The sequence below is a fragment of the Lonchura striata genome, chromosome Z, assembly GCF_050655825.1.
Source record: "Lonchura striata isolate lonStrDom1 chromosome Z, ASM5065582v1, whole genome shotgun sequence".
In the NCBI taxonomy this organism is placed as follows: Eukaryota; Metazoa; Chordata; class Aves; order Passeriformes; family Estrildidae; genus Lonchura; species Lonchura striata.
The window spans coordinates 10,928,827-10,996,685 of NC_140740.1; the positions used below are offsets into that span (position 1 = coordinate 10,928,827).

The window sequence follows — 67,859 nt, forward strand, 5'->3', positions numbered from 1 at the left end:
TATTCCTTTAAGTGATCTGGACACAGCCTCTCGTCCTTGAGAAGCTGACAGCAGAAGAACATAAAATACAGCATTTACAAGTCACAGACAGAAAGAAACCAAATGCCTTTCTATGACAGAAAACCTGTATGTTGTAACATGCAACTACTTCGTTGCTAAAAGTGCCAAAAGTGTACTTAAATGTACAATAAAAGGCGACAAAATATGTTAGCAGCATTTCATTCATGTTCCACTGATAGTTGTTTGTACCTGAAGGGTACTGCCTTCTCATGTTAGTAGGAGTAGTTCACAGAGCTTGCCTGCTTTGACCAAATCCTTCTTCACAGCAGCTTCACAGAATGGCTAGAGGGGCCCATTTTGGGGTTACTCTGGGGCTGATAAGGAAGAAGCCTGGCTGATTACAGTTCAGCTTGGGAGTTGCTGCTGAAGAGAAGCCAGGCTGACTGACAACAGATAGTCCAAATAAATAAAAAAAAGAGGGTTGGGCTAGCAGCCATCTCAGCCAGAGCTAGTGGTAGAGTGTCAGGTAGCATATTGCAGAAGGAACATTTCGCTGTTTGGCAGTAGCCCCAACAAAGTGGGCACTTGGCTTTGGCTGGTAACATGAGTTAGATGGATGCTCTTTCTGTGATGACAGGATACCTGCTGCCACACATCTGTGTCAGATATATCACTGACATTATTTGGAAATATCCTCAGGAGAAAAGCCTGTGAACTTCTGTTTTTGCCATTGTTGGTAACAGAACTTCTGAGATTCAGGCAATGCAGGCTAAATGTTGAACCTTCTCCTGTATTTCTGCAACAGGCAAGGGAAAATCTCATCTTCTTCCCACAATCAACAACACTCCTGTGAAAATCTTGCTGGAGCCAGTTTATTCTGTAAACTTCACGATGATGGAAGTAACTAGAAAATATTACTTTACCATGCTAGTTAAGATTTATAACACATCTATTTCATCCATATGAGCTCTTAGTGAGATTAAATAACAACTTAGGAACTAGATTCCTGATTACTAGCTAGGAAGAAAAGAGACATACTTGGAAGACTTGCTGCAGAATTTTTAAAGGGATATTGTCTTTCAGTGTATGGGCACAGAGTCCCCAAGAAGTCTGCCATGAGTATTTCTAGGATTAAATGTCATCCATTTTGAAAAGTACCAAGGACATTATTGACACATGCAACAATAGTCAAAATAGGTCTGTCTATTTAACAACCCAAAATGGTCATTGGTCAAGGGCTAACCTTAAAAAAAGCATATGGTCTCTTCCTTCCACTGTTAAAAAGTTGCAACTTCACTATGAAGCATTAGCCAAGTTTATAATGCTTCTTCTACATAAAAGGCATGTAGTCCATTGTCAGTCTAAGACTTTAAGTAGCTTCTGAACAAAATATTCAAATTAATTCTGAAAATATGAAACTATTATCATCTTGCAATTTAAACAGAAAAATATTTTAAGAAGCTGTAGATTTAACTTTACTGAATAAAACATATTCACAGTAGCCTTCCCTTGCTCTTGCTCACTGGAGAATGGTACATATGCTACCTAAAACTGAACTTGTGTTTGCTGTGAGAAAAGAAACAAAAGATAATCCTAAATGTTTCAACAGGATTTTGCTGTGGAATGTCATATTCAAGCAAGTCTCACACCTTGGAAAAAGGGGTGTTGAGTACATTTGCTTCTCTATACCTTTGAACTCGAGACTACAGCAGAAGTGACAGAAGAGTGACCACAGCAACAACACACAGATAAAACCCCAAAACTTGCATTTTTAATCATAATTTTGCTGTTTAACGAATTTAGAAAGAAAACAAAACTAAATCTAACATGAAAATTTTTATTTTCATTTAAAATTTGAAACATTACAAATTATTTTGTTTCTGATTTATGGTATCTAGTAATGCAAATGGGCAGAACAGCATCTACAGTATTAAAAAATGAGGAAAATATTTCAATTTCATAGGTACTGAAGACATGTATTGGCACTAAGGACAACAGAGTTTGCATTCAAATAAAAAAAAAAACATATTTTATAATAAACAAGTTTTTAATATATCCTACTTTAGCTTTCTTTTTCTTGAAACTTACACCAACACAAGTGAATGTAAGGGATTTTCTTGGGGACAGCTAGAGTTGCCAAGATGATAAATTAAAATATTAATGACTATCTACTGCTTATATGCAAACAACTACAAATACTTCAGTTAAATCAATATCATATACTGGCATTCAGGTATTACATGGCATGTTAGTGGAAAACATAAAAAATTGGACCAGAAGCATCCAGCTGCTCAAGCAAATAAGCCCTGGTCTTATATTGCCTCTGTCAAAATGAATGCTGTCATGTCCAGCTTGGACAGAACAAGGTCTAGAACGTCTATCCTACTTGCAGATATAAAGCAGATGGTTACCCATATTAATTATGGGTACACAATTACCCATAATAATGTACCCATTATTAATACCCACATTAAATTTAGAACCCTATTTTCTGCATTTATTTTCTAGTATCAAGTGGTTCTGAAGCTGCTACAAAATCTAAGGCTCTAAGTCAACTGAAGGTATTTAGAGAGCTAAAATTGAAAATGTGGTAACTTATCTTTTATATGGGTAAGGGAGGAAGGGAAATTTTTTATACTACTCAACACCAAAAGTATGAGAGCTGCACAACCTTTGTATGTGTTTCCATCGCCATATAATCACAGAAAAATAGAATTATAGAAGGTCCCAGATGACTGAAAGGTGGCTAACATCCCAATTTTCAAGAAGGGCAAGAGGAATAACCCTGGTAACTACCCACCTGTCAGTCTCACCTCAGTGCCTGGCAAAATTTGGAGATTATTCTGTGAGTTGTTGAAAAATACCTGAAGGACATCACACTCATCATTAGCAGCCAGCATGGGTTCATGAGGGGAAAAGTCCTACCCATTAATGACAAGATTCTCCACCTCATCGATCAAGGGAAGACAGTTAATGTAATCATCTTTTTGGATTTCAGTAGTCATCAGTGCTGTTTTTCACAGTGTCTGGAACAAAATGTCCAGCACTTAGCTGGATAAACACATCATCATAAGCACAGCAACTGGCTCACGGGTTGGGCACAATGGGTGACAATGAATGGAGTGACATCAGGCTGGTGATCTGTCATTAGTGGGGTTCCACAGGGCTCCATTCCAGACCCAGCACTCTTCAATGTCTTCATAGATGACTTAGATGCACGATTTACAGGCATACTAAGCTGGTTTGTCAATTATAACTATCTTGGGAGGTGGTGTGGATTGACCTGGGCCAGATGCCAGGCACCAATGAAAGTCGTTCATTAACTTCCCTCTGAAGCTGGACACAGGAGAGAAAATATAACATAGTTCATGGGTTGAGATAAGGACCAGGAGAGACACCTCATCAAATACCATCATGGGCAAAACAGGTTCAACTTAGGGATATTAAGTGAATTTATTACTAACAAAACAAAACAAAACAAAACAAATCAAAACAAAACAAAACAAAACAAAACAAAAAATCAGAGCAGGATAATGAGAAGTGAAATAAGCCCTTAAAACCACCTTCCCCCCACCCCTGCCTACTTCTCAGCTCTATCTCCTACCCCAGTGGTGCAAGGAGACATGAAATGGGGGTTATGATCAGTTCATCTCCTGTCGCTTCTTCTGCTGCTTAGGAAGAGGAGCATTCCACTGACACATCATGGGGTCTCTCCGATAAGAAACAGTTCTCTATGAACTTCTCTGACGTGGCTCCATCTCACAAGCAACAGTTCCCTGAGAACTGCTGCCATGTGAGTCCGTGCCACAGGCAGGTGTCCTTCCAAACCTGCTGCAGCATGGGTCACTCTTCCATGGGGTGAAGTCCCTCAAGGACAGGCTGTTTCAGCATAGAAGCAGGGCCCCTCTCTCCACAGACCTGGTGCACCTCCTCCCTCTCCTTTCCTTCTCCACTGACCTCATGGTCTGCATAGTTGTTCTCACATGTTCTCACCCTGATCACCTCTGGCTGGAATTAAAACTATGCAACAACTTTTTGTTCATCTTCCTTCTTAAATGTGTTATCAAAGAGGCATTACCACCATTTCTAACTGGCCCAGGCTTGACCAGCAGCATGTTTATCTTTGTGGACACCAGGTATTGGCTCTGCTAAACATGATGGAAACTTCTAGCACCTTCTCACAGGAACCAGCCCTGTAGCAACCCCTCCTACCAAAACCAATGGAAAGTGAATACAAGAGGAAAGAAACTCCAAGTGTCTTGTTCGGACAAGATGGACAGACAGTATAATGATCTTAAAAGAAATGGCAAATTTGCAATAGAACAAAGCTCTTTTTACCATTCACTGTAGCTTCAGTGCAATAGGCTTAAAATGACTAGAAACAAGATCTAGATTTCCTATCAGAAAAGGCAAAATTAAAGATCTGATAGAATGGACAGTTGAACTGCGAATTAAGTTTCACCACCTATCTGAGCAATCTTCTTACTGGAAGTGTACAACTAACTTTCAGAAACATCACAAAAATGTCTGCTTTGATTCAGCAGGTTTAATTTGTAAAACTTTGTTATTTGTGTAAAACTGTATTTTCTGTTCAGCAAGATGAGAGGCCTTTGGACTCTATCAGAGCACAGAATAAGAATGACTGTATTTGGTCTGAATCAAAATCCACACAGTCACAAATCTCTTTTTGGACAATGATCAAGGCAGGTAAAAGGAGTAATATCAGCACAAACATATTCCCTGTGCAATCTCGCAAGGTTCAAAATGTGGCATATAGACCTTTCAATAATGCAATACCTAGAAGTTTCATTAAGATTCCTCATAAATGCCATTTACCTTACCTACAGGCTTTTGTCTGGATTAATTTTCTTTTTTTAAGGAAAACCTTTGGAATAATAAAGAATTTCTTACTTGAAAAATGAGTACTTCGTCATACAATGCATGATCCAGTCAGTTGTTGAACTGACAGTGACTTTTCTTTAAAATGTGAACAATTAAATGCTTAAGTGAGAATGTGTACTGTTTCATCCTCTGTCTTTATGGACCAAGTTTTCTGAAGCTAATATGAATGTTTGTTTCTATTAAACAGAAGGAAGCTTAGGAAAGAAAACTGATAAACAAAGTGCCCATTACCTAGATTGATACAAACAGGTATCAAAAGGAACTCTGGCATAACTTTTGAATTCAGACTATGCCATACGTCCAACATGAATTCCACTGCATTCAACCTCATTCCCATCCCATCTGCCCTTTCACTGGTCAGCAGAGACATCAGCATCTCCCACTCTGCTGCCCCTCTTGCCTGCTGCCTTTTCTTCTCCAAGCTGAAGAAAGCTGCAGTTCCCTGTCCTTCTCATATTGTGGTGCTCAAAATAGAGCAGAGTGGGACAAATCCCTCCCTTGCCCAGATGCATCCCAGGACAGCTGATCCATCGGCTGCCAGGGTGCTGCTGAATCCTATTTAACTTCCCATTAACTCAAATCCCCAGATATTTTCTGGAGGGCTGGTCTTCAGCCTCCTGTCCCCCAGTTTGTATGTATTATTGTCTCATTTCAGTTGGAGAATCCAGCACTTGCTCTTTATTAAATTTCATACGTCTGGTGGTTATCCTGCTCCATAGTCTAATCAGATCTGTAAGTTCTCTCTGCCTCACTTGAGGGAGTTAGCAGCTCCTCCTAGATTAGCTGCGACAGCAAACTTACTTACTGTGCATTTGATTCATATGTCCACATCACTTAGGAAAACATTATATATTGCATTTTCTGCAAAGCATACTGCCATAAGCATTGAAAAGGGCTATGTAAAAACATAAGCTCATACTTCCTCAGCTGAAGAAAGCAGGAAATTACACACAAAAGATTTCATTATTTAAGAACCTTCTTTGTATCTTGTAGTAAAATCTTAAACTTATCCATACATCCTGATAATACCTTGAAAAAATCTTGTTTTATCATTTCTTAAAATAAAAATGTTTCAAGATGGAAGCTAGAGTGCAAGCCACTTGGAAATGATGAGTAATTGCGGACAAAGAAAAATCACACAAAAATCTCATCAGAGGACACCACTCCAGAGTGTTGGATCAATTCTGCAGAGGTTTAACAGTTAACAGTTTGGAATACCATCATCAGCAGTACCACGGAACAAGACACCTGCAGCAAACAGAAGTCTATTCTGAAACTGTGAAGCAGTCCAACCATGCTGGGTCTTTTGAGACTGAAGTTTTTCAGTTGGCTTACATATTAAAAGGATTGATCCTGGCTCTTACTGGTCAACACAAAAAATAAAAATGCTTTCTGCCTCTTCAGTCACACAGATTTCTTGTGCTTGGACTCATTCATGGTATCACAGGGTGCCTTCTCCATTGCACTGAACTAATATATTCAGACTTGATTGGGAACTACATATTGTACAAGCTGTGCCTCCAGTTACAGTAGTGAAGGAAAAAAGTCACAAAGCCCTAACAAACAGTAACAGATCTGTTGTGATAGTTTTAATGCTTTAAAATTTGTAAAAGTATCTTTAAACATTATTCTTTTTTCAATCTCACAAGATTTTTCTTCACATTCTATTTTCTGTCTTCAGAAATTCAAGTTATAGAAATCTCGCCTGTCTCCCAGTTTATTTTTCATTACACTTAGGGTATCACCTATCTTCAAGGGGTTTTACATCAGCAGATCAGCTCACATTCTTTACTGGCCTATTAATATTTTAATTCAAATAGGGAAAAATTTTCCATACACAGCTACTCAGATACACATTTAACAATTATTCGTCTTCATCTTTTTAATCTTGTTTTTTAAAGTGATAAAATAAGCTTGAAACAAACTTCAGTTCTGTTTATGCACAGGTCAGTTACTGGCCTCTGTGGTGGCATATTCTTTCCCAAATTTTTTAAAGTATGTTAGAACAGCTCCAAGAACAGCTTTCAGCAAGTAGTTGGAAATGGTACTGATGGTGTTGCACCTATCAACAGGGGCTGTACATAACTCACAGCTGCAATTTCCAGCTGTTAAGACCAAGACATACAAAACCATGACTATTTTCTAACTAGTGTCTGCAAATGCAATGAGAACCAATTCAGCTTCTTAAATTAGATACAAGCTAAGTAAGGCCAAGGAAGTTTTCTCTATCAACCACATGGTATTGAACATATCAGAAATCAAAACTGTTCCAAAACTTATTACCAGTTGTATGATTGCTTTACAGATGGTTTTCCTGTAAACAGAGCCTCATAATTTTGGAGGCATGAATGAAAGAAGCCTATATAAAATTTTTGAGAAAATTTGCTTGGAAACATAAACAATCTGTTCCATTTTGTTTTTTCTGCAGGAAAACATCAAGGTTTACCTGCAGCATATACAAGAGCTTAAAGATTGATTGCATTTCCAGTGATTTTAACTTGCTTAAATAGTTCAAGTATCTGTCCATAACAAGGATAACACCTCCAAAGGGTGGCTCAAAGCCTAGAAAGATTCTACAGGATTGAATTCTACGAAGTCAGGAAGAGCCTATACTTCTGAAATATTTCAATTATGCTTCTTTTAACACTGATGATACCCTTTATATATGGAAACAGCATAATTTGCCTTCTATCATTTACTGTTCTTTCACCTGCAGTCTACAACCCAGTTATTCTTTACTATGTCTCCAGATTCCTCAACTAAGCAGTTCCAAGAATTAGTGCTGTGTTTCCATTTCACTTTTATCTTTACATAAAATCAGAAGAAGTTAGGTACATCAGGAAGCAAAATAAAGACTTGCATTTATTGTAAATACTATCTATTTCCCAACTGTATGTGGCACATGGGCAGCTGTAGGTGAAAATTACCTTGGGAGGTTGATCTGACCACATCTGATCTGTTACTAGAGCAAGAAAGAAAGTTTCAATATAACAATATATTCTACTTTTATAACAATATATTCTACTTTACTTCAGCTGGTAGAAGAAAATCTACAGAAGACTCCCTCCCCACGCTATCACTGTAGAAATGACCTTAAAGAAAAGTACTCCAATTTTGTTCAAACACCAAGAGGATGAAGAATCAAGAAAAAATATTCCTATTTCTCTGTAGCCCATAACTTTGGTACTTTGAGGATACATAGTCACCCCCACCAATACTGCTGTAGCAAGCTTATGCCTTGAAATATACTCTGCTCTGGAGCAGCAGCATCTTGAGTCTGTGGTGTAGGTGTGAGGGTAGTTATCCAGGTTAATCTTCCCTTATCTCTGAATGCTAAATATAACAGGACTATCAGCAACACCACCCATTGTATGGTATCATTAGCACTTATAAAGGATCTTAACCCTTTGAGAACTGGTGGAGCAGACCCAAAAAGATGGTTAAAAGGTTGAGAGAAAGTTTGCCCAGGTGCTATTTCCTCACAGTAGGTACCGTTATTAAAGTAACCCCAAAAACATACAGTTAATGTGTGATAGCTATGAATCCATGTACCTGCCTTCCAGAGGAAATTAAAGATCCATGAATTCCTCACCCAATTAACCCAGAAGCCAAACTTGATAACAGACACCGTAGCCTTAGTTATAGGACCCATTTTTAGATAAGGGTCTGCAAATGGGAAAAGTATAGCTACGATCACATGCCACCCAAACCAAGGTAAACTAGACCACATGGTGATGCTGAAGATGTTTTTACACACAACAAAAAACCAAATTACTTAAGAACTGTTAATCCTTTTTCCCTCTCAATGCCCTCGAGCCTCACGTTGATGCGCCAAATTCTGTCTTGGTTCGACAAGACAGGAGTCTGTGAAAGAGGGCAAAGCCTCCTGTGCAATGGAGAACGGCAAACCCCCCTCCCTCTGAATTACCAGGATCTTTAAATTAAAAGGCTCTCAGGCAAAGATATGGGAATGGGAGTAACAATTCTTTACTAGGAGAAAACTAGACAACAATTTAAAAAGGCAAATGGAATCGGTACAAACAAAACCAGTGAAAAAAGTCCAGAACCTGAGGAGTCGGGGTGCCAGTATCAGTTCTGCTGGGACAATTGTTTCCCTTGCAGTAGTTGATGAATTGCAGCTGAAGTGGTGATCTTTAGAAGGGTATAGTTTTCCTCTGAAGATCTGGTGGCAGTGGGGCCGGTCTTCCTCTGTGCCGGGGTTGCCTCTGAGCTCCGCTGCCGTCGCCTCAGCGCGCGCCGGCTGCTTCGCTGCGAGTGCCGCCGAAGAGAGAGAGAGCTGCTTCTCTGGGAATCCCGCAAAGAGAGAGAGCGAGCTGCTTCTCTCGGAGTCCCGCCCAGAGAGCTGCCTCCTCTCCCCAAAAAAAAACTACCCCTTTAAACAACAATAGAGTGCTTGGCTTCCCCCCTCTGGGTGGGACCCCTCACGGTGTTACATTTACCAGCCCTGCATTGAATCAGTCAATGGTGTATAAACAAACCATTGCCTCTACGGGGCAAACCATTGTCTCTGAGAGAGATAACAAAAACCTGTCCAACCGGTTTGCCTTCAACAGATGGCAAATGGAATACAAGCTTATCTTACAACCCAGGACAACTAGCCAGAAACTAAACATAACTACTGTATGTCAACTACATAAATGAAAGAGCTACCACACATTTCAGTAACAGCTGCTTCTGATGTCAATGTTTCATTTTAGAATTACAGAATATTTAGAATTTTCACAGAGGCTTACCTCTACTTCACTACAGATCTGAATTCTGACATCACACAGCAACACTCTGAAGTCACTGAGCCATATCTGTTCCCACAAGTGGAAGAGAGACCTCACAAAAATTTAACTCAACAGTTGCAATCAGGAGTCTCAACAGGAAGATGTTGCAATACCAAGCTTTACATAATTATATTAATATCCCAAGTATCCTTAAAATATATAGCGCTGGAGTATCACACTAAGTGCTAGGAACACTGTAAACACATTTTATTTTTTTTCACTTTAGTTTTCATGAACAAAACATGTTAATTCAGTTTTTTAAATTCCCAACACAGAAGGCAGTGGTTTAGCTTTTTATTGGTAAACAATAAATCACCTCCTCAATTAAAATCATGTTCTAACAATTCTGGTAAGTCCACAGTGACTTTATTTACTTACAATTTAATATCAGAAGAAAAAATTAACATTCCAGGTTACTGTAGAAAAAAAGTGTATACCACACTTAATGGCATACAAGACTTGTAACAAGCAAAAAATACCCTGTTTTACAAGTAATCTCCTTTTCAAATAGGATTTTATCTTAGTGCATTTAGTACTCTCTCCCCATAGGCTATACATTGAGAATCTCTATATACAAAAAGATACAACAAATTGATACATTACTTATTGCAAGATATTAAGGATGCCACAAAATACACAAATTAAATTAGTTCCCCCCGACTTGCATACCCTCTTGCTTCTTATTTCTCTCATGAAGCAGTCTCCTTCTCTGGTTCTAAGATTAAGTTCTTTCATTGAAAGGCACGTACTTCTCTACAATAGAAGAAACAGATGCATTAATCTGAAATGCCCTGTTTCAAGGTGAATTTAGCCTACATTTTTCAAGATGACACATTATGAAAGAACCCAGAGAGACATGACATTTTATTATTATATTTGACTGGAAAAACAGATAGTTACCATATTACTGTGAAGCAAAGTACCATAAACCTGCATTCATTTAACCTTTCCAAATAGAGAGACAACTCATATACAAAAATAAAAAGGGATTTACCATGATGAATATATTTTTGAACTTTCAAGGCTCCTGAGTTCCTACTGAAACTCTGGCGGTCTTGGTAGCATTCGAGTTATGGAATACTATAAATAAATTGAGTAAATTTCTCTCCTTGTGCCTTGCAGCACTGAGCAAGTAGCTTCTGTGTGAAGTCACTCATTGAGGATTTTAAACTAGAAGTGTGACATAATTTTGAAAAACAAAGATGTGATAATAACTGTTCCTCAGTTAGCATGTATGTAAAGTTTTGCGAGTGACCAAAGACTAGAATTTTATGCTTGGGCAGTTAGAGTACACTTAAATTTTGTCTATGTTACAGCTGAGGGCACTGAGGACCTTTTTTCATGTAGCTCTGAAAGAAAATAGCAACCCTTGAAAGCACTAATGCATCTGGACACCAGTATACTAACACTATCATGATTTTTAGGATAGAAGTAAGTTTCTATGCCTAGTCCTGCAAAGGGTTGAATACAGTTAACAGCTAACCCAAAATAAGCCTATAGGGATTTCTAATATAGGCATACTATTCCGTAGAGTATCACCTTAAAAAAAGCTTGATATTTTCAAGGAATAAAAATGAAAGCATACTGGGTGCTACTGCAGTCTTTTAACATGTCACAAAGAAAATAGGAAAAAAGATGTATTTATATAGATATATAACAATACTTTTATATATATACCACAACTTAATTACTTTGAGGTCAATAACAAATATAAGTGAACATGGAGATAAGAATTTCCTGTAACTGCATTGTTTTTTAGTGCATTCTGTTGTAAGTTGTGGCAGAATGAAACTTAAGCACTGAATAAGCTCAATTGTTGAGTCTAAGTTAAGTAAAACTGCAACTGTTCTTTACTTAACAAAGCACTGAATTCAAAAAGCTTAGTTTACTAAAAGCCTCTCTTCCTTGCTCCGAGGTTCCAGGCCTGACTATATATTTAAGCTACCTCCAAAAAAACCTTATCAATCATACCTCTGAATTACTATAAGTGTCAGAACAAAGTGTAATGACATCTCCCAAAAGTATGTGAGCATCATTTTCATGATGCTGTCCTCAGCATCAAGCTGTCTTTGCTTATTCAGGCATTTTGTATTCCCTTTGGTGACTGTGCTTAAGCATGAAGACTGATTACTAAGCTTCAGTGCAGATGCAAACAAGTTGAAACAAGGGATAATAAATTAACTTTAAAAAGTTAATTCCCAATCAAGATTAAAAAAAAAAAAATTCAAGTACTCTAGTTTTTAAACTATCCTCCCAGCAATGATGTATCTTTGCAAAGTCTTAACACCATTTTACCAAGCTGCTCTACAGAGATTTGTGGAGTAAATTCACATTGTTCAGCACTGCTTTCATTCTACACATGAACACTATTTCAAGAAAAAGTAACTCTTAAAATTTTAAGAGCTTCTCCCCATAAAAGAGAACACAGGAAGATATCAATATACAAAACCAAAGAAAATTCACCATCTTCACTAAATCTAATTGAAGTCCCTGTTTTCCTGAGTTCCCAGTATCAAAACGAGGACTTGAATAATTTACGCACATACTTTCAGAGCACTGTGGAAACAACAGTTTAGATACTTCTACTGTGAAATACTTTAACAAATTTTTCTTCTCGCTCAAAATGAAATATTTAGGAAACAGGAAGGCAGAAAAATCAGAAATAGGCTCTCTGAAAGTTATAATTGTATAATACTGTTTGTTAATGATGACTACCTATATTATAATTTTACTTCCTACTAAAACACATACTTGATATTCCTGTAAATAAGCATTTTAAAAGAGTATCATGTTAATTTGTCATCAAATACCTCACTATCAACAAGTATGCTGAATTACAGCAAAAGCTAAAAGATTTAAGGAAGACATTGAGAGAATTCCTGGATATAATGTGACAATTACCTATTATATTTTACATATGTATGTGTATATTATATATATATATATATATATATGTAGATATATATGTGTACTGGAACCAGAATAACATGGGGTAATGGTAAATGTCACATAATCCTAAAATGCAGAGGAAGTTGAGATATTCTAGCTATTTTAGTTTTAGTGTATGGGGGAGAAAAAAATCAAGAGAGGCTTTGACTTACAAAAAAAATTAAATCAGAAAGATTCCCATTAGGGAGACAAAGTTAAAGCAGACTGACTATTTCTCTTCAAGTGCCAGAACTGCATCCAAAGTTCCTCCTTGTAAACTGTAGAACACCTGAGTTATTACTCCAATACTTTTAATTCACGACATCATGTATTGCATTTATCAAACTGTTTTGCTTGAGATTTGAATCTGATTTCACATTAACCAGTGTGAATCAATTACTTGCTGTGACTGTAAGAACTCATCTGATCTCTTCTGATACTTGACAGTAGTCAAGTAGCTCTAACTATGAACCATGACTATGATAATCCCATCAATTTTTTTTTTCACTCTATCTACATGTGCAATGTGATGGCATTACTCAGTAAGGAAGGAAAAAATTTAACTGTGAATAACATAAATTTAAATTTTAATTGATCATGTTTAAGGACACTAAAGAAACAGAACAAAAGTTCAAACAAAATTTGGTTTTGGAAGTTCAAACAAAGTACAACAAAATTTTCCTGTATCTACAAAGTTTCTGAGAATAGCTTAAGAATATTAATATTTCAGTGCAGCAATATCAAATGTAAAACCTGGTGCAGGATCATCATGCTGACTACTTTAGCAATAAGAAAGCAGAATGAAGCAAAGCTGCCTGAAGCAGAACTCATAGGTGAGAATACATAGGAAAAGCTGAAGAGCCTCCAAATTAGGAAAACAAAAGAGAAAGGTAAAAGCTAGCTGTTGACTTAACATTAACGTCAATGACACTGTATTTGTAACAAAAATATCCTACCTTCCTCTCCATTTCTCTGGAACTCACATGTTGAAGGCAAATGGTGTTTATCTTCTTGCCCACTAAATTCTTGCCCATTTAAAATTCAAGTGATCTTGACATCCCTTCTCCAACTATGCATATGAAACACAGTAGTGAGCTTTCTCAGAGAAACTGCTTATCACCCACACTCCTTCACTTCTACGGCTAGAAGTACATTCAGGTTCAAAATACAAACCTTCGAGGATGGCTGGCATCAAATAGTGTTGTATCATCATCATCATCATCTTGTTCTAAAGGGGTCAGCTCCATGTTTTCTATGTTTGTATCCAAAACTCCGTATCTTCGGGTTTTTCTATTTTGCCTTCTGAGCCTGAAAAATATTTTAAAACATTCAAGTAATGTAAATATTTTGCTACTTTCTGATCCAATAATGTAAAATACTGCTATATTGATACTTAGTGTAAATTTTCTAAAATCTATGATAAGTGTACACACTTAGCTCTATGAAATTCAGAGGTCAGACAATTCTAAGTGTCAACAGTTTACATGAAATGATTAAGGTCACTGTAGTTTTGTATAGGATTAATGTAGTGAACACAAAAATGGCAATTAGCATCTAAAGGTAAGAGCCACATTAAAAATATATGCAAAAGCATACTTCTAACGTACTTGTACTGAGAAAAAAATTGCCTTGCTGCATATTCTCTATGTGTCTTACGCATCTGAAAAGAATGGCAGATCAAATCAGGCAGAAACCAAACAAAGCTATAGCAAAACTATAACGTGTAACACAAGTCATGGCTGACACTAGAAATTTTTATTATAATTTGTGAAATCTTTTACAGATACCAAGTTTAAAAAATTGTCTATAATTACACTTTAGAATAAGACAGATCTTGTAGAGTCAATATCTTGTCTGCTTCACAAAGCACAGAAGGAAGAGGCATGTTTCAGGATGAAGGCACAGTACTTATCACAGATAAGCAGATTGTCTGCATCTGCTTTTCTCATTCTCCACAGCTTGGCTGCATGGGCCTTGGTCTCACGTGCATCATGTGCACACAATGAACCATGTGCACACGATGAACCATTCAGTTTGGTTTTCCAGAACTACTCCTTAACACATGGAACAAGCCTTGCTCAAGTTCCAGAACTCAGACCAGTAGCCACTCACCAAACACTGTGCAAAGGCATTTGTTTACAGAATGCCAACAGAGTCACTTTCAGTAACTGGCTAACAACTACATGAAAGCTACAGGACTTTAAAAAAAACTTCTGTCTAGGTACTTAGTGCTAAACGTAAAGAAGGTAACAGGTCTTTCATTTAGAAACTCCAGAATTTACAATCCCAATCTAAATGCCTACAAAACATGTTTACAACATTCAGGAACTTCAACACAGAGTATTTCTGAGCTAATATTAAAAAAAATTAATTAATATATTGCAATATTATAGCATTGCTATCATATTACTTATAATACATTATACTACTGTATACTGTGCATAGTGACTTCTCTGTCACACATTTAGGCACCACTTGAATATCTTGTAAGAGATTCCAAATACAATACTGAGATTGTCAGCTTCAATACCTGTCCTAAAACTCTAGTGTACTTACATAACCTGTTTAAATACCCTTCTTGAAAGAACACACAACAGCATTCAATCTTGGTTTATCTCTTCACTATACTCCAATGTATAAAATATATCTCCTTTTGGAACTGAGAAATAAATAGAACCTTGTAAGAATGGGAAAGAGACAAAGTACATTCCATTCTTCAAAGTTCTCCAATTTCTAATGTTATAATAAATAATCAACATGGTAATTTCCTCCACTCTCAATTATGACATGAAAATGCAGCAACTGTTATCCCAGGCACCTAAGTGCTTTAGACCAGAACAAATTACCCAGCTTTTTCATTAAAGCTAAGGCCAGTACCAAAACCAAAAATTTTACCTTTCAGTTCAAGACAAAGTCCCTTCCATGTTCTTAATTTATTTCATCTGTTCTTTATTCGTCAACATGGAAATAAGTTGTACACTTCAAAGCACCAAGTAGAATGAAATTCTAAAACTTTTTAAAGATTACAGTATAATGAAAGATAGGGCTTTTTTTTTTACATATTATGCCTTTTGGTTTTCACTAAAGTAGAAGCTAAGCAACTGGGACTAGGACAAGCATTGTGGATATCCTAGCAGATAAGAAACTACTTTAAACACATTTAAAAAAAGAAATTAAGAAGAGGCAGTACACGCTACTCATGTAGTCAATAGTTCAATCTCACTTTACATTTTACCTTTTTCCCTTAATGGGTAAAAATGGAAAGTGAGTAGCTACTGTGATTTGAAAGTAACCTAAGACAGTCGTAGCAAATGTCTAGATTGTAGAAAATGCAAATAAAACTTATCACAAAGCTGGCACAGATTTTAGATTCAAACAAATCCTGTTGAAAAAAGACACACTAATCACTTGTGACTCAAACTCTATCTAAGAAGTACTTAAAAAACTACAGCTACAGGAATACTGGAGATGCTTATGCAACATGCATGTATGACCACAGACACGACTCTAAAGCAGCGTCCTGAGTGTTAACAAAAATAACTTAAGATCTTTTACTCTTTGACTGACAACTGCTCAGTTGGAAGGGACCTACAACTACTATCAAGTCAACTGCCTGATCAATCCAAAATTTAAAGCATGGTACCATGGGTATTGTCCAAATGCCTCTTAAACACTGATCCCCTTTCTAAGAAGCCTGTTCCAGTCATTGACCACCCTACCAGTAGAAAAAATGCTTCCTAATGTTCAATTTATACCTCTCTTGGTGCAAATTTGAATCATTCCCATGCATCCTATAGCTGGATCTCTGCAAGAAGGGATAAGCATCTCCTTTCTCAGGGACCAATGGGACCTCAGGGAGCAATGAGATCACCCCTCAGGCAGTCCTCATCTTCTCCAAAGTAGACAAACTCAGTCCTCAGCCATTCCTCAAAGGACAGGCCTTCCAGCTCTTTCTCCAGCTTGGTTCTTCAGTCTGGTTGTATTCATGTGCCTTAGTACGCTTTTCACTGCACACAGTTACACGCAAGAAGGCCATGACAATGCTGAATACAGTTGGACAATCTCCTCTTTTGACTGTTTGGCTATCTGAGATGCACCCAAGGGTGCCCTCTTGGCTGCCAGGGCACATGTGGGCTCATACTGAGCTTGCTGTCAACCAGCACCCTGAGGTCTCTCTCTGCATGGCTGCTCTGCAGTCACTTCTCTCCCAGGTAAAACTAGTGTCCTGTTCCAGCTGCAGAGCCCCACATTTGTTCTTGTTGTATGTCCTGCCAGTGGTGATTGCCCAATGCGCCAATCTATCTAGATCCCTTGCAAGGCTCTTTGCACCTTGAGAGAGCCAACTGCACCTCCCAGTTTGGCGTCATCAGCAAAATTGCTAATGGCCCATTCAACTCCTGTCTCCAGATAAGATTATTGAGCAAAGCTGGCCCTTAGAATTGAACTCTGAGGAGCAACACTGGTGACTGGGCACCAGCCTGATGCAACTCTCCTTACTAAAACCCTATGAGCCCTGTCATTTAGCTGTCTCTTTTACCAGTGCACCACTCATTTGCTCACCCTACAGCTGCAGAGCTTGTCCAGGAGGCTACTGTGAAGAAAAGCATCAAAAGCCTTACTAAAATCCAGAAACACTACACTCACTTTTTTACCTTCATCCACTGGGCGGGCAACTTGTCAGAAAGTTTTAAAAAAATTTTCATGTCTTACAATAAGATATGTCTTAATGCCAAGGAAACCTAGCCAAAAAAATGGGTCATTTGCACTTAATTCTTATATTTAGTATATAACTGCAAGAACATTTCAGCTACAAGTTTGAATTCAAAAACATACACTTTATCTATTCCAAAATTCAGAAGCAAGATGCCACAGAATTGCAGAATAGTGTGAGGTATAAAGCTTCCATCTTACAGTAGCACCTAGAAGTTGTAATGCATTTGCACTCCAGTTGCAAATGCAGAACAGCATCCTACTAACAAAACCAGATTATGAAGTAATTACCATTCATCCAGAAAATAATGGTAATAGATGATTATTTTCTTCTCCAGCTCCTGCAATGACAGCTTTATTTATTTGGCCTTTCCACAGTACTACTCACATCTCCAAATCCAACAGGCTGATGTTACAAGACACACTAACACTGAGAAGTGCCCTCAAGGCTTCTCAAGAGTGATTTGAAAGATGAATGGAACAATCAAAGTATCCTAGTTTACTTGGACTGTATATCTTAGTACATGACAAACACAAAACAGTCCTTCAGCTGCCTTTCTAAACTAAATGATGCAGATATTAGACACAATAGGTGTATCTAAATTTAATGAAAAGTACATGGAGAACTTGCTCCATAATTGAGGTGTTTTATGCATAATCATACATTTGGGCCTTGCTCTGAAGAATTCGTTATTAAAGCATGAGAAAGAGAAGTAAAACTACCAGGACAAAAAAATACAGTGACAAACACTGTACTTAACTGCATAAGCAATCGATGAGAAACAGAAAGGCAGCTAAGTGGAAGCAAGCTTTTCAAGGGCCCTTTTCTTAAAAAGACACAAAATGGGTTAATTTTACTGTAAAAAAAAAACATAGAAGAAATATGTTTACTGCCAAAGTCGGGGAGGACAACTTGGGTAGTTTAGCGACATAGAAGTTTGCCAACTGGTCAAAAATCACTCTAAGAACACACAAAATAAATTTAGGTGGGCTGACGGATGCCAGCAGTGACAAATCCACCCGGAGGGCACAGGAGGGAGATGAGAAGAGGCCAGCACCGATGCGCGACTCTGGGTGACGCGAGCGGAGCGGACCGAGCTGCTCCGCGCCCGCACCGGGGGGCGGCACCGGGAGGCACCGGGAGGTACCGGGGGGCGGCACCGGGAGGCACCGGGAGGCACCGGGAGGCACCGGAAGGTACCGGGAAGCGGCACCGGGAGGCACCGGGAGGCACCGGGAGGCACCGGGAGGCACCGGGAGGCACCGGGAAGCGGCACCGGGAGGTACCGGGAGGCGGCACCGGGAGGCACCGGGAGGCACCGGGAGGTACCGGGAAGCGGCACCGGGAGGCACCGGGAGGCACCGGGAGGTACCGGGAGGCGGCACCGGGAGGTACCGGGAGGTACCGGGAGGCACCGGGAGGTACCGGGAGGCACCGGGGGGCGGCACCGGGGGGCGGCACCGGGAGGCACCGGGAGGTACCGGGAGGCACCGGGAAGCGGCACCGGGAGGCACCGGGAGGTACCGGGAGGCACCGGGAAGCGGCACCGGGAAGCGGCACCGGGAGGCGGCACCGGGAGGCGGCACCGGGAGGCGGCACCGGGAGGCGGCACCGGGAGGCGGCACCGGGAGGCGGCACCGGGAGGCACTGGGAGGTACCGGGAGGCACCGGGAGGCACCGGGAGGTACCGGGAAGCGGCACCGGGAGGTACCGGGAGGTACCGGGAGGCACCGGGAAGCGGCACCGGGAGGCACCGGGAGGGCCGAGAGCGCCAAGCCCCGCCGCGCCCGCACGCCCGCTCCCCGCCCTCACCGCACGGTCCGGATCACGAAGTAGACGATGAGGGCGGCGCTGGCCAGCACCAGCACGGACAGGGCGCGCTGGGTCATGGGCTGGCCCTGCTCGGGCGGCGCCGGCACCTCGGCCAGGCGGCTCCTGCCGCTGCTGCTTCGCGTGGCGGCCCCGCCGGCCGCCTCCGTTGGGCGCGGGGAAGCGGTGGCGGCGGCCCGCGGGGCCGCAGCCTCCCCGCAGCGGGCGGCTTCCAGCAGCACCAGCACCAGCAGCAGCGGCCCCACCGGGAGCCGCGGCAGCGCCGGCGGCCGCATCCCGCCCCGCTGCCGCCCGGCGCGGCCGCCGGAAGCCAAAGCCGCTCCGCCCCGCCCGCCGCGCCGCCTGCGAGGGCGCCGCGCTCGGCGAGCGGTCAGGAGCGCCTGGGCGCCAGCGAGCGCCACTTCGAATGAAGCAAACTTCGGCCGGGATAGTTTGGTTTTTTTGGTTTTTTTTTTGTTTTTTTTGTTTTTTTGTTTTTTTTTTTTTGTTGTTGTTGTTTGTTTTTTGTTTTTTTTTTAACCAGTCCTCTGTCTTAGCCTGATTCTATGTTCGAAAGGACAAAAAATTTATAACTGAAAGTTTTATAACTGAGTGTTAAGGAAACTTCCCAGTGTGACCAATTATGAGACTCCCTGGCAGCCACTTCCCAGTGGCAGAGCTGCCGCTGCTGGCACCGAAGCCGCTTCGCAGCGGCGGCTCCAGTGACCTGATGTGTCCCCGCTTATTTCCCCACACACCCCACTCACGCCATCACACCGGGTTTCACACAGCAGTCTGAGGTGTCTTGTTTGTTGACGGTGCAGGACCTGGTCCTACGATGCTACCGAGCTACCTGCGGCAGACGTATTCCTCACCAATAAGCAAAAGGGTGGTTTGGAAAGTAGGGCCTGAAAACTCTAATTTTTGCTTCAGCTGTTGTCCAATGGTTGAAAGACCAGAAAAGGGATATGTCTAGACAGACCACAGCCGAAGGTGATGGAGCCCTCAGTGAAAACACACAGTGAACATGGATGACAGGACCCTGACTTAGGGTGATGCTATAGGGTAACTCTCCATAAACTTTATTGCTCTTGTGCCTCATTGTTCCTCAACTAAATGCTGTCCTGATAGGATAATCCTTTCGTTGTTAGAATCCGTTATGACTCTTTTTATTGGCTTGTTTGTTCGGTTGGTTTGTTACTGTATACTTCAGCAAAGATTTCAGAAGTGTAGTGTACCTACAGAATGAGAAATCCATATTGGTAATGAGCAATTTGACATTTGTCACTGTGTTGAAGGGAATTAATAAAATGCCAGAGTAGCAAAAAAGCCTTGTACAGATACATATCTGCAATTGAAGTAACAGGAGCAACAACCAGATTTTGTTCAGAAGGAGACTCATTATCCCAGAGGCCTTAAACTTAGCAGTGTATCAATCATATTGGATCATATAAAACCACATATAGATACTGTAAAAACAGTGATTAGTTAACTTACTAACAAGTTAATAAGTTTAGGCTTAGCTGTTCATTAACAGAAAAAATAGATTCAAAGTCTTGTGTCACACAATTAGTCTGAATTTGGAAAGTGTAAAACTGATTTAAGTAGCATGTGAGACATTAGACTATCAAGTGTCTCCCCCTTGAAAAATTAATGGGCCTTTAATGAGAATAATGTTTCAGATTATACAACAGATTTTGCTGGAGGTGCTGTAAGGATGTAGCATGTGAAGAAGCTTCCGTCATAGCTTTTTACCAGGTTTATGACTTCAACAGAGCTTGACTGATTCAGGTCCTACCACTGCCAATATCTATCAACCTGCTTCTATCCTATGAATTACCCTGATATATATTTTCTCTTGACAAGTCCAAGCAACTTATTTGCAGTACAGGGACATATGAGAGAGGAAAGTGTTCTATTCAAAAGTCAAGGAAGAATACTTCTTAGAAAGACAGTCACTGATGTTAAATTGTCCTATATCAGTATCCTTGATGCATAGACTGTGTAAAGTCTAGCAGTGCTGGCTGCCCGCTTAGCATACTACAATGACATACAGTGTGGTAAACTGCATGTCAGATGCAAAGCTTTAGGGGAAAAGAAAAGAGGATTGCTTTGGTCAGTAAAAACTTCAGCAGGACAATATTAGTATTTTAAAACACCCTCTCAGCAAAACTACCATACTTAAAACCAAGGGTTCTAGTGCTGTGTGGGGAAAGTTATTTTTTGAAGGTTTTTTTCCCAAATCAGAAGCTAGTGCTCTTAATAATCAACAGATTAAGACAGCCTTTGAGTTTTCAGATAGAAATCAAAAAAAGTAGAGTGATTTGTGTTTATTTAGAAACAAAAAGAGTTACTGAAGTCCTTGAATATTTGTTCATTTCTTTGGTGTGGGGGAGGGGTGGGGGTTGTTTAATCATTAAAATGCATGGATTTATTCAATATTCAAGTCAGGTATAAATACAAAAAAATTGTATAAAAAAAAAATTGAATACAAAAATTTACTTCAAGAGAGCTGTAAGACAATTTTTTCATGAAGTGTTGACATAACGTCAGCCTGTGTGTGGAAACTGGCAGTAATTTCTAGATTTTTTTTAGAATTCCTGACTGTTAGTACTTGATGTCTGATTTATTGGTTAGAGACAAAGTCAGGAAACAATTTTTTAAAACTGTGATGTCCTGTGATCATTATGGTATACAGCAGCTTTGCAAAGATGTGTCTTAGGGTTTTATTTCCCCATTCTGGGTTGAAGTCTAGAACCTTTTTTACTTACAAAAAGAATATGGAACTTTCTTGTATTATACCTAAAAGATAAGAATTTGAGTGCCATTGAAAGACCCTGAGACAGTTACATTGCCCATTTAAAAGAATAGAGCTTACTTGAGTTTTACCTTTGAGAAAAATAAAAATAGTAATTTTTTTTTACTTCCATAAAACAGACCTTGCAAATTAATTGGAAGAGCACAGAAATTGCTTTACGCAATTATTTGAGTGTCAAGAATGTCTGAGAAAGTCTTCTCATCAGAAAATGAAACAGTAATTTGAAGAAAGGCACTTAAGAGCTCTGTATAGTCTCTATTTTTCTTGTTTAGCTAGTCGAACTCAAAGGCCATTATCTGGTTCCTGATACTTGTAGCACCAAAGGGCAACACGTCTATTTCCTTTTCCCTCACCACTATCAGTCTGTCTATATCACAGAATATTCTGTGTTACAAAGGCCCTACAAGGATCATTAGGTCCACTTCTTAAGTGAAAGGTCCATAGCAGCATCAAACCCACAACCATGGTATTTGATAACACCGCTCTCAATCTCAAGTTGTTTGTTTTCATCCTTTATGAAGTCCTTGTGGAATGACTTTCCGGTGATTTTGAGAATTGAAGACATAAGAGGTGACCACACATTTCTGCTCTGATAGGAGGCTAACAAGGAGCGTGATTCCTGCTGCCCCTGTAAGATGTATGAAACACTTAAACCATGAAACTATCCAGTTTTTTAGGTCTCTAAACCATGTTCTAGTCACTCTTATTTATGCTGTCTGAGGACTTCTTTGTCCAAATGTATCTATACTTCCCCTTGCATAGATCAGAAATCTTTTTGAGTAATCAATTAAAAAACCTCAGTTGAATCTCTTTTCTTTTAATGACTCTTCCCCTGATGATATGCAAACTAACTACAGACTGTTGCAAAATATTGAACAATATGCTCTGCAAAGAATTTACAACTATATTTTGTAAACTTTTCTAAGAAAAAGTGATTAATTTTACATTTATACATGGTTGGTACTTGACTGCTTTTTAGAATGCAGCTGAGTGCCTTTTTAGATAGGTGCCTTTAAAAATCTAGCTATTTAGGTCTACATAATTTTTATATGAAATGTCCATTAGTGTCCATTTGAAATGTCCAATTTTGTCCATTAGCTCTGGACAAAACTAATTGAGCTATTCTTTTTAAAGAAAACTTTGTAAAAAATACAGTATAATTTCTTAAACATAAAAGTGGTATCTACAATGTGAAGGTAAGGAGTATTTTGAAAGCTGAAAAATACTGCCTAAAACCAGGTTTTGAATGGAATTTGGATGCTGCATATAGATGTGCTCCAGAGGAAACATGGAATGGCACTTCCTATACCTGTGCAGTTACATATCCAGTGACTATTTGCTATTCTATTCTATTCTATTCTATTCTATTCTATTCTATTCTATTCTATTCTATTCTATTCTATTCCATTCCATTCCATTCCATTCCATTCCATTCCATTCATTTTCCTTGTCATGGTATTCCTACACTAAATGTTTATCATAATTAAAATAATTGATTATATTTCTGTGTAAATTTTTTTGCCAAAATGCCTCAAAGGGACAAAGAAATCCCATGATGTTTAGCATTATTTTTTCTTGTTTGTTTATTACCTTTTGGTTTTGTGGTACCAAAGGGCTCTGATAGTGCCAGGATCAATTACTTGTGTTCAAGAACATGAAGTAATTAAGAGGACAAAAAAAAATGCTACTAAAAAAAAACAAACCTTATGCTTTTTATTTTGAATTATGCACATATACTTAAGAATATGTCACATAAATTTATATTCTTTTTAGAATATAATTTTGGGGTGAAACCTGCTAATAAAATCACTGCACTTTTTTAACATTCTGTGCTTTCTTATTTTAAGCAGGGGAACAGTAAGAACTAACAAGAAATGTTACTGTTTTTATTGTGCTTTTGTAAAATTGAGCTGCCAGATAAGAGTCTGCTTTTATTATAATGGCAAGCTGCTGAAGGTAGACAAACTACTTTGATTTGTTTCAAAGAAGAAATAATTTTATATTGATACTGAACTCAGCTGGATAGAAACTTTCTAACACATTTTTAAGTATTAGAAAGCACACAATTCTAGACTCAATCATTCCCCGATACGGGATGGTAAACAGGATTGATTCAGACCAGGGAATTAATTTCACATCAAAGATATTGCAGAAAGTTCAAGCCCTGGGAGTAAAATGGGAATTACACCATGGTATTCACAGAGTTCTGGTTGGGTTGGAGACTGAGTCAAACTCTTAAAAGAGCTCTAGTAAAGCTAATGACTGAAACCCAGATGTCATGGATAAAATGTCTCCCTTTAGCCTTGTTAAGAATTAGAACCAAACCCCACTCAGATCTGGGAGTTGCACCCTGTGAAATGATGTTTGGGTTGCCCTTCTTGACCTCACCACAGAAGGTTGCCAGCTATGAGGAAGGGGAAGCCAATGCCAAGAAATATGTCTATAGTACAAACTTTAGAAGGGCTAAGACATAATGGGGCAATTCCTCAAACTACCACCTGGATTTCAGAATTCATAATATTAATCCTGGGTAGTGGGGATGATCAAGTCATGGAGAGATCAACCTCTCACTCCTCAGTGGGAAGGTCCCTTTCAGGTACCGCTCACTACCAAGTCCACCATGCGAACTGCAGAGCAGGGATGGATTCATGCCAACAGAGTCAAAGGCCCAGTAGAAAAACCCAGAGAATGGAGTATGACATCCAGGCCAGGTGAAATGAGACTGATTCTCAAGCAGAGACCAACAGACAACCAGAGAAACAACAAGGCACCCAAAAAAGTAGAGTCAAGTTCCTCCAGCCAGCTCGAGAACTGTTTCCCTGTTTTAATGGGCAAGAATTACAAGCGTGTGTTGAGGGGAAGTAGTACACAAGGGACAATAAAAGGTAGTGGGGCAGCATCCTTAAGAAAATGAGATGAAGGAGGGCAAGACCAGGTTGGCCCCTTTGTTGGCTACCAAGAAGACTCCATGGCCCTGCTGCAGGTAGCAAGCCTGCAGGCATGGTAAGGTAGGGCCAAAAAGGCCATGCTGGACCTCTATAATTCCCCAGCTGTCTTTTAATACAAAAGAGACTGGAGGACAAGACCAAGTTGGCCTCTGTACTCACCAGTAAGATACACCTACTATGGGCAAGGTACACCCCACAGGCAAGGTAGATGGGAGTAAAAGCCATACCAGACCTCTGTATTGTCCTTTTGTTCTTTCTGGATAAAAGTGTCTAAGGAAAACCAGGGATTTTTTTTTTTCCCCTTGTGTTCGCTCTGCCCTTGCCTACATCAACAGATGGTAGTATGAGTCATTTAGTTAAATTGTTCAAGCCAAATAACTTGTGGAAAAGAAAAATGGAAGATTGTGATAGATGAGTAATGTGATGCTTGACTCTCACAATTAAAATGCAAATATCATCCATATATGTTAGGAGAAGTTTTATAGACTTATAGGTTTGTTTTACCCCTTCTTGCTTTATTATCAGAGGGTGGCCTGGGTTTGAGACATTTGGGTGGATCAGCTTGTTACTATGGCAACATCTGACCTCCAATCAAGATTTAAGGACGTGAACTCTACCACTAGACAGCAAAGAAGGAGTTGATGGACAGAACTTTGGGAGGGGCTAAAGAATTAACAGGCAAAATCTCCATAGTGTGGACAAGCACATGGTGGGAAAAATCCTTTGCTCCCAGTGCTGCAATATTTTCTCTGTTCAGTCTTCTGTTGTATTTCTGATTATGGTTTTTTTTAAGTGAGTATTTTTTTAAGTGAGTATTACTTCTCACTTTAATGGTCTTCATGTTGGCATTCCAATATGTCAAAATTATGTAAGGTTACAGGTTCTACACAACCCATTAAATCACAAACAATAATCCAAGTAATCTGGGAGATTCTGGAATCTGGTAAAAACAGAAGAATGAACAGCTGCAATATCTGGCAGAAAACGAACAAGGAGAGGATATTGTGAATTGTGACCTAATTCAAATTAACAGACTGGGTAAAACTTCCAAGAACTATGTAAGAAATCAGTTTGTGACACTTTCACATGAGATTAGTTGGCATTAAAGTTGCAGAGTAAAATTTAGTAATACTATGTTGTAAAAAATTAAGAAAATATTCTGCTAAAAATACTTGCTTTGCTATCTTCAAAACACTTGGTCATTCAAAGGAGGCAATTCCTGACATCTAACTCAAAATAACAGGTACAAAAGACACAGAGACGCTTAATTTTAAAAAGCTGTAGCAACTGATCCTTACTATAGCAACTTTCTTAATTTTTTTTTCATTAAGACAGGAGCAGTTCAACATAATTAGTATGCACAGAAGAAATAAATACTGGAGAAAACATTATTCATGGAGAACAATTATGATAAGAAATACCTCTTGTCAATGATTCCTTAAGTTGATATTTTATTTAATTTTTTAAATAATTATATTTCATGTAGAACAAAAACATGCACTAAAGGAAACTCAAATCAAGGTATTTTTTCTGATTTGAAAAATACTTTCAAGGTTCTGCTGAGGAGATTCTTTGAATTTTAACAGTGTGTTTTCTGAGAGGTACTAAAGGCAGCCATAGTTTTGTGCCCACTGGGCACCTTTAGAAGGATGACTGGAGGTAGACCAACGTCTGCCTCGGATAGCTGGTAATTTCTTCTCACACCGGACAAACATGAGGGACACTTGGAGAGCTGAAATCCTGTGGTTTTATTGAGGGAAGCGAAGGCAAGGGACAGAAGGACAAACACACAGATGGGGAGCTAGCTCCAAAAGCCCCCTCCAAGAGAGGGGTCAGGGTATATATCCAGGGGTAAGGTAGGAGGGGTTAGGGAACAAGGGACCAACCAGGGAAGGGCTAAGGGGAGGAGTAGGAATGGGGTGATGTTTCAACAATCAATGAGGGCAAGGGGAAGGAGCGGTCATTGCGGGGGGACCAATGGGGAACAAGGGAATACAGAACTTTCTGGAGTAAAGGGTAGGGTAAACAGGGATTGACATAAGAAGGGAGTGTACAACTTTTGACAGGAAAGAGGGTGGGAAACTTACACAGTAGTGGTCTCCCAGAGCAACCCTTGTCTGTTTTCCCCAGACCCACCTCCTACAAGGTACAAATGAACCATAAATGTAGTTTGAAAGGAAGGGCATAAATGTGGTAATATTATGACTGGGAAAGGTAGTTTGCATTCTTGCCTGTATATAGTCTTATAAAATCTCAGAAGTACCAAGGCACTTTGTCAAATTTGTCAAATTGATATGTGGTCCAAATTGATGTGTTGTTACCTAAATTTGAAAAATTAACAAGCTGTTTACAACATGAGAATATATTCTGCACAAAATAGTAATCTCCTTTTTCAACTGGTCACAGAGAATTGCTGGGCTGAGGAGTTTTATTTAGTCTCTTTGTGCTTAGAGCATATATAGTATTTTCCATTATAGCAGAAGCAACCACTCAGTCTTTTGCAGGTATTTTTTTGCAGGTAAGTATGTATTTGCACTAACTTCATACCTTCTTCCACTTTTCATTCTCCTTCAGAAGAATGTAGTAGTTTACACTAAAAAACTAATATTTTGACTTTCCAGGTTATTTCTTTCACTATCACTGTAATACACCATGGTGTAAGACTGTAGTACATTTTCTGCAGACATTCCTAGAGTTCAATGCAGAGCTTGAGATGACTGTATTCATAATCTTGTTGTGCTCACTAGCTGTGAAATGCTGAAATTCCTGATAGATAGCTGCATAAATGCTATATAAATAAATGTAAAAATAAATTGTTAAGGTTGGCTGCTTCAAGATACCCATACAAGAAATTTTATATTATACATTAGATTTTTAAATTGGTAATTTTGCTCTTTAGGGTGTGCTAATGCATTGTGGTTATAACATTCTGTCCAAGACTTGACAAAGTAGCGACATGTTGAGGCCGTGTGTCCCATATGAATTAATAATTAATCACCTGTCACAGTGATGTTACTGTGACATCACAGACAGTTGTGTGACATCACAGTGATGTCAGTATGACATCATAGAGATGTCCTGCGACATCACATGATGTCATTGTGACATCACAAAAAGCTGTGTGACCTCATAGGATCAAAGTGACATCGCAGAGATTTCTGTGGCTGCACCACTTCCCCTTTGGTTCTGCCTGCATCTAGAAGTGCCACAGATGTGCCAAGTGGGGCCAGTGGCCCATATGCCAAGGGCTGTGTAGTCTGGAGGGCATGAATGAAGAAGAGCCATCCCCACTTTCAAGCCGTATTCAAGACACCAAGAAATGTCCCTTTGTAGATTTAAGAGACGGCTGACAACTCAGAAGGAAATGCTGAGTGTATTTACAGGGTGAAAAAAAGGGAATCTTCCAGGCAAGGTAAAGTTTCAGAAGCTTTATTTTCTACCCTAAACTATAATCCTACTTTACAATCCTACTCTACAAAACTACTCTTCAGTCCTATTCTTAGCTGGTTATGGAGTAAATGGTCCTGATGTGATTATTGCAGTTGGTAGATAGTTCTTGTTGGTAAGTAATGGAGGGAGGGAACAGCTTTGTGTGTCCTTTTGGGGGATTGCCCCAGTTTTCTGGTGTCCTCCGTCCATTTTGGGATAGCACACTTCCTTTTTGGGCATCTCCACTGTCTTCGTTAGACAAGACAGGAGTCTGTGAAAGAGGGCAAAGCCTCCTGTGCAATGGAGAACGGCAAACCCCCCTCTCTCTGAATTACGAGGATTTTTAAATTAAAAGGCTCTCAGGCAAAGATATGGGAGTGGGAGTAACAATTCTTTACTAGGAGAAAACTAGACAACAATTTAAAAAGGAAAATGCAATCGGTACAAACAAAACTAGTGAAAGAAAAAGTCTAGAACCTGAGGAATGCCAGTATCAGGTTTTGCTGGGACAATTGCTTTCCCTTGCAATAGTTGATGAGTTGCAGCTGAAGTGGTGATCTTTAGAAGGGTATAATTTTCCTCTGAAGATCTGGTGGCAGTGGGGGCCGGTCTTCCTCTGCGCCGGGGTTGCCTCTGAGCTTCGCTGCCGTCGCCTCTGCGCGCGCCGGCTGCTTCGCTGCGGGTGCCGCCGAAGAGAGAGCGAGAGGGAGCTGCTTTCCCCGGGAATTCCGCGAAGAGAGAGAGAGCTGCTTCTCTTGGAGTCCCGCAAAGAAGAGGGAGAGCTGCTTCTCTCGGAGTCCCGCGAAGAGAGAGTGAGAGAGCTGCTTCCCCCCTCTGGGTGGGACCCCTCACGGCGTTACATTTTTTCAGCCTTTCATTGAATCAGTCAAAGGTGTATACACAAACCATTGTCTCTGAGAGAGATAACAAAAAACCTGTCCAACCGGTTCGCCTTCGACAGATGGCAAATGGAATACAAGCTTATCTTACAACCCAGGACATCCACCCAGCGATTTTGGCTTCCACTCCTTCCACTTTGGGGTCCCCCTTTAACTTTGTGCACCCCATCCCCATGTCCCACACATGCCCAGCATCCCCAGTGTGCACTGAATGGCCAGCAAGGGACTGGGGAATGCTGGGACCCACAGTGATGTCAGTCTTCTCTCCTGGTTACACATAGGACTCCTCGGCCCTTTCTGGGGTGCCCTGGAGTGCCAGAGCCATGGTGAGGAAGTTTCTTTGCTGCCATCCTGTGCAGGATCATGCCTTGCCCATTATGGCCTCATGTCCCCGTCTCTCATTGTCCTCTGACATTCCCTGTGTCCCTGCACCCCTCTCAAGAGCAGGATTTTGGTGCCAAGCCCAGCGCTCCAAATCCACACATTGCCTCTGTTCCTGTGGTATCCCCACACGTACTTTATGGACAAGAATAGCCCTTAGTTAATCTAAAAATTGATACCTGGGTAACAAGATAGTGACCAATCACTCTCACTGGTTTGCCCCCTCCTCCCTACCTTCTTTTAGGTGCCGAGGCAATGAGATAATGCTTGAGCTATGCTAAAAGCTGTGCAGAAAGAAGTAGTTACTTTGTACCCAGGGATGGGAATGAAGCACTTTCTAGAAATCAGCAAATTTAGCAGAACAAGCTAACTGCAAAAGGCTAACCAGTGGCTATTTGAGCAGACAATCTTGTAGAGCATGTGCAGAAACAGAGGTAAAAAATCTGAAGCCTGAGGAAGTCTTCTGAGCCTTCATCCAAAACAACCACCAGAGGCTGACTACGACCTCCTGTAGAAATTGCACATGGTCTACAAGGGCTTACAGAATCATGTCATTAGAAAATATGTTGCAATATGAAGGTTAGGAATGTATCATGTTCACATTAAGTTAAAAACGTTTAAAAGATTGTTCTGTACAAAGAATGGACAAGTGGTGATTACACGGGCAGAGGGAAGACAAGCACAGTCAGTATGATTGATAAGCAAGCTTCTTTTATTCAAAAATCCTGTCAGTTTATATAGGGTTTGCTACAAGCAAAGTCAGCAACAGCTCTCATTGGTCAAGTTTACAAAGGTCTTTGTTTTACTTCTCCTACAGGTGGTTACAGCTGTAGCTAAGTTCTCCAAGCCAAGTACTCATTGCTAAGTCATGCCTTCCAAGGACAGAGCATATCTTCGAGGCTATGCCTGTCCTTATTATCTCATTCCGAACTTGCTCTATTTCCCAGGCCTAGAGAGACCTTGTACAGTTTCCCAGGCCTAGACACAGAGCCTGTTTCCCAAGCTTTGTTCCCAGGCCAGACACAGGCTGATTCTGATTCTGGGGTCTTAAACAGAGGTATCAATGAATAACTGTTCCATTGATCCATGACCCCTCTCCTGCAACTATTCTCCTAACAAAATTGCTAAGTTTCTCTATCAGTCTATTCAGTCTATTTGCAAAGTAACTGTTTATCGTAGTAAATTTAGATACATTTCCCCTTTGATTACAAATTAATCATTGCACCTTCAAGGCATATCCAGGGATGCACAGGTGACACTGTGCTCATTGTCTCAAACAAGGTGAGCGCAAACATAGAAATCCCTCCCGACACGTCAACATGCAAGCTGTTATCCAACTGCACAAACACCTTCTCTCCTAAACCAAATTAGTGTTTCTGTGTTTGCTTTCATGAACTTAGAATGCACGTTTCAGAACTTTGAAAACAAGCAGTGTCTTTGGATTTGAAAATGTCACCAATATTAAGAAAGTCTGTGTTGCAGCAAAGTTGCCTTCTGGCTGATGTAGGAAGCTAGCAGGAGCTGTCACAGAGGGTTTGGCAACACTATGTATAGAAGCCTCTGCCCTGGGTTTTACTCTGCATGGTATATTTTTTCCTCGAAAGATTGATAATTTGACAATGAATCAGAGTTTGTCAGTGAAAATAAAAGGGAAAGTGCTAATTTACATGGGCTGATCAACAGGTCCAATTAATTTAAACGTGGTTTTGGGATGATGATGGGTCTTCAGTGAATAGGTTTTCCTTTGGGAAGGGTAGAAGGACATGACCTCAAGGCTGCAGGACAAACCATTTGTTATTAGTTAGAAATTTGTTTTATTACCTTCCTATGCATAGTTTTTAACCTTTCTGTAATCACAAATGACCTCAGTTCTGTGATTATTGCATCTGCACTCTTAGCTGCAAAAAACCCAACATTAAAAGCCATGGTCATATTTTGGTTCCAAAATAAGAAAACATCCAAGAAGCTCCTTTTAGGTTTAATCCAATTCCTGCTATATTCAGAAACCTGCTATTGGCTTCAACAGGAGTTGGCATGGGTGCTTAACCATGAATAAATCTGGAAGGTAGTTGTCAGCGATTTGCAGCATGAAAATGTTTTTATAGACACTGTAAAGAGAAGTGACAGCTGGCAAATACTCAGAGTCAGGAAACTCTGCAACCAAAACCTCCAAATGAAACACCTCTCCTTTTACAGACCTAGCCTTCAAAGACCTCTCTCAGATCTGTGGAGTTCATGGGAACCTCTAGCACCTTTATTTATAGTACCTTTAGTACTTTTCTTTATAAAGTTAAATTATAATTGAAAGCTGTGAATACAAAGGGAACATTTAGGCACATGCAGTGTCTTTAGATGCTGCAATCTATGTTTGCTTTTGCTCTACCATACTCCAGTGTATTTGGGACAATAATAGTTATGCAAACCTGTGTGTCAGTGTAGTTAATCACGGTGGTATTGTGTGGATGGATGGATGGATGGATGGATGGATGGATGGATGGATGGATGGATGGATGGATGGATGGATGTACAAAGCCTTGAGATAGAAAATACAAGTTCAGACTTCGTTAATTATTACTGATAGATTTAGAGTGCTTTGGTTGATCTGATTTTGTAGGGTTGCAGTATGTCTTATCTTAAGACGGTCCGTAAGATATAACTCTCTACCTCACACATGAGGTATTCTGCCAAGCAGAACAAAACACCTTGAGACAATTCTAAGATTTTTGAGAATTATAGTCCATGCTTTGTTTATGTATAGCGACTATTTATTGAATTAGCATTCCCCAAAGGCAGATTTGGATTCAGCAGTGGGGAACAAAGCAATACGGACCCCCTCATGCATCCAAAGGAGATCCCTTTATTGTAAAAATCACACCCTTTCTATGCCTTTAATCTCAACCTGACATCGCTGAAACCAAACCGAGACCTGACAGAAGTGAACAGAAAGAAGGCACCCACTGGCTGGTGTTAGCGAATATCAGAGATGAGCTTGCTGCCAAGCCCCGGGATTGACTGACCAGGGCTTCTCCCTCTCAGATCTCTTATGAAGCTGCAAGCATTTCACTGGCCAGATCCCAAGGGCCGTGGAGTTCAGACCAACGAGAATATCCCAATTTCAAATGCTCTGTATAAGGGATGGCCTGGGAAATGAACGCTGTTTGTGCCACACGACCCTCGGGGCTGAACGATCTCCATCTCCTCCTGAGGGATCTCTCCCTGTCACCCCCATGCGTGATCCAACAGGCTGGCTCAGCTGCAGTGCTGCTGCCATGCGCCCTTCCATCCAATCAGCTTCCCACTCTTACACTGTCCACATGTCCTTCCATCCAATCAGCTTCCTGCTGTTACGCTGTCCGAGCGTCCTTCCATCCAATCAGGTTCCTGCTCAGGCGCTGCCGCCCGTTGCTCCAGCCAATCACAGCCTCCCCTCGAGCTGTCACTCATCTGACTCTCTCCTCACTCCTGGCTGCCTCTCGCCCCTCAGGCGACTCCCACCTGCCCGGTCCGCCGCTGTGCCTTTCCCCTGGGGCTTCTGGGCAGCATAAGCCTTCACCGCTCTAATCACTATAACCCCTCTTCCACATCTCCCCCCGCTTTCTTCTGAAGCAACAAAAACCTATTAGGAAAACCTAAACAATATCTAAGAAATTAATAACAGTGACAACAATAATAACTAGAACAACTTTTCAAAAACTGTAACACAGGCTTAAAATAAAGTTACTATATACACATTGATTCAGGACCCTATGACAGAAGGCTGCACACACCACAACAGAATCCACTTCCCGTGACAGCCTGTGAAGACACAAGCATAGACTCTTCCCCATGTCAACATGTCCCTTGGTCCTTTCCATTCTGCAGTCACAATGGACAGTCTTTTACCATCACAGGAGGTTTGAGATGAGCCTTTGCATCAAAAGAATAATGCCTTCCACATGGAGTTTTTCCTGCAATTTAAAAATTGAGGACATATAAGGCTTTAGTTCACGAAGGCACCCCAATTCCCCCTCTTTATATTTTTAAATTTCAAGGCAGTGTCTGTAATCTCTTTTGCTAAGGTGCATTGTTTTTTTTCCCCCCCTTTGTGGAGCACCAATTTGTAACATCAGCCAAGCTTGCATCCAGCATGGTGCCACTGATCCTGCCACTGAAGAAGTGGTGGGAGGAGGAGACAAGACTGGGATGCAAACCATTCAGCAGACTATTTTCTCCAATACCAGTTTAGAGTAGGATTGTAGAGTAGGATTTTAGAATAGCATTATAGAGTAGGATAATAGAGTAGGACTGCAAATAAATAAAGTTTCTGAAACTTCAACTCCTTTGGAAGATTCCTCTCCTTCTGACCCCGTGGGAAAGCTCAACATTTCTTTCTGAATAGTTTTTTTTTTTTTCCTAGAGGTGCAGTGCAAGTGCATGAAAGAAACACGGCCTCCAGGTGTGGTAAAAGCAGATGTTTATTGTAAGTCCAGGCAGAAATTGCCTGGTTAAACAGTGGGATCTGGGAGAGCAGTTACAAATAGGAAAGAAGCAGGTGGAGCCTCGTGTTTCCTTTTTCTCCAGACTAAACTCCTGATAGCCACAGCAGGGACGCCACAGCTGCGGCAGCCCAAACTCCTCTCGGCTTGGCTGCGTGACTTCCTGAGCTGCTGCCTGCAGAGAGACACAGAGCAGCGCTGGTCTGCCAAGAGGCTCCTGCAGGTAAAATGCCAAGGGGCTGAGGTGAAACAGTGTGTGAGGGATGGGCTCCTCCTCCACTGAAGTCCAAGGCATCAGATGAGCCCCCTTCCTCCTCACCTCCACTCTTGGTGCTCTTCAAATGAAAATGCTGAGGAGTGCTAGACTGGGCTGGGCTGGCAGGGCTCTGTAAAGTCCTTTGGTCCAAGTGTCCTGCAGTGAGCAGGGACATCAAGTTGCTCAGAGCCCCGTCCCACCAGAGCTGGAATGGTTCTAGGGACAAGGCACCTACAAACTCTCAGGGCAACCTGTGCAAGGGTGGCACCATCCTCCAAGTAAACAAAGACTTCCTTGGACCTACTCTGATTGGGTCCTATTTGCATTTAAAAATATTAGTCCACATCCTATTGTAACTGACCCTGTTAAAAAAGGTGTCCTCCACTTTCTTCAAAGACACTCTGAAGTGTTGAAAAGTGGCAATAAAGTCTCCCTGGGGACTATTCTGAATAACTCCATGTCCCTCCACATTTCCCGAGAGAAGAGTATTGCTGGCTGGGGGTTTATGTACAAATCACGAATGGGACAGGACTGCTGAGGAACGTGTCTCAAGTTGTTTATTTTCCAGCATCCGCCTCATTACATGCTTATGACAATGGGAAGATGCCAGCAGCTCACATCCCGGCAGCAGAAAAAGAACTTAATGTTACAACTTATTTTAAAAGTTTTCTAACCAATCACACAAAGCAAAAGCATATTGACAGTAATTCTATCCAACCACTATAAGCACACGTACCTTTTGTTAAAGCACTGCTTGCTTATTGTTAGTACAACACCTTCTTGGAAGCCTTAAAACACAATGCACAGAGCTCCATTATTAAGCTCAGAACTTCCTAATATCTTGCTAGATAAACTTCTCTGCAGCTTAGGGAGTGATTCTAGCCAAGCATTAATACACAGACCATTGTTCTATTTGTCCTTACTTTTCTACTTCTTGTATAACTTTTCTGCTGACAAATCTTATGGCTACTGCTTAGCTCTAACAGCAGTTCTGCTGTCTCCGAGGCCTGCCTTTTGCAGCTTTCTCAAAAACCCTCTGATTTTAAGGATTCCCACAATTCCCTCTCTCAGTTTAACTAAAAGGAAAGCTTCATAACCGTGTAGTTTATTAACTACCCTATGTTTCACAGATTGACTAGAGTATATCTGCTTATTACTTGCTTAAAGCATCCTTTTTGTTTCATTAAGCATTGCTATTTTACAACACAGCAATTTTAATGCTGTGAAAGTCCAGTCAGTTAAAAGGGCATAAGTCATATCTGATAGCAATTACGATTCATTTTTTAAAAAAGTCTCGCCTGTTCCAAGGTCTTAATTCAAAATCTTCCTCCATCTCTATACCTTCATCCACTATCTCTGTAAGATTTAGAGAACTCTCTGTGAATCCATTTCCTAACTCTCTCTCTTGTATGATAAAAACTTCTTTGATAGCTTTGTCCATCATATGTCTCTCACACTGAAGTATGCAAGGTATTACTACTAGTATTGTTGCTAAAATGCCTAACGCATATAAACTGTTTTACAAAGATTCCTTAGCCAAGGTGCAAAACTCCATTCTTTTTTGTGAGGTATTTTTTGGCAAAAATTCCACCCATATATACCAATTTAGAAACATTGCTCTTAACCTTAAAATAAAATTTCACCGTTGAAAATCCATTAGAGGGAACCGATAACATAACAAACAAAGCACTGTTTTTGCCAGAAATAACTCTATGAAACCAACAATTAACACATCTATACATAGCATAAAATCAGAAGATTGTAGATTCCACCAATGAACAAGAAATGCCAGACGTGATCCGCGATTGCTCTGTGCGGCTCACATCTGCGTACTTGCTTTTACGGTCTTGGGCTCATCAACACATTCTTGGGAGTGATATGGTGTTCTGGTTTGAAAGCAAAACCAGTGAGAGACTCCAAGTCAGAAATATAATTTATTGGGAAAAGGGGAAAAGGACAAAAATACATGCAATAATACAAAGGGAAAGGCTACTCACAAAGTCAGAATACAACCTGGTCAGCGTGCTGGTAGCAGTCTAAATTGGAGTAGCTGCAGTCCTCTTGGGATGGCAGATGTAGTTGCTGTGCCTTCTCAGAGAACCTGTGAAAAGGCTGCCCCTCTGTCTAGAAATCCCCAGTTTTATCCAGGTGGGAATGCCTAGCTCCTCCCCTTGGGCAGAGCATCTCACAATGGGTTATTATGATTCACAAGGTGTGTCCTTAATTACCTCCTCCTCCTGGACAGTGTTATCTCTGAGTCATGTGGCCAGGCATTGATGGGGCCATTAACAGCAGATAAGGAAAACGGCCCCAAGGCAAATCCTACTCAGATGGTAATAGGAAAAACGTTTTTTTTTTTTAATCTTGGACATATGATTTGGCATTTTTCACTAGGAACCACCTAATTTCTGCACCTGTAGAGACAGAAGCATACCCTTTGCCCCAAATGATTAATCAGAAAGGACCTCCAATTTGTCTTGTCTCAGGGTTTCTAACTAAAACAAGGGGATTTTCTTTCAATTTTGCCTGTGTGTTATTTGAAAAATGTCTAAAAATTGGGGGATCAGGTTCTGTAACAGAGCTGTTTAGGAAATTAAAAACATATAAAGCTTTGTTCAACCTCATCTGTGGTGTGACCTCTACTTCCCCCCTTCTGTTGATCCAGAATGTGATTTAAGAATGTTTCTGATGTGCCCTCTCAACAATCACTTGACCTGTGGGAGAATGAGGAATACCAAATATGTGGTGAACACCCAATCTTTTAAAATCTTGGCTAATTTTTGAGATATATATGTGGGACCTTTGTCAGTTTTTACTTCTTGGGGCACACCCAATGAAGCAAAAGCCTGCAAAAAATGTTGAAAGGCATGATTATTTGTTTCACCTGTGTGAAGAGAAGCAAAAACTGCATCAGAGAACATGTCCACTGAAACATGAATATTTTTAAATTTACCAAAGGAAGGATATTTAGTAATATCTGTTTGCCATAACTGCAGGCTTTGCAAGACTCGCAGGTTGACCGCTCCTGTAGAAACAGGAGGCTGCACAAGCTGACAGTCAGGACAAGCACTAATGATGGCCTTAGCTTGACTCTTGAAAATTTGAAACATTTGCCCAAGTGCTTGTGCATTTCGGTGAAAAAAAGGCATGATTCAATTTTGCCTGTTCAAAAATGTTGGGTAGAGTGTTTGAAATAACCATTGTCAATTTGTCAGCTCTTGTGTTTCCTTCCACTTGAAATCCAGGAAGCGAAGAATGAGCCCTAACATGAGAAACAAAATATAGATTAATTCTGTGTTGCAAAATTTTATAACGACATGAAAACCAATGATATAAAATATTGTTACTAACATCCTTTAAAAAACATCCTTCTATTCTTTTGACTACATTAGCAACATAAGCAGAATCTGTAATTAAACTAAAAGATTGTGGAAAGAGCTGAAAAGCTCGAACCACAGTGGCAAGTTCAACAATCTGAGGAGATCCTTCTACTATTTGGACATCTGATTCCCAAGCTTTAGTTGTTTGATTTAACCAAGTTATTACTGATTTGTGACTTTTGCCAGTTCCATCAGTGAAGAAAGTTATTGCTTCTAAAGGTTCTTCCCTTAACATAGGTTTTTCCTTAAAAACTCAGTTTGCCTGCAATAATTTGTAAGCTGGGTAATGAACAGAACAAATACCTAGGAAATTTAACAATGCATATTGTAAAGCATCAGAATTTTGCATTGCCCAGTCAAGATAACCTTTTTTTAGTGGTAAATAGATAACTGCAAATTCTTGACCTGCTAAAGTTAACAATCTTGTTCTGGCCTTAATTACAATCTGTGCTATCATCTCTGATATTACAGATTGTAATTTTATTAAACTGTAAAAATAGCCTTTGGAAACCTGTATGGAAGAAAAACCCATTCTATTATCAACAAAGGATCTCTCTCAGAAGGATCCCATTGGAAAATGAGACCACAAAGTTGCATTTTTTCTCCCAAAATGGCAAAAAAGAAAGGCTTTTCCGGAACACAGCGATGATCTTGTGAACTTTGGAGAGTGTCCATGACCTTGTCAAGAGCTGCATGAGCTTCAGGTGTTGGAGTTCTAGGAGAGTTGACGCCTCAGCTTCCTCTCAGTAAATCAAAAAGCAGACCCAGTTCATCACTGGCAATTTCCAAAACAGGTCTAACCCAACTGATTTCTCGTAGAAGTTGTTGTAAATCTTGTAGATTGTTGACATTGGTCCAGAGCTGTATCCTTTGAGGTGTGATTGTTTTTTTCAGTCATCTTCCATTCCAGATACTTCCAGGGTGGAGCTTCTTGAATTTGGTTATAGAAATTTCAAGTCCAGCATTTTGGATTTCAGTAACAACACTAGCACATACCACAAGCAAAGCAACAAGTCTTTTTATCGGAGTCCCATTGTACAGTACTAACAGATTTTTCAAATATTTTTGTTTGTGTTTCTAGGGCTTTTTTTAACTTTTCCATTTGTTGTCCCAAATTTTCTCCCAAAGCTTTGGCCAAATTATTTCCCAATGTTTTTCCTTGCTTTTCTTGAGATTCTGTAATTTGCTTTCCAAAAGCATTAACTTGCACATTACCAAGATATTGTGGAGAAGTGAGCCTACTGCAAGCTGTTAGCATCTGTGTTACAGGTGGAGGCTGATCAGGTAAAGTTAAAATATTTTTTTTACATTCTTTGTTATTATTGACAAAAGCAAAGTTTTGGATAGTACAGGAATGAGCTTGTTCATCTGGACGTTGTTTTTCAACATCTTGGGTTAATCTATCTAAGAAAGAGCCAAAAGATTCCAATTCACCTTGTCTGATAGTAGTATAAGCATTTACATGAGTACCAGCTGGCTCAACTGAAAACAAAGCTTTTCTAGCAGCATCTTTAATATCGGTGAGCACAGGCTGAGGCAATTGCACTGCCTGATTTTCTGGTCTATGGAAAGGTGGATGATCTTCTAGTTGGGCAATGTCTATATTCTCATAAGGAGTGTTTTCATATTTTTCAACCAATTTATTAAGAAGTTTTTTCCATTGTAATTCCCATAAAAGATATTGTGAATTGGTTAAGATCAGGGAAGCCACATTTCAACAATCAGCAGGGACTATAATAAGAATTAAATATACTTTTCAACACATTATTAAAATAAGGAGAAGAGAACCCACTGTCTTTCAAAGCCTGACGGAGTTCTTTTATATCATGGTGAGAAAGTTTCATATCGTGGGTTTACATCATTACAACCATACCTTACAGGTAAGGCAAGGAGTTGTTTTCTTGAATCCAAACTTTTTTCTAAATTTTGACTAGTATTAGACCAATTAGGTAGTTGCAGTGGAAGGTTTACCTCTGATTTAGACCATGTTTTGGTTTTCCCTCTCATCACTCCTGTGTGTGACCCAGAAGAACAGGTAGTGTTGTTACAACAATCAGCTGTCCCAAGAAGCTCCAAGTTCTTGGCAGTAGTGTCGCGGTAGCATCAAGCCTCCCCAGGAGCCCTGCCAGGAAGTGTGGAGGAGGAGAGCTCCACATTCCACGTCACTCCCTCCATTGGAGGTAGCGGCCATGGAATGTGTTGTATCAGTCACAGAAAGAAAGCCAGAGCCTGCTAAATCATATCTCAATTTACTAAATTGGATCTTTTTAGATTCATACAAATTGGGCTGCTCCTGGGCTGCAGATCCCGAATTTGTATCTGTGACACTTTCCAATGAACTGTTCCACACCGTATCCCCACGCGCGGGGATGCAGCTGGAAAACTCTCAGCTCCAATCTGCAATTTTGACATGCTTTTTTCCCCCCCCAACAGCAAATGAGACAGCCTTCAAGGCTTCCAAACGATCTGTCTGTCTCTCCACAGAACTTTTCTGAGCTTCTCCGCCTTCACCCCATGCATCTCTCTGGGCAGAGCCATCCCTGCCCTGCCCAGCCCCTGGCTGCCACCCGTCACCTCCGTCCACTCTCCTGCCTGCTCCCCCGCAGGCAGAGCCAAATCCAAAGCCCCCCTCCAGCTACAACCGGAGGCTGAGGGGTTACAAGTGGTGAAAACCCTGGAAGGGGCTTGGGGGAAGAATTAACACAAAAAGAGGTCTCCAAACTGCAAAGCAATCTGCCTGCCTGAGCCTGATCTGAGGAAGTAACCTCTTGGGAAGGGGAAACCGTGGCAGGGGTGACTCCCACAGCCCCCTGGCCAGGCAGAGCGGATCCAGAGTCCCCCTCGGCACACCCTGCCTGCAACACTTCTGAATAAGATCTGGCCACATCTTGCTTGGAAAAGAAGCAGGGCACAGAAACGGCAGCCACTGTTTTGCAAAGCTTCCCCAAACCCATTCAACTCCCAGCCACCCCAGAACATAACCCTGACCCTCCAGATTCTCGGAACACAATGAAAATCCTGAACGCTTTCCCGTGAGTCCTGGGGGTGGGTGATTTCGTGGAGGGATGGGAGGATGCCCAGTGGCAGCATCAGTGATGCAGGGAATTCTGGAGTGTTGGAACTCAAAATGTCCCTCAGACATTTTTGGAAGTTCCAGGCCCTGGGAGACCCTGACAGGCAGCTGGAAACAGTTGTGATTTTGAGTTTGAGCCATGGAATGATTTACCAACTTTGAAGGTGGAACAAGGAGTCACAGAAGTTTAGATATTATAGTAGAAATAGTTACAAAGTAGAGGGAAGAATTTTTTAGTATTGTATAAGGGGGTTTTAACACCTGTAGGGGGGTTTTTACTTTGTACATGGTGGTCAGAAGTTTTAAGATGGAGGAATGTAGACCGGTCCTGTTCCTCCTCTTTCTTCTTCCTTACCTCCATGTTCTTGATGATGTTGGCACTTATGGATTGGTTTAGAGTAGAAAAGCACCATTTAATATAGGTAGTAGGTATTGGGGAAAAACTGTAAACATTTAACACGTAATGTATCATATAAAAGATAGCCGCAGCCCTGGGCGGGGGGAGAGAAGAAGAAGACAGCAGACAGAGAGGATGTTTCTGCCTGAGCTGCTGACCAAACCACAGTAGCCAGAGAAGACAATCTTTTAGATAGCTTGCAATAAACTGCCTTGAGACCGAACAACAAGAGGCTGCAGAGTTTTTCTTTGGAAGCACAGGTTGGAGGAGAGACTTTACTACCACATGGAACCCCTGAACCAGGCTGGGGTTCGGACACCGGAGGAAACAGAAAACACAACTGAAGCTGGAAGCTGATCTGATTCCACCTTCCCGGGGTTCGGAGTGTTGTTCACAGTGCCTGGGGAAACCCCAGACATGCCAGAAGAAGAGAAGGAACCCCGAACAAAACCCGACAACCCCCCAGAGGAGGACGAAGAACCAGCACCACTCAGAATTAAAATTTCAGAACCAGGTGTCCTGTTTTGGTACTCAAGAAAGTCTCTGACATGATATTTTGGTTTGAAACTCTCCATTAAAGCTCTGGAGATAGGCATTAGTTTGACCAAAGACTCTTCTTTTTTAAGAGAGACTAGATTGTAAATTTTCCAGTTTATCTGGTCCCAAAAATCAAAGGCAAAAGCAGACTTGAATATTCCCCTTTACCGAGGTTATTAAGTCTTTTAGTTCATGTTTTGAGATATCTCAATGTCCTTTATCCTGTAAAACTGTCTCAAGCCAGTAAAAGATGTCCCATTCTGTTTTAGATAGATGACTTCCCATCTCGTTGCCCAGGAGCCCCTAAAATTGCTACTTAGTACTTACAAGAATATCAGCTACAGAAGACGAAGGGATGATCCATTCCTCCTTTTATCAATCTGGGCTGCTGGAAATAGCAGAGTCCACTATCTTCTTTTTTATTTTTATATTTCTCTAGGCTAGAAATACTCCTCAATGAGGAGCAACTTTCACAAAACCCTCTGATTTTAAGGATTCTCACAATATACTACATAATATATATATTAATATATATACTGCAAGAAATAGAATATATATAATATATACTCGATATTTTTCTGTTTTGCTTTTATTCTTAAATATGTCATCACAGAGATGTTACAACATCTCTAATTTGCCCAGCAGCATGTCCCTCTTCAGAGCCGTTCCAGACCAGCTCTGTCGGACATGGTGGAAGCTTCTAGCAGCCTTCCAGAGAAGCTACCCACATGGACCTCCCCTGCTACCCAAAACCAAGCTGTGCCAAATCCAACACACCTAGGTGCCTTTTTCCAGCTCTGTCTTCTTCCTTCTTTACTTCCTGAGAGATTCCTAAAAAAAAAAAAATCTTCAACAAAGTGATTACAGCCTTCTGCTTAATCAAAAGCTTAGCAGATCTTGAGGGCTGAGGGCCCAGGCTGGACAGTCATGAGCCATCATAAACTCAAATGAAGAGTCATCACCATCTCAGCAGAAAATGCCTTCAAGTAGCCAAAGCAGCTGCCAAAGGGCTGATCTTTACTGATCTCCTTAGGATCCATTGGGGAAATAGCATGAAAGATTGTTCAGCACATTTAGGATTCCTAGGAAAAGCAGGCAAAAGCTGTACAGGCTGGGAGCAATAGAGTCCTTTTGAGAGGGGACACCAGGTCAAACACTGGGAAATAATGACCAAGAGGAAGAAATGAGCAGCTGGACCTCATAAGAGACAGTGCCACAGCCTGGCTCCATTAGTGTGTATGTAGATCAATTTTACAGCCCATACTTGAATGTATGTAGATATCAATTAGAAGAAATACTTTTTAAGAAGAAGAAATCCAAATTCCAAATCCTCTCGGAAGTTGAATACATTTCTGGAATAGAGTTTTCTATGTGTTTCCTGTGATGTTTGAGCCAAGGCAGGAATAGAGCTCTGCATCCCAAAGCCCCATTCAGGAGCCTAACCAAAGTGTTTGGAATCTTGCAGCCAGAGCAGACACTTCAGCCCCCAGCGATCCACCTGGCAGTGCTGGTTGTGCAGCACTGAGGGCACCCAGCTCAGCACAGAATGCACCTGGGGAAGAGGAATCACCACCAGTAGATCTGGGCCTTGCTGCTGAGAAAATTATTTGGGAGAGCAGGAGATCCCTGCCTGAGACGTCTCCTTCTGCTCAGGAAACCACATTAGACAGGGATGAAAGGGGCTGGACTGAGAGCATTTGAATGTTGTTGCAGGGCTGAGAAGCAAAGGCTTCTTGAGTTCAGCTGTAAATGGACAGGGAAGGATTTGCTTGGTAAAAGAAGATTTCCTAAAGAAGAGGGAATGAAAAGGGGGATAGCCCTTAAGTGAGGATGAGAGGTGTTGGCATGGTTTGGGTGCTCGTTTTCCTGGGAAGAATCCCTCCTGCAGGGGCATTTGTGGTGAGGAAGTGGAAGCTCTGTAGGTTCTAAGAGGCTTTGTTTGATGGGAAAGAAGACAAGAGTGTCTGGAGAATTGCCACTGAAGGCAAAGTGTCCCATGCAGGGAGGGGCATGCAAGAGGTGCCTCTGTTCCAGCAGCAGATGTGGAGATGTGGGCTCTGCCTCTTTTGGGTGGGAAGGCCAAAGCAAAGCAGGGCTGGGCTGCAGCTGCTGCTGCTGTGAGAGCCCTGCTGTGCCTGTAGGTGCTCCCAGAGCCATGGGTGGGGCTGGGCTGGAGCTGCAGCTTTCCTGTCCTCTCAGTAACCTGGTACCTGCAGTCCAGTTTCATCTGGGAAATCCTCAGCTGGGAAAACTGGCCCGTCTTGCTGTGAATGTTGCAGAGCTCAGTCGCCTTGCTCTTGGGCATCTCTGTGGGAAGAGATGTGTGTTCCCACGCAGTCCCTGCCAAGCTGCAGCCTGGATGAGACTGCTGTGCTCAGGGCTGTGGAGGGAGGAGCACATCCCTGTGCCAGGAGCTGGCAGGACTCCTTCCTTAGCAGCCATTCCATGTATTCAGTGTCACACCCATGTCCAACACTGTCAACTTTTAAAGCCTTTGGATGGTGTTTGAGAAGTCAAATCTTTTTGACTATTGAAGGGCTTTGGGGTCCAGACTTCTTGTTAGGAGCAAGGGATTAAGAGTGTGAGCCACAGAGTTGTTGGACCAGGTGTTCTGTGTAACTGCAGGGAAGAGTTTCTTTCTGTTTCTGTTTCAAGAGGAGTGTTATTGTTGCCCCTGAGTCTTCAGGAGAGGAGCCTGTGGACAGAGCTGCAGCAGAGGGAGCTTTGCCTGGCACCGAGAGCTGCCGGAACAATTCCCAGGAGCCCGAGGAGCCTGGTGAGGACAGAGCCCCATTGGGTTAGAGAGGTGTGAGACGGCTGCTCTGAGCCTGCCTCTGGCAGGAAGGGAGATGAGAAGAGCTGAGTTCTTGTCTGCAGGGTTGGTGCTTCTCCGTGCCTTTAGTTCAGATCATGCACTGGCACAACCTCCCTGAGCCCTGACCTCCACGCTTCTGCAGAGGCTCTGACACTGAGTCCTCTGCTGTGGCAAGAGAGCAGGGAATAAACCTGACCTTGTGGGAGTTGTGTCACCAAGCCAGGCATCCCAGTTTTGTGCTGATGCCCATGGATAAGTTTGCTGCAGGGTGTCAGTGCTCTGGAGGCAATACTGAGTGACTCTTGAAGCAAGAGTGGAAAACCCCAGGAAAAAGTCAGTATAGAAGTCTGAGCTGTCTGTCTCCAAGCATTACATCAGTGTAGTGCCAGTGTGCTGGTAGCTGTACTGAGATACATTAAAAATACAAGCAGCATCAGAAGCTCTGAGGCCAAACAAATCATTAGTCTTAAATCCAGTAGCTCAAGGAAGAACTGAAATTACCCTAAATTTGCAAGAACTAGAGGAGAGATAAAGCACTTTGGATCTGCATTCTGGTGCAAAGCTAGTGCAGCCTTCAGGCCTCATAGGGAGCTCTTCCCAGCTGTGAAAACAGACTTCAGTGCTTAGAATTTTAAGAATAGGATAAAAGAAGGCACTATGTGCTGCGCTGGGGAGTTCCTGGCCAACAGCCGAAGAACACCCAGTGTATGGAGACAGTGTTATCTTTATACTGTTACATTGCTGAGAAACATGCCTATCCATGTGTTTCATGCCTTATTCAAACATTCTGGGGAACTTTCTGATGTTTTGGGAACTCTTTGTTTGACATCTTCCCACTCCAGCTTATCTGCATGACATCCTGTGTGTCAGGTCAATATTTTTCATTGATTATTTTATTTCTTCTTGTGTCTCCATCCTGCTGTTTCACATCCTCTGATAAGGGTTTAGTATGTCCTGTATAAATTTAGCATGGTATTCTCTGATTGTCCTCTGTGCTCTGGTTTATGTCAGGGTTATCTTATCACTTGGACAGGTTGGTCAGTGGACAACCTTACACTGTTTTAGTTACAGGAAAGCATTTTGTTTTCCCTTATGTTTTGCTAAGGTCTATAACGCAATACATTCATCACACTCTTGTTTCCGTAAGTGATACTCAGATGTTATATTCATTACACTACTATTTCTATGAGCAACACAGTGCACACTTAAGCTGATGGATTCTATTCTATTAATGTTAAAAACAGGTTAGAAACTCTTGTAAAGTAGTTGATAGTTGTTAAGCATGCACTCTTAGTTTGGTTATGGTAAAAGGGGTTTAAAGGGGGTAGTTGTAAGAAATACAGTACTCAATGTACCATGTTACACCTGTGTGAAGTGCACCATCCTCCAAGCAAAAGGAGCCAGCCTGGACAGGACTATGATGGGCCAATCGAGTGCCTTAAACCTTCATGCACATGAAGGATTGTCTTGGTTTGACAAGACAGGAGTCTGTGAAGGAGGGCAAAAGCCTCCTGTGCAATGGAGAAGGTAAATCCCCTCCCTCCGAATTACCAGGATTTTTAAATTAAAAGGCTCTCAGGCAAAGATATGGGAATGGGAGTAACAATTCTTTACGAGGAGAAACTAAATAACAATTTTAAAAGGCAAATGCAATTGGTACAAACAGAACTAGTGATAAAGTCCACAACCTGACACCCTGAGGAGTCAGGGTGTTGGTAGCAGTCCAGTTGAAATGATAGCTGCTCCTCTTGCAGTGGATGATGAATTGCAGCTGAAGTGGTGATCTTTAGAAGGGTATAGTTTTCTCTGAAGATCTGGTGGCAGTTGGGCCGGTCTTCCTCTGGGAATCCAGCGAAGGGGCCACTTCTCTGGGAATTTCGCCGAAGGAGCTGCTTCTCTGGGAGTCCCGCAAAGAGAGAGAGCTGCTCTGTCTCCCAAAATGTACCACTTTATACAATAAAAGAGTGCTTGGCTTCCCCCTCTGGGTGGAGCATCTCACAATGGGATGGTATTACGTTACCGGGCCTGCAGTGAGTCAGTCAATGGCCCATTAACAGACGATTACCTCTTCGGAGCAAACCATTGTTCTTGGAAGAGATAACAAACCTACCCAACCTCCAACAGATGGCAAATAGAATACAAGCTTATCTTACAAAACAGGACAAGGATCCAAAAAGAAGCCAATCCAAAGGGACAAAACACAGGATAAAAAGGGGGCTTCTGACCCACTGAACCTGTGCCACTCCATCTGGGACGGCGGGGACCTCACTACATCGCTGCTGAGAAGACCCAGCGCCAGTGCTGCAGCATCCTCGACGGGAACGCTCCTGCTTGCTCGCAGGTCTCCTTGCTTTAGGCCTTTTTCTTATGATAAATGTTGAAATCACTTCAGTACTGGGAGTGTGCTCTTGTTTTTATCATTCACAAGCTGCTAAAAAGAGTTATAATGGGTGCTTTTTCTCAATACTTATAATGATGAACAATGTGCATAAGCTAATACATAAATGTGAAAGCCAATATTATCTGGTCATTTTTCACAGAGCTGTTCATCCCAGAGCTGGTGGTTGTTTTGGAGGAGCTGTTGCTCACTGCAGAGGGCAGTTTGTAGATGGCAGGGAATGGTGCTAGTTCATAACTCCACTCCCAGAAGCCTTCAGCTCCAGCCATTTCTGTGAGGACTGAGGTCTCTGTGTCAACACAGAGAAAGAACAAGGTTGGGCTTCTTTGTGGCAGCTGGGACTGTCTGTGTTTCAAGCTCTCCTGGGTGCCCTTTGCACTGCAAATACTTTGAGCTTATTGGGACACTTCAAAACTTCTGAAGTTTTGAACATTTGGAAGGATTCTGGCTCTTTGAAGAGCAGGCTTCCAACTGCCAAGTGAGATATATCACTATAGATGGGACAGAATTATATTTATATGGATGTAGTTACATTTATAGATTTTGAGATTTAAATTTATATATTTATAGAGTAACATTTACATAGCTACATTGACATGCATATATTTACATGCTTGGATATAGATTTAGAAATGTGCATATTTATTTAGTTGGAGGTATGTGGAAGTTTAGATGCATAGATTGAGCTGTGTAGGCCTAGGCTGCATTTTGACCTCTTTCCCCCCCTCAGCTGCCTTTTTCACCTCTTGCTTTTCCCTCTGTGCCCCCTATGTCCCCTCTCCCTGTGCTGGGTCCGAGCTGGGGCTGGGCCGGGTGGAGCAGCAGTTCCAGCCCGGGTGTCCCAAGGGCGTGGTGGGTCTATGCCGCGCTCCCGCCCCAGATCCCTGATCTCTCTAGCGCCGGCTAGCTCTTCCTGGGGCGAGAGTGGGCAGTGGAGGCACCCCCCGCTGCTCCTTGATAGGGTTTGGAGGGTGCCTTTGTGGGTCCCTGGGATAGCGCTGGCGAGCCTCATCGGCGTGAATGAAAGGCGGATCCAGCTGGGGGCTAAATCTTCTTTATTCAGGGCCAACAGGGCCAAGTGCACAGAAGAGGTGCCAGCCAACTGGAACCCCGAACTGGGTCTGACACCGGGTTATAAACTTTATGGGAGGGGTAAACCTTGAGGGAGGGATATTGGGGAACCAAGGAGGAGAGGGGAAGGGAGTGGCTCCGGGATGGGGTGATCTGACCTGGTCCAATGGGGTAGGGGTATGGGAGGGGCCCCAGGCCCTCGTCCAATCACTCGGTGCCCTGAGCAGAAACTTCCAGATGGAGGGGAAGGAACACCGAGTGACAGACAAGGCACCTGGGAGGAGACAGGGGAATGACTCTGCACTTTCCAGGATGATGGACAAATACTGGAAAGGCGGGAAGGGAGGACCAGGCGGGAAAACAGGGAACAAACCAAGTTGTAATCGGGGTGTACCGGGACAAACCAATAGATAATGCAAATACATAAAAACATATAAATCACACAACTCCACAGGTCTAAGAGATCTAGGAGGCAGAGATCACTCAGCCCCGAGGGTCGTGTGGCACTGACAATGTTCATTTCCCAGGCCATCCCTTATACAGAGCATTTGAAATTGGGATATTCTCGTTGGTCTGAACTCCACGGCCCTTGGGATCTGGCCAGTGAAATGCTTGCAGCTTCATAAGAGATCTGAGAGGGAGAAGCCCTGGTCAGTCAATCCCGGGGCTTGGCAGCAAGCTCATCTCTGATATTCGCTAACACCAGCCAGTGGGTGCCTTCTTTCTGTTCACTTCTGTCAGGTCTCGGTTTGGTTTCAGCGATGTCAGGTTGAGATTAAAGGCATAGAAAGGGTGTGATTTTTACAATAAAGGGATCTCCTTTGGATGCATGAGGGGGTCCGTATTGCTTTGTTCCCCACTGCTGAATCCAAATCTGCCTTTGGGGAATGCTAATTCAATAAATAGTCGCTATACATAAACAAAGCATGGACTATAATTCTCAAAAATCTTAGAATTGTCTCAAGGTGTTTTGTTCTGCTTGGCAGAATACCTCATGTGTGAGGTAGAGAGTTATATCTTACGGACCGTCTTAAGATAAGACATACTGCAACCCTACAAAATCAGATCAACCAAAGCACTCTAAATCTATCAGTAATAATTAACGAAGTCTGAACTTGTATTTTCTATCTCAAGGCTTTGTACATCCATCCATCCATCCATCCACACAATACCACTGTGATTAACTACACTGACACACAGGTTTGCATAACTATTATTGTCCCAAATACACTGGAGTATGGTAGAGCAAAAGCAAACATAGATTGCAGCATCTAAAGACACTGCATGTGCCTAAATGTTCCCTTTGTGTTCACAGCTTTCAATTATAATCTACCTTTATAAAGAAAGGTACTAAAGGTACTATAAATAAAGGTGCTAGAGGTTCCCATGAACTCCACAGATCTGAGAGAGGTCTTTGAAGGCTAGGTCTGTAAAAGGAGAGGTGTTTCATTTGGAGGTTTTGGTTGCAGAGTTTCCTGACTCTGAGTATTTGCCAGCTGTCACTTCTCTTTACAGTGTCTATAAAAACATTTTCATGCTGAAAATCACTGACAACTACCTTCCAGATTTATTCCTGGTTAAGCACCCATGCCAACTCCTGTTGAAGCCAATAGCAGGTTTCTGAATATAGCAGGAATTGGATTAAACCTAAAAGATCTGCCACTGCTATGACTGAAATACTAATTTGTATGTTTTCTTATTTTAGAACCAAATTATGACCATGGCTTTTAATATAATCACAGAACTGAGGTAATTTGAGATTACAGAAAGGTAAAAACTATGCATGGGAAGGTAATAACAGGAATTTCTATGTTTGCACTCACCTTGTTTGAGACAATGAGCGCAATGTCACCTGTGCATCCCTGGATATGCCTTGAAGGTGCAATGTTTAATTTGTAATCAAAGGAGAAATGCATCTAAATTTATTAGGATAAACAGTTACTTTGCAAATAGACTGATAGAGAAACTTAGCAATTTTTAAGGAGTAAGATCCCAAGGCTATAAGGAAAGTGTACATATGCATTTCATTGCTTTATAGAATTTTCTTTGATACAATCTAACTTCCTTTCTTAGTTAAAAAGATAAAAAATGGAGAAATATCTGGGCTTTAGCTGTGTGTCTGGATATGAAGCCACATGAGGTTTTTGAAGGGCCCCACACAAGTTTTTCAAGTTTTCTCTAAGCCTCCAGGTTTCCCAGCCCCAGGAGCACCCGTGGCCGGTTTTGTTGGTTTTGCATGGGTCAATTTTTGGAGAGGAGGAAAGAAGCCAGCCGGGAAAGTGAGGCACTCCTGTGAGGAGCTGCCATAAGCTCTCCCTGTGCCAGGCAAAAGCAATCCCTGAGTGGCTCTGAGAGCAGGCGCACTGCTAAGCCAATTAGAAAAGCTGGTGCCGCCTGTAGCACAACATTTCGAAGAGAGGAAAAAGAGAGGGAAAGAAGCCGGCTTTGTGTGTGCCCCCGAGGGGTGCTGCGGGGCAGCGGGGCCCCTTCCCGGCGGGCTCGGGGCTCTTTCCCAGCAGGGCCGCCGGGCCGTGCTGCCGGGGCTCATCCCAGCGCCGCCAGCAGCTGCGGCCGAGGCCAGGAGCGGGCCCGGGGCCAGGAGCGGGAACGCTCCCGCTGCCTGTGCCGGGAGCAGCCCCGGGACGGCGCCAGGGGAGGCCAGCACGGCCCGAACTGAGCGCGGCAGGGCCAGAAGGGCCCACGCAGCCACCGCCACCTCGGCACGGCCAGCGAGAGACTTTGCCTGCCCGGCCAGCGGCAGCTGCCGCCGCAAAGCAAAGCACAGAACCTGCTCAGGGGAGCGCTCTCTTCACTGGCAGGGCCGGGAGAGCCATTTGCAGGCATTAATCACTGCACGGGGGAATAGAGGGCGCAACACCGCCTGCTACAGCTAAAGGAATGCAGGATTTGTTAGGATTAAACTTTTCCTCGACACATCCCTTTCCTGGGAATTGCTCACAAGCATTTCGTCAATGCAACTGGCAAATGCTTTTGCTGACTGAAGCCACACTGCGTCTTTCCTTCAGAAATGAATAAAGGAAACACAAGTTGCCTGCTGAAACCCTTCTGCTCCCTTCCAAATCAGATCACTAGTCAAGCACAAGGCTCAGGCTCATCCCCGATTCCCTCTGAGAGATAGGAGGTAATATTTTGCTGCAGCCAAAAGGTCATTAGAAAAAAAGAATGAAAGTTGTTGGTGCTAGGTCTTGTTAATTATGGTTTGAATTTCTTCAAGTTAATTTTTTTTGTGTTTCTGTGAGCTGGAAAAGGCGGGGGAGGTGGGGGGATGGGTTGAACACCAGACCAAAAGGAAGTATACCCAGCTCAGTTGAACCCTTACTAAGAAGAATGTTCTCCTTTGCTTTAATGACTTTGTCTCCATTTAATTGTACCTAAGAGTTTATCTCTAGCACCTCTCTCCCAGCAGCTCCCAGCTGCGGCGTGGCACAGCGCTTGCTGTGTGCCAGGGAGCACAAAGCAGGCTGGCCTGCCGGCCCTGAATATTTCTGCAGAGCACTCTGCAGCTCCCAGCTTTGCTGTGGCTCAGTGCAGAGCTGCAGGATTGCAGGCGCTGCCTCCCAGAGCTGTGTGAGGCACTGGCTCCTGCAGCCGTGAGCTGACAAGCTGTCCCTGCCTCCCGCTGGCCTCGGCTCCCCTGGCACAAGTGCCGTGCCCGAAGGACGCTGCCCTGTGCTCCAGCCTGCCGAGCAGCCCGGCTCCCTGCCCCGGTGCCCAGGGTGCTGCACACACTGCTGACCTTTGCCAGGAGTCGCAGGGCAGCGGCACAAGAGTGGGAATGCTGAGCCAGGCCAGCGGGCCTCGGCTGCCCTTGGCCTTTCTCTCCTCGGGCAGACTCCAGAGGGCCAATGCCTCCAGGCTGGGCTGTGCCCAGCAGGGCTCCGCTTGCCCTCGGGAGCAGCCGGCTGCGCTTGGGCTCTGAGAGCGGAGGATGCGCCCGCTGCCAGCAAGAGGCACGCAGGGCCGGGCTGTGCCTCCTGCAGCTACCAGGGCCTCCTTGCAGCCTGGCCCTGCCGAGGCTCAGGCTGCTCCGGGCTCTGCCAGGGCTCTGCTGCGGCTCCACGCCGGGCAGGGCCGGGCCCGCTCTCAGCTCACACTCGCTGACAGCTCTGCACCGCAGGAGACCTTTCAGAGCACCTCTCTGATCTTTCTGCTTTCTCCGCTGAGCGAGGCTCTCCTCCAGCCAAAGACTTTGCCCTTTGTGATACAAATCCAAGTGGCAGGCACCCAAATGCTCTCGAGTCACAGCTGAAGGCCTGCATCTGCACAGGATGTTTTGGCTGCACAACTCACCCTTTGCTTTTTCCTGAAAATGCCATTGCCCTTTCTGTCTCAACTGGAAGTGCCACAGATGTGCCAAACAGGGCCCGTGGGCCGTATGCCAAAGGCAGTGTGGTCTGGAGAGGATGAATGAAGAAGAGCCTTCTCCACTTACAAACCATACCAAAGGAGCCATAAGCATGTCTTAGCACCAATAAAAGACAACTGGCAATTCAGAAGGAAATCTTTTGTGAAGGGGTCAGAAGGAAGAGAACCTTCCAAATGATTTGATGCTTTGAAAACTTTAATTATAATCCTATCTATAAACCTATACTACAAAACTACTTAACAATCCTACTCTAGAGTCCTACTCTGCAATCCTACTCTAACTTGGTAATATCTTGATTGTTAGATTCTTGTCTTCTTTGTCTTCTTCTTCTTCACTGAGCTGATGAGTGGTGCCAGGGTGGATGCTGGCTTGGCTGCTGTTACAAATGGATGCTAATCCACAGGAAAAAAACAACAAAGAACAGTGAACCATGAGTTTCCAAGCTCAGTACATCACAGACTCAATCAGGATTCCTATAACTCCTAGAAAGACCCAGAAAGTAAACCAACGGGACCATCTGCTCCCTAGTCGTCATGTGCAGGACCTTGCCATCACAGGCAAACCTGGCCCAGAATCTCACTCATCCATTTATTCTGGTTTCTCCATCTTGCCGGGATTTTTGCCCTGCCAGTGCCCTAGAAATGGTGCTTTCTGTCCCCGGGGTTTCTTCCTTTCAAGAAGCTCCAATGACTCCCATAGGTCCCTGTCTTGGAAAGACAGGCACCGTGCTGATTTCCACAGGCACACAGAGCAGTGTCTGCCTTTCCATGCCCTGCCCCTCCTGTGCTGGATGGCACCTTCCTTCCCAGCAGGGCCAGCCGAGCGGTGCTGGGTCCTGCAGTTCCCTCTCTGCCACACAACCTGGCAGTCAGCCTGGGCCAGTTCCCCTCTGCCTGAGTGTGCCAGGCAGCAGATGGGGCTGGGACAAGTCCCTCTCAGCTGTCCCTGTTTGTGTGCCAGAAACCTCTAAGGATGGGGTGGGGGGCACAAACCAGGGACCCTCAGAGGCTCACAGTGAGTCCCTCACAGCCCCTCCTGCCCACAGCCAAATCTCTGCAGAGTGCTCTGCCAGGACTGGCAGCCTTGGGTTCCTCCACCACCATTTCACGTCTCTCTAGCCTGCATTACTGTACTTCAGTTCTTTTGCCATTAGATAAAACTGAACACCCCACCAAATCAGGGCAAGAGAAACAGCCAGAAAACAGGGCACCTGTCCTCTCAGGAAATGCTCAGAGAGGTGGAGTTATTCAGTTTTGTGAAGAACAGGCCCCAGGGAGACTTTATTGCTGATTTCCAAGATTTCAGAGTAGCTTTGAAGAAAGTGGGGAACACCTTTTTTAACAGGGCCAGTTACAAGAGAGTGTGGGCGAATAGTCTTAAACACATGGGGATCTAATCAGAGTAGGTCTAAGGAAGAACTTGTTTACTTGGAACATGGTGTCTCCCTGGCACAGGTTGTCCCAAGAGCTTGTAGGTGCCTCCATCCCTGGAATCATTCCACTTCAGGTGGGACAGGGCTCTGAGCAACCTGATCTCTTTACAGATATCCCTGCTCATTTCAGGACAGTTGGACCAGAGGACTTTACAGAGCCCTGCCAGCCCAGCCCAGTCTAGCACTCCTCAGCATTTTCATTTGAAGAGCACCAAGAGTGGAGGTGAGGAGGAAGGGGGCTCATCTGATGCCTCGGGCCTCAGTGGAGGAGGAGCCCATCCCTCGGACACTATTTCACCTCAGCCCCTTGGCATTTTACCTGCAGGAGCCTCTTGGCAGGCCAGCGCTGTTCTTGGTCTGTCTGCAGGCAGCAGCTCAGGAAGTCACACAGGTGAGGTGAGGATCGGTTGGGCTGCCGCAGCTGTGGTCTCTCTCCTCTGGCTATCAGGAGTTCAGCCTGCAGGAAAAGGAAACACGAGGCTCCACCTGCTTCTTTCCCATCTGTAACTGCTCTCCCTGAGCCCAGTGTTTAAGCTCCACTCTGCAGAGCAGGTTCTGGTAAGATGCAGATGGTAAAGGAAAGATGACTTTCCTTTACCAACAAAAAGCCACGGCTTTTCCAACATCCTGCTGATCGTGCCTTGGCAGTCAATTTCATTGACTGACCCAGTTAGTGGGAGCTACATCAGCAAAGCATGTTTCCTTCTTGCAGGATTCACACCACCCTGACAGGCTTTCCGGAATATGGGCTCTGCTACACTAACTAACTCTACTATTTCCAAGGATTAGTACAGGAAAGGCATCTCTGCAGTGCTTGTTGGTCCCTTAAGCACAGTGGTCATAAACCAAAACTCATTGAGCTTCTTGTCCTCTTCTAGAAAACAGTGGTACATGGGAGGCAAGAAAAGAAATCCACCAGGTATTCCTCAAAGTAAGGAAACAAACATTTGGAATCTCATATTCAACACAGACCCTTTAAGATGCCTGCACACATGTATTGGGATGAAAATGCTTGCTTGGGCACACAGGAGCCACCTGCAGCTCTGTCTCTCAGCTGCAAGTTTCAGCCTCTTTATGTGGCAAAAGGAAACCTTTTCAAGGTCAAATCTGAAGAAGAAGTCAATGCATTAATGGCGCCCCCATCGCAAACAGTGTAGGTAAGAAGTGGGAGGTTTTGACAGGCTCTCCATGACACCAGGCTGCAGCCTGGTCTCCATAAAAATGCCCATCACAATAGTAACAGCTCTGTGCTGGTGGCACTGAAATAGATGGTGACCAAAAAGACTTTGTTATTATCCTCTTCAACTCAGAGGAAAATTTCCAAGCCTAAAACAGCAAGCATAGTCCCCTGGAGTATAAATAATTATGGCAGCTTTCTTTCTTTTTCCTGCACGCCCAGAGGTCACAAAGGGGGTTTTATCCTGTCTCTCTGCAACTGAGCTCAGCCACTGGACATGGTGGGGAGCTGGAGTCCTCATTGTCCTCAGAACTGTGCAAGCCAGGGATGTCCCTGCTCCTGTGGTAAAGGAACACAGCACCGGCATCAACCGCCCACGTTGGGTCCCAGCCCCAGGCACCGGGCTGCAAGCTCATCAACTTGTTGAAGTACCCAGAAACAGCCAAGGGTTTAGTGTTACTGCAGTCGGAGAAAAACACATCCTTAACTTATCCAGGCCACCCTCACACATGACTGAACAATGTACAGATGATTTGAAAGCCTGGAAGTTCTGAAGACCCACAGGTCTTGGAAAAGATGCTACAGTATGGAGGAAACTTGATGTGCTGTGGTTGAAAAAAGAAAAAGAAACCAAAACTATTGGGGAAGATGAAACGGGAAAACCTTACAAATATGTATGCCTGGAAAAAGATTTTGAGAATATGGAAACTGTAAGCGAGATTGAAATGAAAGTAAGCTTTGAGATAGTTACTAGCCTTAGTTAATGAACAACTGGAAAACAATGGTATGGCCAGCTGAAGGTAATCCCCTTTTGATTAAACTATACCCTCTGCTGGCAGACAGGTCCAAGGGTCAGAGCAGACCCTACTAGCTTGACAGAAAGGGTCCAAAGAGTAGTTTTTATCGTTTAAAATGTAACACAGTATGGTAATGTAATGATTCTTATAGGCTGTAGGTAAATGCTCTAGTGTTTGTATCTTGTACTAGATTGGTTAGTGAAAATTTGAATATTCAGCCCAGAAGAAGATTTATTGTATTGTAACAGGAACTTCCTCACTCTTTCAGGTCTCTCTTTTGGGCTCCTCTTTCGGGACTGCTCTGAGCTGTGGCTGGCAGCTCCAAGCAGGGCCCTGCACCCACGCCCTTTGCAATAAACTGAAAGTTCCAAGACCTGGCTTCAAAGATCTCTCATCTCCCTCCATCCCGACCATCCTACCCACTGTCACTCCTACACAAAACTACTTGGGCATTGCTTTGGTGGTTGTTTCTTTTTTCTTTTTCTTTTTCATTTTTTTTCTTCTCCGATAAAATTGAATCTGGGAAGGTCTGACCTCAGTTTCTCAGGATATTTATCACATGTCTAACCTCTCCACTGAAAAATTCTTGCCCTTCAGAGACTGTGGGAACTCAAAATGTCTCTCAGACATTTTTAGAGGTTCCAGGCCTTGGTCAGAAGCATTCTAGACCCTGGCAGACAGCTGAAAAACAGCTGTGATTTTGAGTTTGAGCCATGGAATGAATTACCAGCTTTGGAGGTGGAACAAGCAGTCACAAAAGGTTAGATAGTATAGTAAAAGTAGTTACAAAGTAGAGGGGAAAATTTTTTAGTATTGTACAGGGGGGTTTTAACACATGTACAGGGGGGTTTTCACTTTGTACATGGGGGTCAGAAGTTCTAAGATGGAGGAAAGTGGGCTGATCCTGTTCTTCCTCCTTCTTTTTCCTTACCTCCATGTTCTTGGTGATGTTGGCACTCACAGATTGGTTTAGAGTAGAAAAACACTTGGCAACGTAGGTAGTAGGTATTGGGGAATAATTGTAAACATGTTATACGTAATATACCTTATAAAAGATAGCAGCAGCCCTGGGCGGGAAGAGAGACGAAGAAGACAGCAGATAGAGAGGATGTCAGGGTGTGTGTGTGCCTCTACCCAGGCCGCTGATCAAATAGCCGCAGTCCAAGAACATAATCTGTTAGATAACTAGCAATAAACTGCCTTGAGACCGAACAGCTAAAGCCTGCGGAGTTTTTCTTTGGAAGCACGGGTTGGAGGAGGAATTTCAGCACCACATGAGACCCCAGAGCAAGGCCGGGGTTCTCACAAGAGACAGAGCACCAACGGAGTTCAAAAAGCAAATGAGAAATGTCAGGCAGGCTGGAGGCCAAAATGGCAGGTTTCTGAACTGCCACTTCACTTCTGATGCAACCAAATGTACAGCAGATGCTGACGTGCTGCAGGGACATGTTTAGAAGGGGACCTTGGTGGAAGTGGTGCCAGCAGATGGCAACGGGACTTGTCCAATGGCACACAGGACATGGGACAGGTGAGAAAGACAGGTGGGATCAGGGAGTATTTGCACCTTACCGAAACAGGAGTTTCATTCCTGTGAGGAACTTCTCGTTCCACCATTTCGATGCCCACGATTCCAAAAGACCATATGTCCACTTTGGGGCCATATGGTTGACCTGTCAGCATTTCAGGCGCCATCCAGCCAGAAGTGCCGGCCACTGAGCTCCGTCGACGCTGCTCAGGGGTGAGCTGAGCAAAGAGGCCAAAGTCAGCTGTGGAGTAACAAACATACCATGAAAGCCAGCTCAAGTTAGGAAACCAAGCAAAAGAATTCCCCACTCTCAGTCTATGTGTTGTTGAATCTCCTGGAGAACTGTCCACGCTCGGTTTCCTTGGGGCTTTAGCCAAGGACATATGAAATTGGCCACTTCCAAAAAAATCCCAGTTTTTTTAACGCTGCTCACAGCAGTGGCCTTTATTCCCCTGAAGCTTTAGTTTGTGGCTCCCTCCCTCTGGAAGAGACAAAATCACACCAATGACACCCTTGACTTCTCGTGGTTCCTTATACCCCTGTGCACGTTGCAACCGTGCCCTCAGCTCACAGCGGTGGGGCCCTGCACTGCCACCAGCACCATTTCTGGGGAGCTGGCAGCCACTCAAAGCAGCCCCTCACCCCACATCCCTGAACGCTGCACCTGACCAGGAATATACTGACCCAGCTTGACAGAGCCATTGGTTCTGAGAAGAATGTTGTCACTCTTCACATCTCGGTAGATCACGTGGTTCCAGTGAAGAAAATCCAATCCTAGCAGGCACTGAGAGGGAAAACAGAAACAGGAGGGCAAAAATTAGTGATGTGATTTCATCACACCAGAAAGGAAACAGAGACTCTAAAAGATTCCCATTCCCCAGGGGAATGGCAAGTAATGGCAGAACACAGTGCCACTGAGAGGAAGAGTTGTGTTCCAACACTTGCAGAGGAGGACCTTTCTACGGAAAGGCATGTCAGCTTTTGAAAGAGCAACAGCACCTGCTGTTCTAGACTGTCCCCTGCAAACCTGCCAGGATGACTGCTGCTGCAGTGGATGTGCTTTCTCCATGCAGAGGGCAAAGGAGGGGTTTGGCCAAGAAAGAAAAAGTCCCTCTCTCTGGTGTGAAGCGGATCACTTTTGGGTGGGAGGCTGCATGACGAAGGTTTTGTTGCTGGCCTCAGCACAGACTTAGAGTATAACATCAGTCACCTTCCTGAAGCAAAGAGCATTTTGGCTGCACTACTGTTCTTTTCAGTTGAGGACTGTGAGAAATGAGTCTCTGTTTCTCAGCTGATCATTTCAAATCCTGCCACCAGCACCTTTGCTTTTACAGGCAAGGAATGCAGTGCAGATAGGTTGAAGATAAAAGTTTAAGGAGGCAAGGTGGGGAAGAGCAAATACAAATACAGGAGGCAGAAGGAGAATACAAGAGTAGGAGAGAAGAGTACAAGAACTGAGTACAGTGAGTGCAGGGGCACTGGCAGGCAGTTCCCTTGAGATGCTTTTACTTGCCCATAGCATACTGGCACTAGGGAAACAAAACTTTATACATGAAACCTCTCTGTTCCGAGCCCGTTTCCCAGACAATCCTGCCCAAGCCCTCTGAAGCACAGGTGGGATTCCTGACCTCCCGACTGATGGCTGCTATCTCCTCTTCAGACAGGTAGGTCTTGCTGATGACATCGCTCAGAGTGCCTCCATCCATGAACTCCATAACCAGCCAGAATTGATTATCCACAAGGTAGCTGAAAGAAGGAAACAAGAGCATGGAGGTAAACATGCATGGTTAGTTTGTTTTCTTGATTCTTATTTCCAAGTCCCTTTGTGACAAGGACAGAATAAAGGGAATAGACATTCCCTCTAGGCTGTGCATTGTTTGCAACCTGTCTCGAGAAGAAAGGCACAGCTTTGAAAAAGGAGAGGCCTCAAATAGCCAGCAAGTAAAAACTGCAGTTTAGGAACAGATAAAAAAGCCTGTCCCACTGCGTGTTTCTGGAAATAACCACCTAGTCTTCCTGGCATGCAAAGCAATGGAAAAGAGGGGACACAATCCAAGGAAAATCCATGTTAGTTTACCCAGATGTAAGAGGACTGTTGAAAAAAATCAAGCCCCAAAATAATGTGGTGGCTGTGAACTTACAGCCTATTGATTTAGTTAGATATGACTGATGCAGGTTTTTGAATAATTTTCAAACTATGTGTGCCAGGGAATACTCCTGCAGACAAGATGCACTCTCTTCCCAGCCATTGGACATGAGCAGAGCAGTAATAATTCACCAATAATTACAGCTCTATTTTCTGCCACTGAATATCCTTGCATGTTTGCAGAATGTAAACAAACATTTACAACAACTCACCTGTCTAAATAGTTGACGATGTTGGGATTCTTATTTATCTTCACAACCATGAGTTCATTGACTTTTAGTTCCTTCTTCCTCGGTCCTTGGAGATTTATTTTCTTTATGGCCACCTAAAATGACATTGAAAACCAGTAACTTGAGAAGTTGGTGGCACAAAACCACCTGGAGCGAGTAATTTTGCAATGACACAGCCGAGCTGTGCCAGACTGCCTTGTGATCAGGCATTGCAGTAATTAGGAACTGACATTGCAATAGCCCATTGCTCCACTCCCTTGGGGGCCAGTTACAGGACACGTGGCCACTGAGGTTTTGCCGTGAACACTTGGTGACAGTGGTGTCTCAACTATCACCCACAAATCTCTGAGCCCACTCCCTGCTGCTTTGTATGGGATTCAGAAGAAGTAATCCATGCCTGAATACTCTGTGGCTACATCCTGGGCTATGGGCAGGGCTTGGGGCTTCTAGGGACGCCTTGCAGATCTCCCCCTATGTGCAGTTCCCAAGTGCAGCACTGGAGGTGGCTAAAGAACTACCAGTAACTTTCAGATGTATTTGCTGGCAACCAGAAGTGAGAATTCAAGACTCTGAAGCTGTAGCCCCAAAGAGCAGTGAGATGCTCTAAGGCACCACCTTTGTTTTAGCAATTGAGAGCGAGTGAGCACATCCTTCTCTGAAATGGACTGCTGCCCTGCATGACTTCCTTCTGGCAGCTGAGAAGGACAAAGACTGTCCCCGATGTATTTTGCAGGCTGGTGCCAGTCTGTGTTTCTTGTGCCTCCTCAGCACAGCTCTACCCAAAGCTCTGGCCACAGCTGCCCACACCAGAGGGGAAAGCCCTTGAGTGCAGCAGAGTCTGTGGGGGATGTTGACATTTACCTCTACTCCTGTGGCTTTGTTGATTGCTCTAACCACAAATCCAAAAGTCCTAGAGACAAAAAAGCAGCAAAGAAAGGACAAGCCATTTAGATCTCACAGTGAAAGCCAGCCCACACAGGAGATCTCTGCTGTAAATGACCAAGACCTGCAGGATGCAGGAGGGCTCTGCCAGAAGGCAGCTGATGCATTTTCCTCTCAAGTGCATGGGCACTGGGCCTGTCCCTGAAGTGTTGGGGTTTACTGCCTCAGCTCCTAAAGAGAGCTCCTTCTTTCATCTCAGGTTTCAGGTTCTAAACTGTGCAGTTTTCATAGTTTTCATCCTTACCATGGAGAATTCCCTTCAGCAAACTCTTGGAAAGTTATCTGACAGCTATCAGGGAGTAGGTTGCTCTTTCAGGCATGCAAGTTTCTTGCCCTTTTATTAGTGTGGCTGTATGATTTGGAGAGATACAGAAATGCTAAGGAAATTAACAGAGAACTGTCCCACACTTGAGAGACAAGGAGATCTTCCAGGTCCTGTTCCTTGCTGAAGGCAAGAGACCTTGGCAGCATGGATGTGTCTCTGACAACACCTTCAGGGCACACTCACAAATTCTGAGCAGCACTGAGAGATGGGACAATCTATCCCCAGTGTCTGAACATGGCCATAGATGTCTGTTTGCAGCTGGCCTGACTTCACACTGCATAGATATTCCACCAGAAAAACACCTGGCCCATGGTTATGGAGAAGTAACTGTGGTTGGACTCACCCGCTGCCAATATATTCCAGTTCAGCATATTTCCCCACAGGATTTTCCATGTTCACTATTTTCCCTGAGGGAAACAAAATGCAAGATGCTCACTTTAAAGCAAAGACCCCAGCTTCCAGGAAATGCAAAAGGCAGCCCCAGAGCTTGGAGCTTTGAACTTCTTGTGGTTTCCTGGGTAACAACATCAACCAGGCAGACGGCTCTGCAGCACAAGTGGCCAGCACAGAGACTGATTTTCTACAGCAGTTCCCATGGGGAAATGTCTCAAAATGTCCCTGGGACACCAAACTCAGGAAAACCATTTGGTACAGCTATGCTGAAACATGCACACAATACACTGTCCCTCAGAGAAGAAATACAGCCGACGTACTCAGTTGCTCCAGGGAGTCATCCTTGTTCTCCTGTTGCTGAGCAGCGCTGGAGATGAGCAAATGGCCCCGGTTCCACTTCTCAGGTTGGGGAGCAAAGGCTCCTTTAGACAATGCTGCTCCTGCAGCAGGTTTGACAAAGCCCTTGTAGATCTGTGACAAGAAGTGAGTTCATGTAGGAAAGGTCCCTGGCAGAGATTAGCCTGAGATCCCACTTCAAATGCAAGCCCTTAGGAAGGTGCTCTCAGCCACATGCAGGGATCTTAAATGGGTTTTTTCTGATGTCCACTTCTCAAACTGGATGGGTCAAAACCAAAGGCTAGCTCTACTCAAGTTCATGGCCAGATTCATGTTCCATTTTCATGGATTTTCTGAAGGATCACTGCCACAATGACCATTCTGCTTCCTCTCAAGGATTCCTTTCCCCCTCCAAGGGATTCAGACACACTTGCAGCTCCTTGTTCAAATGTTCTGCCTCCTCCCACTGTGTCCTCTTTTCCTGCACCATCTTCAGGTCATGCTCAACCTGTAGCAGCTTTGGTGGGGACAGTTCCTGTACCTCATGCCAAGCCTGGGGATCTTCATTGCCACCCATTTGCTGGAAGTCTTTGTAGGCTGCCCGGTGAGATGTCAACACTTTCACCTCAAGTTAAACAGAAGAAAGCAGTCAGAGACTACAGCTTATCTCTGTCAGTCAAGAGTCATTGACTGTAAGGAAAGGGAAAGAACAGATTTACAAGGGGTACAGACAGCTTCTTTCAATCCTCCCTCTGGGTCATCATGCTCCCCTGTAAAAACACCTCAAGAAACAAGGAGAGCAGGAACAGGCCACCAGGAATCAATTTGGATGACTGCTGGCCAAAAGGCCAAAGGACAAGTCCCTCTGTCCAGGGCAGCAGGTGAGATTCAGCACACCAGGAAATCCTTCAGAGTGAGTGTGATACACACTACAGCAGGATGGCACTCAGAGGCATCACCTCACTCCCTGCAGCTCTGCACTGGAAAGGCAAGAAGGGCAGAAACCACCAGTTTGGTGACTGCGGTGGCTATCCCTCTTTCACTCACTTGCTCTTGTAGAGCCTGAGGGAGAGGATTAAGCTTTTCTCTGATGATTTTAATTTCTTCTTCCTGCCTCTTCTCCTTTGCTTTCATCTTACTGTGAACTTTCTGAAACTCCGTGTCCAGCTGTTCCTTCAAGTTCTGTAAAATACAAGAGAGAGGATCTTTCACGAGTGGAGTGGCTGCCACTCTTTCACTCACCTGGTTTTGTTGATCGCCCCTCTGCAGACGGAGATTCATGTCCTCTTGAATTCTTCTCATGTCTTCCTTGTTCCCCTTCTTCACGTCCACGATGGCACTCTGAGCTCCGGGCAGCTCTGCTTCTGACTCTGCCTTGATGTTCTGTACACACAAATGCAGGGCAAGTGACTGGGAGCTGCCATCAGGCTCAGCTTTTTCCTCTTGCAGCCTCAAAGTCACATTTATTCAGCCACTTCTTTCTGCTGCCCTACCCACCTCTGCTTCCAGTGTAACCCTCCTGTCCCAGTGCTGACTTTGGCAGATTCCAAGGCTCTGTGCTTTCAGTGCCTCCGTTTTATGCCCTCTTCCTGCCCTTCCCTCTGACACCTGGTGAGTCAGGCTTACCTGGCCTTTCTCCTGTGGCTCTTTCACCTGCTGCCTGAGCTGCTCTTCCTGCTCTCGGGCTGGGAGCAGCTCTCCCCAAGTCTGCCATGGCATCTCTGACAAAGCAGGCTGCTCCTGTTCTTGTTCTGGAAGGACCTGCACAGAAAGCAAGAGAAGATGGGTTTCAACTTTCCATATAACATTTGTGGGCCAAGGCTCAAGGACTGATGGGCTCACACGTTCCCAAAGCACTGCAGTGCTGCAGCTCTCCTGGGTCATTCTCTGCCCGTGGGGAGGCACAGATGCCAAAGTGACCCTGGCACTGCAATCAGGGGCTGAAGCTCCAACAGCCTCTGAGGCAGCTGACAGGGAAGCTGTGGCATTTCTCAAGGGTCTGCTGAGGACCTCCCTCTGCTTCTGCCATGCTCTGTTTGTCTTTCAGTAGTGACTGACACCCCACCCTGTCCCACAGCTCCATCCTGGCTCTGCAGGTAGCTTCCTGGGTGAGCTCAGCCCTTGTGAGAGACACTTCTGGAGTTCATGTTCTCTTCACCACCTAAAATATGGAATTCTTCCACCTCTCTGGGACAGACAGAACATTAAAGCATTAACTGGGGGCTTCAAGAAGAAGTGGCTGGAGGGAGAAACCATGTCTGAGGGGAAAAAAACACCACATCTGGAGGAGGAAACACCTCTGCCTGCTCAGAATCAGTCAATGTCTTTAATCCTCTCCTGAAAGGGATGCTTTACATGAACTTTTCACCTCCAACTGCTTTGGACCAGAGCCAAGAAGATTCAATTATGTAAATGTTACATAGATAGATAGATAGATAGATAGATAGATAGACAGATAGACAGACAGATCTCACTCTTATAATCTCTTGTTACTATAATTTCCATTCCTGCACACATCAACACTTGGTAGCCATTGCCCCAGTCAGCAGCAATCCCAAGACTGCTCCTTCAATAAACCACACTCTCAGGGAATTTAGAGCATTTAGGTCCTTATGGAATACAATCAGATCCAGAGCATTGCACTGGGAACTGCACTCTTGCAGCATCTGTGCTTGGCCAAGTGCTTCTCATGGACTTGACCACACTGACAGTGCTAAAGGGGCTGTAAGCAGAAATAAAGCCCAGCCCCTCTCAGCTCCTCTGATCTCTGGGGACCAGCTGGAATGCAAGGGCATTGATTTTCTGCTCAATTCCCAAACACCACACCTACTGGTTTCCTGGGTTGCAAAAAGACACAGGGACTGTTAATAAGAAAGCAAAGAGCAAGGGCCTGTTGACTGGCCTGGCACCAAAACAGCTCCCTGTCCCAAACAATGTGTCATGCAAAAATACTGCATCCTCCAGAAGGGCCCCCTTACACAAGAAAAAGCAAGGAGAATCTTTACAAGTGCAGGAAAAGGACAGAAAAGATGGAGGAAAATCGACTTGCATAGATAAAAGACAAGAAAATGAACAAGACTTCTCCTCCTACCAAAGGAACAAAGACAGGAGAGCCACAGATGCCAGAGAAAAATACACTTGGATAAAGTGAGGGGATATTTGCTGAGGAAACAACCCTGGTGGTGAGCACTGTCACGTATGGAACCATGGAAGTGTGCCTGAAGGTCCCTCATGAGCATCCCATTGTCCTGGCTGAAACTCCCTCAGCACCTCCTCCTTGGCCTTGTGCTCCACAGCCTTCCCCAGCTCCCGTGTCCTTCCCTGCACACGCTCCAGCCCCTCAAGGACTTTCTGCTTCACAGGGGCCCACAAGTGGACACAGCACTCCCAGCTCTGGCCGCAGCGCTGCCCAGCCCAGGGGGACGGTCACTGCCCTGCTCCTGCTGCCCCACTGCTGCTGACACAGGCCACGATGCCCTCGGCCTTCTTGGCTACCTGGCCAGGCGCTGGCCACCTTCAGCTGCTCTTGACAGCATGAGCCACAAATTTTCCCATTGGACTAAAAATACAGCATCCCTGGTTCCAAGATTTCCTTCCTGTTCTAAGCAACACAAGACAGCAGTCAAGGACTTGCAGCTTCAACCCCACCTCCAGGTTCCAATGCACTTTACAAAGCTACAGACCACACCAAAAAATGCATACACAGAACCTTGCTCCTTCTACTGTCACTGCCTGCAGGAAGTCGATGGGTCCTGGCAGAACTCCAGCACTCAGCATCCTCAGGCAGCAGCAGCAAGAGCTGGCTGGTCAGAAACTTGCAGCTCTGCCTTGCTCTAAAGACAGCACCACCCACAACTGGCACTTACTGGCTCTGAAGATTCAGGCTCTGCTGTAACCACTGATGGAGCCTCACGCTCATACTCCTCAATTTGCTCCTCTTTGGTTTCGTCACCAGGAGGAGAGGGAGCCAGAACAGACACTGCTGGTGTCTCTGCCATCTGTGGCAAGAGAGAAGCATGAGGGACAGGCTGTTACCTCCAATTTATAGCCTTCTTTCTTCTCACATTTACCACCACATCTTCCAAGGAAAATTGAGAACCCTGGATTAAAATGGGATTCCAAGGCTCTCTCATGTATTAAAATTGGCTAATCCAACTGTACTGCAAATAGTTCTGAATTAAATATTCCACACTGCCTACTAAAAGGTTACAATGATCTATTTGTGTAAATGACCTTTTAATTCTTGAAATCTCTGAGATGCAAAATCGAAACTTGCAGCTCTCCCTTGCAGTAAAGACAGCAACACCCACAACTGACACTTACTGGCTCAGAAGATTCAGGTTCCAGTGTAACCACTGATGGACCCTCGTGGTCATACTGCTCAATTTGCTGCTCCTCTTTGGCTTCTTCACCAGAAGCAGATGGAACTGGGGCAGAGACCGCTGCTCCTTCGTCCATCTGTGGTAAGAGAGAAGCATGAGGGACAGGCCGTTACCTCTCATTTATAATCGAGTTTCTCCTTGGATCCACAAAAACCTCTTCAAAGATGGAATCATCGACTTTGTTATAATTGGGATTCTTAATCACTCCAACCAGATTAAAATGGGCTAACTCAACAGAACTCTATTTGATGAACTCTATGAATTTGATAGTCCTCCCTGGCTGATATCAGCAAGCAACTGTGCCTTCGCGCAAAGGAGCATTTGGCACTTGAGAGCTTCAAACTGGAGAAATAGGAGATACCATGGCCTTTGCAATTGCTGCAGCAGACATAGAAAACTCAAACTGGATCAGAATCCCATCCAGTGCATGAAAAGGGCAGGAAAACTTTGTGCAGAAGCAGCTTTACTTGCTGGAAAGAGAGAAAACAAGCAGGGCCTCTCCTGCTATCAGAGCAACAAACCAGAAATCAAAAGTGTCCCCTCCTCTGGCAGCTAAAACACTTGGAGGCAGTGAGGGCATGTTTGGCAGGGAAACAGCCCTGGTGGTGAGCACTGTCCCATATGGATCTACGGAAGTGTGCCAGAAGGTCCCTCACGAGGCTCTCGTTGTCCAGGCTGAAACTCCCTCAGCACCTCCTCCTTGGCCTTGTGCTCCACAGCCTTCCCCAGCTCCCGTGTCCTTCCCTGCACACGCTCCAGCCCCTCAAGGACTTTCTGCTTCACAGGGGCCCACAAGTGGACACAGCACTCCCAGCTCTGGCCGCAGCGCTGCCCAGCCCAGGGGGACGGTCACTGCCCTGCTCCTGCTGCCCCACTGCTGCTGACACAGGCCACGATGCCCTCGGCCTTCTTGGCTACCTGGGCAGGCGCTGGCCCACCTTCAGCTGCTCTTGACTGGCACCCCTGGGTCCTTTGGCGCACACAGGTACCCAGCCACAAAGTTGCCCGTTTGATTTCAAATACAGCATCTCCGGTTCAGAGACATCCTGCCTCTTCTCAGCAACACAAGACAGCAGTCAAGGACTTGCAGCTTCACCCCCACCCTAGGCCCTAATGCCAGTTCCAAAATCTGCAGGCATCATTGCAAAAGGCATCCACAGGAAATTGCTGCTTCTGTTTTTTGCCACACAAGAAGCCTTCCCAATGAGGCACTTGGTTTCTTTGGCCATACCCGACAAGAATGGCACCCCACATGTTCCTGGACAACACAATCATCTTCATGCAGCTTAGCAAAAGTCAAAAGACAATGTACAAGAGAAGAACTATTGCAGAGAACTGCAGATCACTTCCACAAGCCAAACACACCTTTCCACAAAGGGAAAACAAACAAACCAAGCCCTGCCACTTGCAGCACTACGTCCTGTGCCTTTGGCCACAGCAATGCAGAAGCCCAGAGACAGAACTTCCCTGAGCTGAGCAGCCAGAAGCTCAGCCAGAACCCCCAGCTCTTCAGTGCCTCAAGGTGACAGGTCAAAATCCAATTTGTTGCTGGAGGTCACTGCCTGCAGGAAATCGCTGGCTCCTGGCAGGACTGCAGCACTCAGCATCCTCAGGCAGCAACAGCAAGAGCTGGCTGGTCAGAAACTTGCAGCTCTGCCTTGCACTAAAGACAACACCACCCACAACTGGCACTTACTGGCTCCGAGCTGTCGGGCTCCGGTATGACCATTGATGGAGCCTCGTGGTCATACTCCTCAATTTGCTCCT

General features: G+C 43.6%; 2 protein-coding genes across 3 annotated transcripts in view; both read right to left on the reverse strand.

The window, feature by feature from the left end:
• Positions 1–1,821: 1,821 nt before the first annotated feature.
• On the reverse strand, positions 1,822–19,457 carry FAM174A (family with sequence similarity 174 member A). Of its 2 annotated transcripts, XR_014951444.1 has the most exons (4): positions 19,147–19,457; positions 13,797–13,931; positions 13,580–13,692; positions 1,822–10,448 (listed from the first exon to the last, which is right to left on the reverse strand). XR_014951444.1 is itself a non-coding variant. In XM_021543996.3 (3 exons), exons 1-3 carry the CDS (start codon positions 19,437–19,439, stop codon positions 10,427–10,429), a joined length of 450 nt encoding a protein of 149 aa, XP_021399671.1. In that variant the 5' UTR covers positions 19,440–19,454; the 3' UTR covers positions 1,822–10,426. The 2 variants fall into 2 exon arrangements, 1 of the variants encoding a protein (XP_021399671.1); XM_021543996.3 differs by lacking the exon at positions 13,580–13,692 and having other exon boundaries at positions 19,147–19,454.
• Positions 19,458–52,079: 32,622 nt separating this feature from the next.
• LOC146763619 (uncharacterized) overlaps positions 52,080–67,859 on the reverse strand; it is a 16,302-nt gene continuing 522 nt past the window's right edge. The window contains exons 1-14 of the mRNA XM_085567775.1: positions 67,789–67,859; positions 66,034–66,168; positions 65,577–65,708; positions 63,337–63,471; positions 62,758–63,093; positions 62,252–62,335; positions 61,695–61,845; positions 61,325–61,388; positions 60,576–60,624; positions 59,697–59,809; positions 58,967–59,084; positions 58,023–58,122; positions 57,383–57,579; positions 52,080–54,296 (exon numbers count right to left, since the gene is read on the reverse strand). The exon at positions 67,789–67,859 is cut by the window's right edge and continues 522 nt beyond it. Of these exons, the coding sequence (XP_085423901.1) occupies positions 54,129–54,296; positions 57,383–57,579; positions 58,023–58,122; positions 58,967–59,084; positions 59,697–59,809; positions 60,576–60,624; positions 61,325–61,388; positions 61,695–61,845; positions 62,252–62,335; positions 62,758–63,093; positions 63,337–63,471; positions 65,577–65,708; positions 66,034–66,168; positions 67,789–67,859 (1,853 nt within the window). The 3' untranslated portion in view covers positions 52,080–54,128. The remainder of the gene's footprint in view (positions 54,297–57,382; positions 57,580–58,022; positions 58,123–58,966; positions 59,085–59,696; positions 59,810–60,575; positions 60,625–61,324; positions 61,389–61,694; positions 61,846–62,251; positions 62,336–62,757; positions 63,094–63,336; positions 63,472–65,576; positions 65,709–66,033; positions 66,169–67,788) is intronic.

What these genes read in the sequence shown, in the direction of transcription:
- FAM174A (XM_021543996.3), bottom strand. Translation starts at nt 19,439, where the DNA reads ATGCGGCCGCCGGCGCTGCCGCGGCTCCCGGTGGGGCCGCTGCTGCTG. An exon ending in TTCGTGATCCGGACCGTGCG is followed by an intron (nt 13,932 to 19,146) that starts GTGAGGGCGGGG and finishes AATATTTTTCAG; the next exon opens with GCTCAGAAGGCAAAATAGAA. An exon ending in GATGCCAGCCATCCTCGAAG is followed by an intron (nt 10,449 to 13,796) that starts GTTTGTATTTTG and finishes CTTCTATTGTAG; the next exon opens with AGAAGTACGTGCCTTTCAAT.